Source organism: Megalobrama amblycephala, linkage group LG14 (genome assembly GCF_018812025.1).
Source record: "Megalobrama amblycephala isolate DHTTF-2021 linkage group LG14, ASM1881202v1, whole genome shotgun sequence".
NCBI classification, from domain to species: Eukaryota; Metazoa; Chordata; class Actinopteri; order Cypriniformes; family Xenocyprididae; genus Megalobrama; species Megalobrama amblycephala.
The window spans coordinates 45,588,361-45,658,754 of NC_063057.1; the positions used below are offsets into that span (position 1 = coordinate 45,588,361).

Genomic DNA, 70,394 nt, shown 5'->3' on the forward strand with positions numbered 1-70,394 from the left:
GTTTGCTTTGCCTGTGTTTGATTGGACTGTTCCTCGTGTTTGATTCCTGCCCTGATCCTTGCCTGTCCCTGTTCCCGCTTCTGCCTCGTCCTTTCCATTATTGTGTTTCCTACTTCAATAAACTGCAAATGGATCCTCACTCTGTTGAATCATCATTACAAAGAGGTTCAGACGATATTCTTCATTATTAGTCACTGAAGATGAAGTGTAAAGTAAATGCTTTAACTGTGATCATGTGGTCATGTAGGATTCAGGTCTGAGTGACCCCAGTGACCTCGGCTGTCATGGGAAGCTAGAAGAGTAAATAAATGTTTTAACAGCAGAATATCCTACTTAGACAGTTTTCTTTACATATCTTACACAGTTATGATGAATTTAGTTGTTTGAGCAAATTAATTAAGTACAAAACACAGTTACTGTATTCCTGACACGAGTCAGACCCTCAGTCACTTCCCAGATCCCAAATACAGACATTACCAGGAACATGAATAGAACAAAATATGATTTTCAATTTATTATAGAATACAAGAAGATGGGTTGAAAATACACACCTTTTAATATATTGTACATTCATTAATAAATTGACATTTATCAATTTTACAACAAATTACATTTTTTTATATTTTAATAACATTTTAATGAATCCTGTGTGTGATCATTTCAATTAAACGGTCATTTTAATAGTAATAATAAAAGTGATTAATGTGACACTACAATAAGAACTGAATTACTGATTTCCATCAACACAAATAGAGAAACTTGAGAAAACACACACACACACACACACACTGATCTCACTGTCTATCTGAGGATTCATTACACACATTTATTCTTCATGTTATTTCACTGACAGAAGTTCAGCTGTAGTATTAATGTAATGAAGAGAAAATAAGAGACTTTATAACATCTCACTGTTACTGATTCATCATGAGCTCAAAGCATTATGGGTAGAATCTCTCTACAGTCTATTCTGATTCATCAACACAGTTTCACTGTTGATTTAATACCAACCCAAAACCCAGGATAGAGCGGTTGAGTGAATGTGGTCTGGACTGTGTGGATGAGGCTCATTGTGTCTCCAGAGACGCTGTAGAAGGACAGAGTTCCTGCACTGTGATCCACATACACTCCTATTCTACTGATGATGGACTCTTACTGGGAGTTCAGTCTCTATCTTATTGTGTCTGAATGAGTAACTGGAGGAAGAGCAGATCAAACTCCAGGACTGATCATTATGTCCAAACCCACACTCTACCCCTCCCTTCCTGCTGATGCTCTTATATGACACTTGATATACGCACATTATTCCCACTCCACTCAATCTCCCAGTAACAGCGTCCACACACACTCTCTCTACACAACACCTGAGGATACACATCAAATCTGTCTGGATGATCAGGATACGGCTGGACTGTGAAAATGCCAGTGCCAGTAATCACTCTGTTCCTCTCAGACAGACGGAGGTGTTTATTCACAGTGTTCAGATCCAGAGTGAGCTGAAGGGAATCTGATGGAGATAAAACACATCACAATCAGGAATTATGAATCTGATCTTTTATTGTTTCTGAACTCTTCATGTTCAATATGTCATCAGTGTCTCAGTACAGTTTACCAGATATCCTGTTTAAATCATCATTTACATCAGTGTTTTTGATATAGATTATTATTCTGTGTTTATTATAATTTAAAGGCCTGTTATTATATTTACACCATTCAAATGTTTGAGGTCAGTGTGATTCTCTTTTAAAAAGTCCAAAACAGAGTGAAACTGACAATTGTATTGTTGGTGATTTTTAGACTTTTTTGATCTTGAACTCTTTAAATTTCTATCTGTTTCAAAGGTTAAAGAGACTTGATACAAAATCCTGTTTAGGATAAATCCATAGTGGGATTTTTCCAGATGAGTTTTCAGTTTCTTACTGTGATTTTCCCTCTAAATCTTGAATGTTTTTAATAGTCTTTCAGTGAAAAATAATCATATTTATTCATTAGTTTCAGAAGATATTCTGTTTTTGAAGAATATATTGAATCTTCAGTTTAGTCCAACAGTTCAACATTTCAAATCTTTTTATTTCATATTTCTATTTCAATCTTTCTGTTCATCAAATATTCCAGATAAAAACACCTCCACATTTTTGTTTTACATTTTAAAATATATTTAGTTTTTTTAAATCAGACATATTTCACAATATTCCTGTTTTTTACTGTATTTTGGGATCAAATAGCAGAAGAGACTTTATTGACTCTAAACTTTAAATCATTGATGTTAATTATATTTTTGAAAACATTATTGTGAAAACGTCCCATAGACTTAACATTGAGATGAACTTTGACGAGTCATAACTCCTAACAAGGATTTCGTAGAAACGTGGATTTCCACGTTTGAAGAGGCTGTCAGGCTCTGTAAGATCAAACCTCACAGTGGGGTGTAAGTTGTACCCCTGGGGCGCAAGAGCTGCCCAAAGTTACCTCACTATAGTGGCAGATGGCCCATTGCACACTGAATTGAAAGACTTTCCTGCCATCGAGAGGCCGTATATCAAATCTAATAATGTCACTGATTAAACCCACTCTCTGTCACTCAATACAATAATCACAAAGCTGAGTGTTTTTGAAAGTTTTGTATTTTGTCTTGGTGTAATAATTAACATTACATTTGTGAGTATGAATCTCACTCGGCTTGTGAATGAGTATGACTTTCTCACAGCCACTTCAAAACTGTTCACAAGCTTCTATTGGTCATTTGTTGAAATAAATACAAAAATACAGTGTGTCAATCGGTGTCTGTCTGCTGAATGTTGACCCTCCAATTCTCCTCTGTGATCATATGGGAAAGTGAATATTTACAAAGACAACATTAAATCTACAGTTACATTTACAGTCTTCTAACAAAGAAATGGATTGACTTCCGTCAGCATTGTTGAACACATTTAATTATTTGGCCGTTTTCTACCACATGATGGCTGAAGCAGCAGCACGTGACACTGTTCTCACGGTAACCAGATCAACATTGTGAACGGAAATCTACAAAACTGAAGTGAAAACACCAAATTCAGTGGGATAAAGTACGATACCATGAAGAATGTGAATATTTAACCAAGTCAAAAACAAAAAAAGGTAAGCAGGTGTCCATATTCATTACAATATCCCCACATGGAAAAAACCTATATAAACATATATGTTTCAATATAGGTTTTGATATAGGTTTTACATATATGTGACATATATAAAATTGGCCGTTTTCCTATATTATATGTACATATATGTACATATATGCACACATGTACACATATATGCACACATATATGTACACATATATATATATACACACATATATGTACATATATGTACACATAATATAGGAAAACGGCCAATTTTATATATGTCACATATATGTAAAACCTATATCAAAACCTATATTGAAACATATATGTTTATATAGGTTTTTTCCATGTGGGACCAATTTCACGTGTTCGTGTAGCGGTGTGTTTTCTGCGTTGTGTCGTAATCAAAGACAGACTGCGAAAAATCTTGCCATCAGGTCCTCACTTTATTCTGTATAACACAAATGGCAATATATGAGGACTTGTGCAGCATACAAACAGCATGCGGCAGCAACGCACAACGCTGAGAAAGAGAGATATTAAAAGTAACTTAAGTAAAGAAAAATAATCAACGAAACATCTGAATGTACATCACAGAGGGGTTTTGGATTACAATCATACAAATATATCATGTGAATTCAGCTGTTACATGAAACATGGCCTTAATTGAATCACCGCAAAAACTTTGTGCGACCTACCGCTGTGATGTCTCATGCAGACTGGGAAGCAGCAAAGTGCGTCAACACCCCAAGTCAGCATGGCGGCAGGAAACCCCAAATATGGTCATGGCAAGTGGAATCACAAAATAATTGTCTAAATACATAACTGCTACATTCGCACATACATAAGTTCTTGCATAATTTTTTTCGTTAATTCTTAGTTTTTGCCTTGATAATAGAAAATATGAGCTAGGCATCATGTATGACAGTCAAAAATGAGATATGAGCTACAAAATGACCAGATCCTGCCATTAGCTATATAGAAGACATATCTTGTATGTATAGGGCATATATATGGATATGAAGAAGCAATACAGGAGACCTATATTTCCTGTATATGCACATATATGCACCTCAATTTTGCCTATATGTGGCATATATACGCATATATGCAGCATATATGCAGTATATATACGCATATATGCAGCATATATGCGCATATATGCAGCATATATATTATCATATATGTGCATATATGCAGCATATACGTGCATATACACTGCATATAGGTTTCATATATGCGCATATATCCACATATAGGTTCTTTCCATGTGGGTCAGCAGATGCAAAATGCTGTAAAAGAGCAAGGTGACAACTTTTAAAGTAAAAAAAAAACAATATAAGTCATGTAAACGATAAAAGCTCCTTGTGGTTAAATATAGATTAATCATTATTAAAGCTTCTTTAGTCAGTGAGCTGTTACTTTTGTTCTTTCATTATCTTCAGTGACAGATGGCATTAGTGGTTGCTGTCATTTTAAGAGCTGATGTGGATCTCACACTCGTCCCACTTTCTCACAGCTCTTTACTTTCATTTTAGTACTTATTTAACTCATTCAAGGCTGCTTTTATGAGGACCCTCGACAAAACGTATATTTTGGCATTATTGTGTGTTATTGTTTGTTCAAGCGTGACAGAGAACTTGATTCAGGCGCGCCGCCCATGTCCACGATAATGTACACCTAGGTCATAAAAACCGTAATGATACTTATATGAATATTTTCTTCTCAGCCATGTCATCAATTGCTCTTGAGTGAAATCTCCTCCCATCCGTTGTCTGATTGGCATTTCGCAAGGATTCCTGGGTAGTTAAAGTGTGCGGAGCCTGCATCTATGCGGGCTTCGCGGAAGACCGCTTCAAGGGTACAAAGGGGGCGAATTCTGGCAAATTCTGCGCAGAACCGATCACCGGTGATCACTGCAAGATGCATGCTGGTTAGAAATGTGTCCCAGGGTGGGCCGCCTTGCTCTGATGTCATGCCGACGTGTGTCAAAAAAGTCTTGCGAGGGCGAGGCGGCCTCATCGGATTCTGAAGTCGAGCCCAGTTGCTCTCCACCGACTGCGCTGACCAAAAGCACGATGGGAAACGACTTAATGACGACACAGCTTAATGCTTATTAGTTTAAACAACTGTGATGTATTGATCTTATTTAAAATGTTTGATTTTAAAACTCTAATACCATGTTTTTATGTGTACAAATAATGTGCAAATATTCCCAAACTCAGTGACACTGCGATCTATGGGTTATGTGATTGTTGTCATTTATACAAATATATATAAAAACATGTCTATAATTAAAGTTAAAATGAGTGATACACACACAAACATCTTTTGAATGGAAATAAATAACAAGTACTTTGAGTGTCTTGTTCATTATGTTTATTTTTCATATAAAAGCAACAGAACTTAAATTAGCATTTAAATCAGCAACACAGCGCACGAGTGTGAATCCCACGATATCCGCCTTTGATCTCATAGGTTCTGATCCACTATTACAGGGGTCTCCAATCCTGCTCCTGGAGGGCCACTGTACTGCAGAGTTTAGCTCCAACTTTCCTCAACACACCTGCTTGGAATTTTCTTGCCTATAGTAAGACCTTGATTAGCTGGTTCAGGTGTGTTTAATTAGGGTTGGAGCTAAACTCTGCAGGACAGTGGCCCTCCAGGAGCAGGATTGGAGACCCCTGCACTATTAGAACAGAGAACTGTCCGTCTTGCCTGCACTTTTTTCACTCCTACTCTCGGCTGAACTTCAGGCGAGGCTAGGCGCATCTCAAACAAGCCTAATGGCTCTGGACGTAACCATGTTAGCAGGCGAATGAGCTATCTAAAATATTAATAAAAATAACAAGTTATATCATTAGAAATTTATAAAGGTTTCCTGTCAATCTACGGTGTTTTTTTAAGATATAGATGCTCCAACACCAGTAATTAATTTGTGTGGGGTGTGCAAATAACAACACGAAAAATCAAACGGGACTTCATACCTTTATAATGAAACAGAGATCGCGAGATGAATCCAGTCCGTGGCACAAAATGTCTGTACTTTTTGTCCACGAAAGTGTTAAATACATTGATATATTATCCATTGTTTGCATCACATATCTTCGGAATGATTTGCTCTCCATCATCGTTCTTAAAGAAATGATGCAATCTGAGCAGCGTTTATGATGTAAAACTGTATACGTACCTATATCTGTATATTTCTCAAATGTTTTCTCAAAATGAGCACGTGTGCAAAGTATATTTTTTAAAATAGTGCAGCAGTTTTAGTTATAATATCCAAGCAGTGCTGTCAGAGTTTTATAGCTGCTATTGTCATTGTAGTAAATCTCAAGACGATCCAACAACGTCTTCCGCATGCGAGCACATGTACACAGACGCACATCAGTCTCGACTATTAATGCAGCAAACAATATTTTATAATTGTATAAAATAATCAAGAAAAAAGCACAAATACAGCTGAGATGCCAAATTCAGTGGCTGAAAAGCTGCTGAGGTAACATGACGGCTCACAGACAGCAGCGCCAATCTACCTGTCACTCAAGTGACCACGCCCTTAATTATGCAGAACTTTAAGGCTTAATATAATTTAAATGGATGAGTTATAAAAAAATTCACCCCCCTCAGTGTTGTCATGAAGGGCAAAATTAGCAGTATAGACCAAAACCACAATTTGCACCAGGCTGTAAACATGTTTTTTTCTGCTGTAAAATTAGGTATTTTAACATGGGACTCAATGAGATTCTGCTCTCTTTTGGGCCTGTCCCTAGCGGCCAGTCAATGAACTGCAGTTTAACCAGACTTTGTATTAACAGAGCTGATCGATAAAGAAGACCCTCCTTTGTTCCACAAACTTTTAAGACCAGATCGCTAAGTAACACCTGGACCATAAGGAGTAAATCCACAACCTTACCAGGAAACTGAGACTGAGACATCAAAAATATCTTAATTTGTGTTCTGAAGATGAACAAAGGTCTTGCAGGTGTGGAACGACATGAGTGACTTACATTGTAGGAAGTCGTTCCTGGTTCTGGGAACAATGTTGGTGAAAGTGACTGTGGAAATCAACAGACATGAAGAGTGTGATTATCATGACAAGAGAAAATGATCCCTGCATCCGTTCCTAAGACATTTCTAATATGATCTTCTACATGATATGAGATGATGGAGGATCATTTCTGAGAGCAGATGAATCTCCAGGACTTTACCTCTGTCAGAGATCTTCTTCAGCTCCTCTTTGCAGAAATCCTCCAGTTTGTCTCTCAGCTGAAGGACAGATTCTCTCACAACATCAAAAGAGGGAAGAGAAATGAAGAGATCGTCATTTACGTCTGTAGATTCAGGAGGAGCTGAGAGAGACTGGAAACTCTACAGAAAACAGAAATCAAGCTCATCACCTCCACACTTCAGACAATAACCTGCACTACTGTCAGATTTGAGCAGCTCTTGTTGATCTTTAGTAACTCTCCTCAATCCAGCACTTTCACAGCATCAGCTTCATTCTTCTCATGTTCATTATATCATGTTAGAGCTGTAAGTTCTAGTGTTTGACACTTACACTATATGTGAACTTTCTAGGAAAACACTTGATGATCAAACATCTGCCAATAACATAAATGTAACAGATCAAGAGCATCAATGGAGTCACATGACAGGGTTGAGTAGATTGATCATTATTTATAACTTTTTAGCAGTTAGTGGCACTGAAATTCACAAGGACTCTCAGGACACGATCCCAAGGTTAGGTTTTGTGGTTTAAATACGCTGAATCATTGCTAATATACAGCCTCACTTCCTGTTTGAGGAATTCACTGACAAATTCATTAATGTGTTACTAAAAATTATTATAAAAGATTTCAGCAGGTTTGAAGATTATCTGATTTTGGTAAACATTACTCAGAATTTGTAGTAAAAAAAAAAAAAAAAAAAAAAAAAAAAGTAAAGAGATGATGGGAAATCTAGCTGGGTGAAACTAGTACCATCAGGTTAATGAATTTCACCTTGTTGTAAAAATAAATAAATAAAAATTAATAAAAGTTTAAAAGTGAAGTTGAGCTGTTGCAGTCAGGAAGCTCAATATATTAATATTAATATAAAAATGTTTCCTAAGAGATTTCCAGAGCTGAACTGCATTTGTAAGTGCGTCTCTTTCAAAAGAAGAAGATCAGATGAGAGTCTGACTGATGATTATATAATAACCGAACACACAGATCAACACTTCAGTCAACGGCTCATTCTGCTCTCATGAAATGTTTCTCTGTGAGTCTCTTGCTCAAGTCCACTATGATCCTGTTCTTCTAGATCTCTGTTACCTGCAGGAAATGGATGTGATCCTGTGTGTGTGAAAGCTGCTCCAGCTCATCGTCTCTCCTCCTCAGATCATTGATCTCCTGCTCCAGTCGCTCCAGTCGTCCTTCAGCTCGACTCACTGCAGTCTTTTCCTGATCTCTGATCCGCTGTGTGGCCTCAGAGCGGCTTCTCTCAATGGAGCGGATGAGCTCAGTGAAGATCCTCTCACTGTCCTCCACTGCTGTCTGTGCAGAGCGCTGTTAGGACACACATCACAATCACACAGTGGCTTCAGTGAGTCCTGACTGAGACTTGTCAAACTTCTCTTCTTCTCCAGACTCACCTTATGAGACTCCACATCCTCTCTCAGCTGCTGAAGATCTTTCTCTCTCTGCTGGATCCTCTGCTGGAATGACCTCTGCGTCTCCTTCAGCTGGTGCTAAAGGACAAACCAATAATAGGAGAAACATCACATAAATCATCAAGTAAACAGATATGAATCTCTCAGAGAACTCAGAGAAGTATCTCTCAGATACTCAGAGAACACAGGATATGACGATGAATTATGTTTATTAGACAACAGCAGGTATAAACCGTAATGCCTGGATTTATAGGCTTGTCGGATGAAAACTTGACACTTAAATCAGTCTTTGGCTAACAGATGATGATCGTGTCGATGGATTGTTGACGGATGACAGCAGACACACTCAACAGAGGTAAGTAGTCACACACAGATGCTGGAGCACGAAGACCATTAGCACACGCTGGAGTATGGAGACAGGCAAGTAACTGGAAACACTGGAGACAATCGTGGGAGAAGTCCATTATGTGTAAACGAGACCAGACAACTGAGTGAGGTGAGCAGTGTGCTTAAATAGTCTGGTGATGAGTGTGCTGATTGGATGCAGGTGCGCGTTATCAATACTCTGGTGAGGGAGATGGTTCAGGTTGATCAGCTTGTTCTTCTTGACTGTCATTATCAGACTCAGGTTTAAATCGATACAGCAAAACTGATGCCATAGTATAGTTAAAGTAGTGTTTGCAGCGTCTCAGGAAGCCTCTGCAGCTACTCACCGTTTATGGTAAAGTGTGTTACATTTCCAACACACACACTAAGCAGTAGGCCAATCACAACAGACTGGGACCGGCTGACCAATCAGAGCAGACTGTGATTTTTGGAAATCGGGTCTTAAAGAAACTGAAACTAAAACATGTTCAGACAGAGAGATTGAAAACTGTTGCTGCAACAATGTAAATTATAAGAATAAATATAGCTGCAAGCAGCGATGACGGGCCCAAGCCCAGTGGCACCGCCAACCCGGTGGCTTCAGGGAAACTGTGCATGGCGGGCAATGGGCATTTAAAACGGGTAAACATAAAAGGACTATGTCAAATTCACTCCACATTTACTGCAGCAGCTGATGCTCCTATGATCACAAACCACAACAGCCACATCCATGAGATCGTTTAAATTGAGATGACTTTCATGTCACAGAATGTCATAAGTCAATTTCAAATGATTGTAGAATATCATCCTAATCTGCCATGTCTGTGTTTTTTCTCAGACAACCTCTATAAAAATTCCAGAGCAAATTACATACTGTTATTTGCGCAAATTCAACAGTGCTCTAAGAAATATCAGAAATATATAATTGCTGATGTTGTATTATCATCACACTTCTCTTCATGTGTTTTTTGACCTCCCTGAGCTGTTGTTTGTGCACCAAAACAATATCTCGGGGGGGGGAGGGGAGGAGGGTTTGGACAGAGAGAGAGAGTCTACGTCTGTGTGTGTGTGTGTGTGTGTGTGTGTGTGTGTGTGTGTGTGTGTGTGTGTGTGTGTGTGTGTGTGTGTGTGAAAAATCCACATTCAAACCATAATATCAGACTTGCTGTTGGTCGGAGCTGATGACTGTAAATTAGAAAGTTGTCCGGCTTAATAAGAACAATATATGTACCGAGTTTGGTGACTGTAATTTAACTTTTGTCAAAAGATGGCGCTATAGAGGCCCTCCTCCCCACCTGTTTCTACGGTTTTGCCCATGTCTACTGGTTGAATATTCTGACGTTTGTATCGAGTTTCATGCTAATTGAAACATGTTAAGCATCTCAAAAGCATCCAAAACGAAAATTAAAGTTTGATGTGTTGCCATGGCAACAGTGTTTGAGTAATCACAATTCTTTACACTGATGTAGTTTGAAACAAATCAGGTAAAAATAAGAGGGTGATCTCAAAGCATTTTGAAAGTGACACACTTCCTGCTGCCAATTGGTGGTGCTATAACTTTGACTCACAATAGTCACATCCATGTGATCAGCCTCCTATAACGAACACACAGCTGAAGTTTCATAAAAATCAATCAATGTATGCAGACGTTATAACACACTTCCTGATTCCCTTTTCTCGCCATAAATTTGTTGCCTCGCCATGGCCAAACCAATTTGCCATATCAAAAATCCGCTCACAATTAAGCATCATCAGTGTCTTTACTTCATGCTGACCGAGTTTGGTGGTGATTGGATTAATCGTCTAGGAGGAGTATATCAAATTCCAGAGCATGTGTTTTCCAAACAACCCATAATAGCCGACTTCCTGTTGAGCCGGCGTATAACTTAGAGCATGAAAGTTGTTTGGACCGATGAGATCTATACGTGTACCGAATTTCAAAGTTTAAAGAGTTTTCGAGCATGTTAAGGGCCCCAAAAACGCCCGAATATTCGAAAAAACAAAAACAAAAAAAACACTAGGACCTTCGTTTTAGGCCATAATAATGTGTTTTTTTAAGAGTAAAATGTAAATGTATTCCAGTAGACCCCATAAGCAAAATTATGAGCCTGTAAATGATCATAATGGGACTCTTTAAGTTCATACCTGTTTCTCTGTCCTCTGTGCTGCAGCTGATACAGTGTCGTGGTTTTTATGTTCATCCATCGTACACAGCACACATATACACTTCTGATCAGTGCGGCAGAAAACCTCAAGGATCTTGTCATGTTTCGGGCAGATCATCTCCTGCAGTCGTCCAGTGGCTTCAGTCAGATTGTGTCTCTTTCCTTTAAACAAACTCTCATGTTGGTCAAGGTGATACTGACAGTAAGAGTTCAGACACACCAGACAGAACTTGACGGCTTTGTGTTTTCTTCCAGTACAGACGTCACACTGCACATCTCCAGCTCCAGCGTAACAGTCAGCAGGAAGTTTAATCTTCAGTTTCTCCACCATTTCAGCCAGAATGGTGTTTTTAGCTAAAGCAGGTCTTGAACTGAAGGTCTGTCTGCACCGAGGACAGCTGTAGACTCTCATCTGATCCTCCTGATCCCAGCAGCCTGTAATACAGATCTTACAGTAACTGTGTCCACAGGAAGTGGTCACTGGATCCTTCAGGAGATCCAGACACACTGGACACCTGAACTCATCCTGATCCACTAAAATTCTGGCTTCTGCCATTTTACTGCATGAATACAGAGACACAAACACACAACAGTTCAACTACACTTCAGTTTCTCTTTCTCTGAACTCATGTGATTCTTGTTTTGGTTCTGTGTTTGAGTGACGTGTGTAAAACAGGCGTGTCTGTAAAGCAGATTACTCATTCCTGGTCTTGAAGAGCCTCATTGCTGATAAGTTTTTAGTTTCCACACACACTGTGTTTTATCAGTCTCAGACACATGCTCAAAAAATAAGTTAGAGAGAAGTAAGACAACACCCTTAAAATTTCAGTACTTCTATTTCCTAAATACTGCAGACTGAAAACTGTCCAGAATTACAGTTCCTTAAAGTCATCATGAAATGCAAATTGCCAGATCTTGTTTTTATTTAATTTTGTAGTATGTATTATAAATGATTTAACCATGCACATAGAGCTAAGCAATAAACAATAATTATAGAGAAAAAAATTATTTGATGAAATTATAACGAATATTTATCACACTTTTGATATAATGTTTATACACAAGAAGCCAAACAAAGTGGCGTACAGTGACCATTTATCAGCTCGGCTCATGGATGTGTTTACTCGCTGACCGGTCTTGATCACATGACAAATAAACAGTGCTGTGAAATTGAGTGAGAACCGGTTAAATTCAGTGAAGAACACAAATGTCTCTGTGATTTAAACTATTTTAAAGCCTGATGAAACAGCGCTGACGTTGTTGTATCGTAGATACAATGGAAAAAACTCAAAGAGAACTCAAATTCTTGATGGTCTCTTTATTTAGGACACATCTCAGCAGCCAGCACCTGAGTCCCACACTTCTATGCACTTTCGGTCTTGTGGACTTACAATGGCTGCCGCGTGCGCATGTCCGTTAATTCCACTAAGGCCCCGTCCCAAATGGCACCCTAAACACTCACGGCCTTCCTACGAGTCCGCTGCCGCGGAGCTCGCACCCTTCTGAAGCCTACAAATTGACAAATGACAGTTTTATTTGAACAGTTCTGGAATCCTAGTTAGCCTACTTTATTGAGTATTTCCATTTTATGCAACTTTACACATTTATTAATAGTAAATTAATAATTAATAAACGTAAGATCATGTTTGCAGACCTAGTGGAGTAACAGTAATAATATCTAGGTCTGAATTGAAATATATTGTACATTTTAATTGATCACGCTACAAACATATCGATCTTATAATACATGATGCATTGCTGTGTCTGTGGACTGCCGACTCGCTTTCACCACAAAATGCCGGAAATGAAGGGCTGCTGCTGGGCGCCTGTGTTGCATTGGAACGTTCTACTGAGTGTCGCTTCTTGTTAGTGTATATTCTTTGACACGGTCTGAGGACACAGCGCGGGCTGAACAGAAGTGACGTTACCATGCTAAAGAAGTATAAAACTTTTTCCAAAAATGGCAAAAATAAGATACAAAACAAAATAAGGATTTCGTGGACAAATACTAAGTAAATAAATAAAAATTGAAAGAAAGGATGATTAGTGAAAATACATTAATATTATGAGTATACATTTTGATAGATTTTATGTTGGTCTCAGCATTGAAGGAAGGTAGACAGAGGGTCTTTTGTCCTCTGTTGAAGCTGTATCCTATGTTTTAACATATGGTTTTCTTTATGTACCGGAACCATTTCCATATAAGGAACAAGGCTCTGCTAGGATTGAATGGGAGACAGGGAACGGTCCCTGCTTTTGTATTACAAGCATAGGAGAAGGTCTTTGGGATACCAAGGAATTCCTGGGTACCTGACCGGGAGATGACCATATTTAGACTTGTTTTTCCATATGTATCACATTCCTATACCATGAGCTATATGATGGATTCTCTCTCTCTCATTGGTTGAACCAATACTACACCCCTTGTACTCTTTATTCTCTCTTTTCTTATAAATGAAATTAGACTATATTGTCCCTCAGCGCTGAGTGATTGCTCATTCAATTGCCAATTAAGAGGACTGGGATGAGGCACGCATTAGGAGCCAAAACATAACACATTTATATTAACATCCATCACATATGTGTTTCCCAAAAAAAGCATCGTAGGCTTAAGTACATCTTAGAGACCATTGGTGGCAAATGTTCTACGATCAACTTAGGCTTACGATGATTTTAAGAAACGCAGCACAGGATGTTTCTGGGTGTCAGTATTTGGTCATTAATGTGTGTGCACTAACTGGGATGGATTGAATGCATTTTTTGCATATTGCTTTGTTGATCCATGATTGATATTTTTGGGGGACATGAATTCGACAGGTATGTAGTTGTTGTTGATTAACTTTATATTTGTATCAGTTGTTTGTTTTTCTAGTTTTCCTTAGCAAAGCATCTTTCAGTCTAAATAAACTTGAAATCGTAAATGGATTTAGTGTGATTTAAGTATATACTGTAGTTTAGTTGCAATATTTATCATTGGTGTTTATTTAAATAGTCATGTTTCTGAAGTGTTCATTCATGTTTTGTTCATGTCATACACTGATATGTATGATTGTTGTTTGTATTTGCAGTATGCATGCCTGGATACTGGAGTGTCTCGGCAGGAGGTATATTCACAGAGTCTGCGAGTTAATAAAAGGGCAATGGAGCTGCTGTCCATCAGGTTCGACTGAAGCGTTGTGCAGAACAGAAAGTCGCTCTATTGAATAAAAGAGCTCCAGGCTACAAAGGTAGTTCCCAAAATGAAACCTAAATCCAAAAAGACACCACCAATCAGTGACAAGTAAGTTGCAGAAGATGTAAATAATGACCTTACTTAATATTTGAAATGCAGAATATTTTGACTGAGTATCTAATAACAGCATATTTACAGGTCTCTAGACTTTGGAAATGCCAACAGACTGAGCAGGTTGGCTGCACACTTCTAATTTAGTATCGTCTTAAGGCATGCAGTCTTCCCGTCTCTATGACTCCATGAGTGGTCAAGCGGTGAAGTGCAAAATTGAACAATACTTTTAACTTTTAACTACAGATATAGCCACTTCTCTGAAATCTTTTTCTCTAGGACTTCATTTGGTATTCCACATGGGTCAATCTTAACACAGAACATTGCCCAAACAGGGTGGCCAGCAAATTATAAATCACATGATGCTTTAATGAGTTCTTTCATGCCAAAAGTGGTAGATCCAGGTAAGAGGGATGCTGATGCTCGCATGATTCCATAAATATCTTCTTGAAACTTATAGCTCAACTGTGCTATCGGCCTGTCCAGAATACAGTTCCACAATAACCCTTAAATCATCACTGCTTTTCACAGCGAATGCTTTCCCTAGGGTTGTGGTGACGACAGTCTCATGGAATTTAGTGCTCCTGAGAAGTTGTAACATGAATTTCTATAAATGTATCTGCTAGGGATGCAACAATACAGTTAGCCCACGGTTCAATACATACCTCGGTTTTTTAACCACGGTTTTCGGTTCGGTTCTGATGGCTTGACACATAAGAGTGTTTTTTTGTTATTCTATGCTTAGGCAATAGGAACAGTAAGAGGTTAAGAAGAAATAATAAAAAACGATTAATTGCAATACTCCTTTATTTTACTTAAAAGCAAAGAAAAGTCCACTAGTTCCTAGTGTATTGTATAATATAAAATAGTTTTTTATTTTAAAATTAACACTGACATCTCACAGCTGGTGGTAGCCCATGTACAAACTGGGGAACACATAAATTCCTAAATTTTGAAAATAAACATACATGTGAAGTTAGTAAACATAAATAAACCATCTTAATTAAACTTAACAGTACTCCAGTACAGTATCCTTCATTCAGAATGTAAAGTGCAACTTCACTTAGGTCAGCTATCTATTCCTGTATTTTGAGGTTCTTCTGTAAAAAGATAAGCCTGTCAACATTCTCTGCAGCAAGGCGAGAGTGTTTGGCACTTACAATGTCCCCGGCAGTGGAGAAAATTAACTCACTCGCAACAGAGGTTCCTGGGACACAGAGGTGTTGTTATGCAGCTTTTGCTACATGGAGGAACTTGCAGTCATTTGTTTTCCACCATATGAATGGATCAGCATCCACATGAATACTGTCTGCTAACTTGTATGTGGTGACTTCCTCCTCAGTGATCTGGGGAAATGGCCTACTCTGCTGTTCCTCAGTTTTAAAAAGCTACCCAAATACCTCTGACATTGCTGTCTTCTTCTTGGGAGGGGGAGAGGATGGATTGTCTTCCTCTGTGGAGGGCACAGGATTCTCCACTAGACCCTTTGCATCAAAGAGAATGATCCTTTAGTATAATTATTACACATATAAGCACACACATCTCAGAACCACAACCATCTCCAGTGTAACATATGACAAATGTGAAATTATTTTGATCAGTGAAAAGGACACAAGATATATAACAAACATCTAAATAGATAAAACAATCAAAATCACACACGATTAAAAAAAAACCAAAACAATAAAATAGTACCTGCTGTTCATGCTCCAGAATTTCACGGATGATAGTGTAATGAACTTGGTTTTTTTGGGGGGGGGAGTGCGTGTCTTTGAAAGTTGCTCCTACTTATTGGAGCATGTTGTCAGCGTGTGATCCTCCCTTTGACGGAAGTCAGTGATGATTGCATTCACCTGTAATAGAAGAGATTTAAGAGACGATCGGGAGAGGAACGGGGAGTCCAGGAGAGTAAATGTTGATTGCTTTTGCGCTCACGGGGAAAAAGTGGGGACGTTATGTGTCGCTCGAGACCATTAGGGTTTGTCCGGCGATGAAGATAGACAGCCAGGTTTAATTGTGGACCTAGTTAGATAGTGGGGGTGGTACTTAGGAGCGCTGGCTTTTCATTTCTCTTTCTTACTCCCTTTCATCTCGGATGGCTGAGCACTGGCGATCGTGCTGAGTAAAGACTGTGGACACACAACACAGATATATGGAATGCGGACCTTTTGTCTCTGCCTAACTGCTGGATGTGGTGGCAGAGCGTTTGTTCTGTGAACGTGGACCTGGCAAGACTGTCTTCTTCCCCTGGACCCCATGGTGGAGTCTTGTTTTCCTGGAGGCGGGGAAGTGTTTTATCCTTTAATACTTTTTGTTTTTGTGTGGGCGTGTATGAATGAATGTTGTAATTTTTTTTAAAGCATAAACATTACTGTTCTGTACACACTGACCTGGGGAATGCCGAATTTGTTTTCACTGTTTTGCCATGAATTTGTGTATAATCAAAGTGTCTATTTAGGTAGATTATGCAGTGTGGGGTGTGATTTAACCACTAGAGTGCAGTGCAGTGCTGGGAATTCCACTATTGATTACCGTTGCCCAAGGGAGGGCGTATAAGACTGATGTTTATTTGCAAATGTCAAGTAAAAGAACTTTCTATTTTGCTGAATTAAATAAAGTGTAATTTTCTAATACAGTCTTGGTGGTGTGACGTACCCTCTGTTCTCCATTTGTCTGAGAAAATCGTTGTTAAAAACAGAAAGGTTTGTTACAATATTCCTGTAGAGCTTATCACGAGAGTCTTCATCAAGGTAAGGCAGGGATTTAAACCTGGGGTCAAGGGCTGTGGCCATTTGGAGGTAATCATGAAGATTAGGGTCAGTGTACCTCTTTGCCAGGTCATTTGTAATGGCTGCTTTGGCTTCTTTGGCTGTTGCACTGTCCTGGTCTCCTGGTGACATGGATTTGAGAATCATCTCTTTCAGAGGAAGGATCATTGATATAGTGGGGGTTGTTTCACTACTCATGAGAGTTGTCACTGTTTTCAGTGGAGTGAGGACCTGAATCAGTTCTTCTGCCAGTTTCTGTTCACTGTCATTCAACATGGTTATGTTCTTGACAGACAGCTTCAGATCTTTGTCCAGTAAGGCAGAATAGATGGCGGGCTGCTGTTCTGTGTATCTTTCCAACATTTCATGTACTGTATTCCACCGAGATGTGACATCATGAATTATCTGGGCAAGTTTAACATCTCCTGCTTCACGGTCAAAACATGGTGGGCTTTGGTGCTTTTGTGAAAAAAAAGTCACTATTTTTCTAACCCTCCCCAGGAGGCGGGACACTGTGTTGATTGACACTGCTTTCTTGGCTGCTAGTTTTACAACATGCGCAAAACAACTTATCTGTGGCCCCAGCCCATCAGCTTCATGGACTGCATTCACAATATTCGGAGCGTTATCTGTGGTGACTGGGAGTAACATATTTGGCCTCTTCAACTTCCACGTATTCACTACGTTTGTCAACTCTTCTGCCAAATGAGCGCTTGTATGACTTTCATACAGGGGACGGGTTTGGAGTACAGCGTTTTTCATTTCCCAATCCGACATGTAGTGAACAGTTACAGTGAGGTAACTCACGGTTGCCTGCAAGGTCCAACCATCTGTGGTCAGAGCAAGGCTCTGTGCTTTAGCCAATTCGTACGCAATACTGTTGCATGTCTTTTCATAGAGGTCGGGAATTATCTCGGTGCTGAAAAAAGTGCGAGACGGTAGTCTGTAACGAGTGTTTTTATAAGATGACAAAAGCCCGCATCTCCAATCACCGAAAACGGCTGCAAATCTTTGGCAATGAACACTCCCCCTGCTTTTGTTATTTTTACGTGTCTCTCAGAACCAGTTGGGTATGTATGCTGGAAGGATTCAGCGAGGGACTGTTGTTTTTTGGAGGACTTTATTACCTGCTCTGCTATCCTGCCTTCAGACAGTGATATTGCTGGGTGATGGCGCCGCAGATGTGCAGTCATGTTGGAAGTGTTTCCGTTTGAGTAGGCTACACGTGTAAAACAATGCTTGCAGACATTCATTTTTTTGTTTACCGTTTTTTCTTCCTCGGCATTATACTCGACGGCAAAACCGAAATGTCTCCACACCACGGATTTGAAAGACTCCAGCGCTTCCTCGTACTGTAGCCTCACTTCACCGCCGCTCGCCATGTTAAAGTGTGGAATGATGGTTCAGCGCCCCCTAACTTTAGAGCATAGTGATTGAATATTTACTCACGGGGAGGAGTTTCCTCATCTCAGCTTGTAGACATACAGGCACACACAAACAGTCAATTCGGAGAAAAATAAAATGCACATAAATGATTAAAAAAGCACGTATTGAACCGTGTATGTTGAACGGTTCAATATTATATTGAGAATTGTGGCATCCCTATCTGCTGTAGCAGTTGTTCTTTGTCTATTTTAGTTAGAGCGATTGATTCAGCATATTCAGCCTGTGCCTCCTGTATTACATCCAGCAAATGTAATATTTTATGCACAGATCCTATTTTTGAGCTCCATAGTCTTGCATGATCTTTCTAGTTCCATACATTGATGGTTTAGATGCATCTTGCAGCACAATGAACCGAGTATGCCTTTGAGCCCCGGTGAAAAAACTGTGTGCATTATTCACTATATCAAAAAAGTGGTCACATGTCCAGACACTTTGGCAGCAGTGCAAAGCATCAAATTGAGCGAACATGAACAGCTTTCGAAAATGTTTCGCTCAGGAGAACTTGAAGCCCTCCTCTGTGACATGACTCAAGGCTCTCAGGTCTCACACATTGGGCGTGAGACACACGCATTTCAACCCGTTCACACGCTCACACGCCACACCTTGTATTTCTCACGCAGAGAAATCTCCAGGATAACGCACAAGTTGCGCCGCTATTAGAGGAATCAAGCGAGTTCCCCATAGAGTTCAGAAGGCCCTGCCACGCACCAGTTAATCTAATAAAAAAATATAGCTACCGAACAGCCAATCAGAAAATAGAATTGCTGTATCCGGGTAAGATTTAGATATTCCCGCCACAACAACGTTTATGTTCTGATTCCAACGACACATTCTGTGATTCACGGGCTCGCGCACTGATTCAGATTCAGATGCTCGCTAAAGTAACGTTAGTTATAGCTACAGAAGAGGACATCTGTCAGTCACATTGATTCACATCTGGCTACAGACTGATCGCGATCGATGATATCCTATGAATACAGTTAATCATCTCATCAAATTGCTGGGGAATATTTGTGTTCAGGCAGCTGGTAGGTTAGTTAACAGTTTGACCAGAGTACGTTATGTGAACTAGCCTAGCTAGTAGGGATGGGCATTTTTCCAAAATATTGTATTCGAATATTTTGGCTAATAAAAAAACGAATATTCGTGTATTTAAATGACGTTATTTTGAGAAAATGAGAGAGACGTTTTTTAATTTTTTTTATTCAAGTTATCGTCACCATTTCTGAACAAACTTATGATTAGGTAATATACACAACAAGCTTACGTTTTATCTTAAGGTTTTCATTCAGTTTAAAACATTAAACAATATGTGTAAACAAAAAATATAGGCTAAAGAACAAAAGCATTATAAACTCAAGCAGCGAGCGGGAAAAAACATGATGCCCTATACTTCGTAGACAGGCAAGGGTTTCACATGTTTCAGGATTTCAACATATTGAATACTTTAAGTTTAATTTTTATCATGGTCACAAAACAAATCCTTAATCAGTTCTTTACACATGGTGCTTTTTTTAGATTCCAGGAACTTCCTTTCCATGGGCCAGAGGAACAGGACAAGGTGAGTGAGGAGTTCCTGGAGTATCAGCTCATGGATATCCCCATGCCCCAAGATCCCACCACCTTTAATGTTGAGGAGTTTTGGGGGAGTATGTCCTCAATCAAGAGCAAGGTAAGAAATATTTGGTACCACATGACATACACATAATTAATTGAAATCATAAAAGCAGAGCATTTGAGTAATAGAGGCTCTTGGTTCCTTTTTTCAAAGGTGACCGGTTTGAGCCAGTTTGGGAGGCTTTCGAAAATAGCTGCATTAGTGTTAGTGCTCCCTCATTCAAATGCAGACGTTGAGAGGGTTTTCTCCATGGTTGGACTAAATAAAACCAAAACCAGGAACAGCTTGGCCCTAGATGGAACTCTGTCATCCATCATGACAGTGAAAATGGCTGGCCTGGAACCATGTTTCAAATGGGAGCCACCAACCCCTGTGCTGAAGGCCTCAAAACCTGCTACCAACACCTACAATAAACAACACTAACCATTATCTCTCTCTCTCTCACACACACACTCACTCACATACACACTAAAATGCTGAATTAAATAAATATTTTTTTATTTGTACGAATGCTTTCATCATAACTAACAGTACAAAGCGCATAAACGGGAGTTTCCAGTGTCCAGAAGTCAGTCACTGATAAACTCACGCTGTTTGATTGACAGCTCCAGCGATTGCAAAGGGATCTAATAGAGTTCTTTGATCACTTTCTTTATATAATTTAATCACTTTAAATAAGATTATTTTCATCCTACAAAGAGAAACAACGTTATATGAAGAATGTGTATCAGATGCTTGAAAATATAATAAAAATATAAAGATTAAAACCAAAAAGGAAACTGTTAATTAATCTTAAACACTTAAATAAAAGAATTACCTGTTAATGTTCTGAGGTTTTAATCACAGTAGTTAATCAGTGTGATGACCGTGTTCAAATATTACTCAAAGCAATCGTTTTGTGATTTTTACTGCATGTTTGAAGTGTTCAATCTTCATGAAGTTGTCGTAATTTTGACAGTCTTGAATTAGACTGCTTCTTTAGATAAAGAAGGTATTTAGCTTAAGACAAGAGTAAAAGAAGTGCATAAAAATTTTTTTTTAATTTTTAAAGTACATTAGACAAAAATAGTTTTTTGTTAAATCCATAGTAAATATTCTTCTTTGTCTTAATTTAAATAAGTTGTTACAAATGGCTAATAATGGCTTCTGATCTGTTTATTTAGGTGGATCAGGCCAGTGAAAGTTGAATATTGTAGCACCAGAAGCTGAAGTAAACACTCGGTCATACCTCATTAAAACTGTAGGAGGAAAAGACTGTCTATATATCAGAGAAACATCTGCCTTTTGCCCTTCTCATCAAAAGAATTTGAAAAATGCCACAATTTTAATGTGCCAAATGTCACACAGATGTGCCTGTTCAAAAGTTTGAGTTTCTGTTGACAATTTTATTTTGTAAAATCAGTAAAATCAGCGATGTTTACAATTTATTTTAAATTTGTAGTAGACACTTATTTGAGGTATCATAATCTTTTTGTCTGTAATTTACATAAAAGGATCTTAGAGACCCTACAGAAATTGAAGTGCCATCTACTTAAAAGTTTCCTAAAACTTTTCTGCTGGGCGCCCCTTTTGTAGAGAATTTTTGTTCCAAAAACCTACATACACCCACAAGCCCATTTGCCTATTAGACAAAATCTCACACTCTATATATATAAATTAACTGAAAGCAGACAATGTACGAGCAAACCACAAAATATGTCCACTCTGTCATGGACAAAATCAAAGTTTAAATATATTTTCATTACATAGTGATTTTAAAATGTAGATTTTCAGTGAGATATTTGGTCCCTTTCTCAACAATAAATTTTAGTTAATCAGAAAAAAATATTTTGATAATAATGAAACTGCTGAAAAATATTTTTTTCTCTATAAAATATGCAATACTTGCAATTTATTTTCTAAATAACGTCTAACAACAAAGATATCTGGTTAATCTTTCAAACAATATTAACTGACCCTCTTTTCTTTATAAAGAAATCACACAAAAGGTTTTGCTAACTAAAATCATTTGCTAATTTTCATAAAAAATGACACTGACAGGGTGAACAATGACTGGGTGGACAACAAGATAACAGGGTGGACAAAGAGTTTAATGGGTGAATAAAACAGGAATATCAGAGAAACAACAGGAACCCTTAAGCAATAAATGAACCGATTTGTGTTGCTCAGAGACGCACAACAGTTCTGCTGTGGCTTTGTTTGGAACAAATTTTTGTTGGCAAAATAGATCAAAAACAGACAATATTGATGATATTGTATTTATTAACTTGTTGTTTATTTTACTGTTGTATAAAATAAATATCACATGTTCAAATCGAGCAGATATTCAGGAAAACAGGACTTTTTCTCGTGTGATTGCTTAACTATAACATATGATATAAATATAAGACAAAAACCCATTCAGGCATTTATCATCTTCATATCTTGAATTTAGGCACATTCTAACTACATTCTAACAGGCTTCATCACACAGTGAGTCGTTGTCATACATCATCTTCCATCACTATGAAACTGCATGCAGTGTAAGATGGTGTACAGGTCTGAGCCGGAGCAGGGTGCACTAAATGCGTTAATCTCAACATGTTAATTTGGTGCGATTAATTATGGAAAACAAAAACATGTTAAATCAACAGCCCTAGAGATAAAACCATCAGAATGTGGCAAAAACTTGATGACAGGGTGGAAACTTTTGGCAAAATTTAGCATTTAATGGACACATGGTGTACCTTCAGTTAGCAAAGTGATTCATTGTTGAAGATGACAGTGTACTGTTTAAAATATATATTGTGAATTTCTGAAAAGTTTATATATTAATAAATATTTCACTATGACAGGGTGGATATGCTAAGCTTGACAACATCCAACTACAAACACAATATGATGAAAATAAGGAAATATAAGTGTAGATACTCAGTGTACTAACAGCAGATGATTTAATCTCCACTGAAGAAAGACCAAATGGAGGTGATGATGTCACTGACTACATCAGGTGTTTCTTAAAGGGCCGTTTACTCCAAACTGACAGGGTGGACAGCAATTTCAGGGACACGTGTAAAACGCTTAATATTATTATGAAAATAGAATATAAATGATCAGAATTTCTTGTTTTATCAAATAACTTGAGGAAAATAAGAACATTCAAAAAGTTTTTGAATTTTTACTCAGTTTTTACACTCACTGAAGTCAGCTGAGCAGTGTCTGGGACATGCCAAAACAGACATCCAATCAAACAAAATGGTATAAAATGAGAAAAACACATTTCAAGAGGTTTATCAATGTACTTCTATGTGTGAAAATGGTTGGCCATTTATAATAAAACCTCATAATTTCATTATTTTGGATTATATTAATGATGACTGAGCAATTCTGACGAAGACACCAAAAGGCACTTTATAGAGATATTGATACGCCCGTGAGATATTTGGCATGCTAAATATCTGGACCTGTCGGCGATTCAAAATCCTGCAGTGTGAAAAGTGTTCTGACTGAAAACCAGAGCCATAGAGAGTGGCTCTGCTGAAAACTACATCGGCGATGACCGACAGCCAATGAGAGAGCAAGATACAGAGCAGCGGGGAGTTCGGGGAGGAGTTATAGACGACAACATCAGCAAGCATGGCTTTGTACACATAAACATTACAATTATATCAAACAGAACAAAAGCACAAACATTTGCTTTACCATCCAACAGCAGCACATTGAGAAGTTATTTATTTACCTCCAACTCTCATTGCAGAACACACAATCCACAGTCTCCCCAACCATTTCCTCCTCCATATTCTTCTTTTCTTTTTCTTGTTTTCGCTGCAAATCAGCGCACAGGCAATTCGTATTGCAAGCTTCTTCCGGGCTACCGTTTTTAATAATAATAATAATAACTCCGGTCTTGCACGTGTGATATCGCGTTGTTTCCTTGTCACATCTCGTGTGTTTTTGGTTGTGAAACGTAGTTTGCGTGACAGACAGAGTTGTCGGCGATTCTTCCTATCATGCAGTGTGAAACCTTCTGTCGCCGATCCATCGTGCAGTTTGAACACAGCAGCGACTGAATGCTGGCCAAGATAGTCATGCAGTGTGAAAAGAACAGTGACCCGACTACTTTGAAAATCGTGCAGTCTGAACTCGGCTTAAGAGTATTACAAGTGAGGCTCCTGCACCTCCTTCCTCACACCACCGGAGGGAGCCATCACCTGAATGTTGACTGTTTTCGATTCAGACTTCATTTCCCAGAGGCCCTCATTCCTGGGACTGATTGCACGCACCTGCACCACATGACACACACATACACACACACACTTCATAAGCAGCTCTCACACACACACACGTTGCAAAGTCTTGATTTGCCCCGGTGATCATTTCTGAGTGTTTATTGTAGTTTGCTTTGCCTGTGTTTGATTGGACTGTTCCTCGTGTTTGATTCCTGCCCTGATCCTTGCCTGTCCCTGTTCCCGCTTCTGCCTCGTCCTTTCCATTATTGTGTTTCCTACTTCAATAAACTGCAAATGGATCCTCAGTCTGTTGAATCATCATTACAAAGAGGTTCAGACGATATTCTTCATTATTCTCTAGTTACTGAAGATGAAGTGTAAAGTAAATGCTTTAACTGTGATCATGTGGTCATGTAGGATTCAGGTCTGAGTGACCCCAGTGACCTCGGCTGTCATGGGAAGCTAGAAGAGTAAATAAATGTTTTAACAGCAGAATATCCTACTTAGACAGTTTTCTTTACATATCTTACACAGTTATGATGAATTTAGTTGTTTGAGCAAATTAATGAAGTACAAAACACAGTTACTGTATTCCTGACACGAGTCAGACCCTCAGTCACTTCCCAGATCCCAAATACAGACATTACCAGGAACATGAATAGAACAAAATATGATTTTCAATTTATTATAGAATACAAGAAGATGGGTTGAAAATACACACCTTTTAATATATTGTACATTCATTAATAAATTGACATTTATCAATTTTACAGCAAATTACATTTTTTTTTTTTTTATATCATTTTAATGAATAATGCGGAGTGGCAGCCGTTTGTGGCTGTGTATGAGCGTCTGAGTGAGTTGCAGCGTGTTTGAGTGAGTTATTACTTTTTTCCTTTTCCTTTGCTTGTTTAGTTTAGTGTAGATTTGTTTGTCGCCGATTTTATCACCTAAGGGTGGTAAAAATGGGGACAAATTCAGATGGTTGTGCTTCTTTAACCGCTCAACATGGGTGTAAATGTTTACCTGATGAATCCATAACAGTTGAAGACTGTCTAATTGCGATTAGCAGTGAAGTTGGTGCTCGGAATATTGTGTCTGCATCAAGGATGAATAGAGCGGTTGTTGTTTTTTTGAGAGAAGTATCTCTGGTTCAGCATTTAGTTGAATTTGGTTTATCCGTTAGAGATACGTTTCTACCAGTTTTGCCGCTATCGAATCCTTCTAAGAAAGTTATCCTTTCGAATGTGCCTCCATTCATTACTAATGATTCACTCGAGCGTTTGTTGGGACGCTATGGTAAACTAGTGGGCCCGATTAAAAAGATCCCTTTAGGATTAAAAAATCCAGAACTCAAACATGTGATGTCGTTTAGACGTCAAACTTTCATGATCCTGAATGCTGAATTTCAATCCTTGAATACTTCAGCAAAAACTACTTTGCTGGGTAAAGAGTATACCATTTATATCAGTACTGAATCAATGAAGTGTTTTACTTGTGGGAAGTATGGTCATACAAAATTGGCATGCTCAATGAATAATGAGGCTAATATTAATGTGACTGAACCTAATCCTTCCATGGAACAATTGCCTTCTGCTCTAGTAAGTAATGAAGGCGGAAAAAACAGTGATGGTAATGTTCAAGAAAATGAAGCATCTCTCCCTAAAGATGGTGAGAGTGCTAACGAACTTGTAATGGACAAGCATTTTGATGATACGGTAACGGTACATACTTCCGTGAATACCGTTGTAAGCGTAAGTGATGCAGTGCGTGATGGAGTGGAGAGCGCTGACGTAAATCCCAGCGAAATTTGTGAATTGGAGCGAACTGTAGTGAGTGTTGAGAACGTGAAGCCTGGCGGTGAGCTAATAGATTCGCAGGCATCGGAACTTGATTTGTCACAGGGTGATGCAGGAATGTTGATAGAAGGAATTGAAGTTCAGTCTATGGATTCTGACAGTGATACCTCTGATATTGCAGAAAGTCTTGGTAATACAAATTCTCAGGGAGGCTCTGCAGAGAGTTGTCTCAATCCTAAATTGAAACATCCTTATTATACAGTTCGTCAAATAAATGAATTTCTTGACAATACTTTCAACCAGCGAAGACCAAGACTTGAAAAATACTTCCCAGATTTACAGCTTTTCATTGATTCATGTACATTGGCTATGAGAAAAGCAACATTGGAGGAGCTTGATCAACCTAAGCGATACAGGCTCAAAAAACACATGAGCATTGTTAAAAAAAAGATTAAAGGCTTGTTTTAAGGAAATAATTTTGGGGTCATGATTATCAGTATATTTTTTTGGGTGTTTGGATACCCTAGTATTATTTTTCTAATGACATTTATAAATATTGGATCCTTTAACATCAATGGATGTCGGGACACAACAAAGAGACTTGCTCTCTTTAATTATCTAAATTTAAAGGGGGCGGATATTATTTTGCTCCAAGAGACTCATTCAAACTTACAGAATCAGACACAGTGGAATTGTGATTGGAAGGGAAGTGTTTTAATGAGTCACGGGACTAATGTTAGTGCTGGTGTTGCTATACTTTTTTCTCCACGTGTCTTTAATCAACCAGTTATGTTTGACATAATACCTGGTCGACTTTTAAGAGCAGATGTTATGGTTGGACAAATAAGTTTTTCTTTTTTTAATATATATGCTCCAAATTCTGGACAAGAGCGTAAGATATTTTTTTAAAAAATTGTCTGATGCTTTGTCACAGTGTCCACAGGATAATGTTGTGGTAGTAGGAGGTGATTTTAACTGCACTGTAAATCCTGACTTAGATAGAAATCATGATGAACCTCACTTAGGTTCTGCAGAAGTTCTAAAAAATGTTATTGGTTATCATGATTTTGTTGATTTATGGAGAGATAGTTTTCCTGGGGTTAAACAGTATACGTGGTTAAAAACGAACTCAAATGCTTTGTCTGGAGCGAGACTTGATCGGTTTTATGTTGCTAAGTGTAATAGTGGTAGGTTTTATAATAGTTTAATAGTACCATCTTTTTTATCTGACCACCACTATATTTCCGTGTCTGTTTCTGTCCTGTCTGCTAAAGCCTATAAGTCACACTGGCACTTTAATAACAGATTATTACAGGATCACTCTTTTATTCACTCTTTTAACCTTTTCTGGCAATCATGGAGAGAGGAGAGATGTAGTTTTCCTTCAATACGTCAGTGGTGGGACATGGGCAAAGTGCATATTAAGTTGTTCTGTCAACAATATACTGCCCATAATACCAGAACTCTCAAAGAAAAAATGAAGTCACTAGAAGAAGATATTCTGAGACAAAGTAGCCATGGTGATTCAGCTGATTCTATTGAGAGAAACAAATTTCTTTTAAAGACGTTGTTGGAGGAACAAGGGAAAACAGCTCTCTTAAAGACCAGATATTCTCAACTAAATGAAATGGATGTTCCCACTGCATTCTTCTTTGGCCTTGAGAAAAAATCAAGAGAACAGAAGTGTTTTCATAAATTGAATTTACCACAAGGTGGAGTGACAACTGATCAGCAGGAAATCCGTACTCATGCTCTTTCCTTTTATGAAGAACTCTACTGTGCTGAATCATGTGACAGAACAGCAGCAGAACATCTTTTGTGTGATCTACCACATTTATCAGAAGAAGATCGACAAACCCTTGATAATCCTATATCTTTTGCTGAACTTTCTCTGGCTGTCCAGGAATTGAGCTATGGGAAGTCGCCTGGTTTAGATGGCCTTTCAGCAGAATTTTATCGTACTTTTTGGAATTTGATTGGGGAGGACTTGTACGCAGTCTTTCTGGAAAGTTTTAGTCAAGAGAAACTTCCACTGAGCTGTCGGAGGGCAGTCGTAACATTGATTCCAAAAAAAGGAGATCTTGGGTTTCTTAAAAACTGGCGACCTGTTTCATTGATCTGTGTTGATTTTAAAATATTATCTAAAGCAATAACTAATAGACTGAAAAAATATATGACAAGTATAATCCACGAAGATCAATCTTTTTGTGTCCCGAAACGTACAATTTTTGATAACCTTTTTCTTATAAGAGACATTATTACGGTTGCACAAAGACACAAACTGGATATTGGATTCCTTTCCTTGGATCAGGAAAAAGCTTTCGATAGGGTGGACCACTATTATTTATTCAAGACCCTGGAAGCTTTTGGTTTTGGAACACATTTTATTTCTCTTGTTAAGTTACTGTATAATGATGTTTACAGCATGCTACGAATTAACGGGTCTTTAACTAGACCTTTTCCAGTGACCAGGGGAATAAGGCAAGGATGTCCTCTGTCTGGTCTTCTGTACTCTATTTCCATTGAACCTCTGTTGATCATGCTGAGGAAACAGCTGTGCGGTATTGGTGTACCAGGTTCCCCTGAAGTAACCCCAGTGAAACTTACAGCTTACGCAGATGATGTTACAGTTATAATTAAGAATACTGATGATGTAACTAAACTTATTTCTTGTTTGAATAAGTTTCAGAAAGCCACATCTGCTCGTATTAACTGGGACAAGTGTGTATCCTTGTTGTTGGGAGACTGGGAGGATATAGGACCTCCTCGATTGCCACAACAGTGTAAATGGGATCAGATTGGTTTTAAAGTACTTGGTGTTTTTTTTGGGACAGCCCAATATACTGAAAAGAATTGGGAGGGATTAGCAAATCGGGTGATCGGTAGATTACAGAAATGGCGATGGCTTCTCCCACAGCTTTCTTTTAGAGGGAGGTGCTTGATTATTAATAATTTGGCAGCCTCAATGCTATGGCATAGAGTTACTGTTTTAAATCCTCCTAAGGATATGCTTACTACAATTCAAAAAGCTTTTGTGGATTTTTTTTGGAACGGTCACCATTGGCTTATTCCTGGAATACTGTACCTTCCTGTGGCAGAGGGAGGACAAGGATTAATACATATAGAGTCAAAAATATTAGCATTGAGATTACAAACATTGCAGAGGCTTTTGTATTGTTCTGCTCATGTACGATGGGTTTCATTTGGTTTATCTATATTAACAGATCTAGGTGGAATAGGCCTTGATAAACAGCTGTTTTTAATGGAAAAGCCATTTGAGGAAAAAGCAAACTGTTTAATTTCTAATTTTTATACGTCAGTAATTAAATCATGGAAATATTTAAGTTTTTCAAGAACAGAAGATTTGCACTATGGGGTTTCAGAACCTTTGTTTTTTAACCCCTTTATAAAGTTACCATCTAATTTGTCTTGTTTTATTCCACATTTTTTAAAGGCTGGTGTAAGTAAAATAATGGATTTGATTGATTTGACACAAGGTCAGTGGCGAACTGTACAATCAATTGCTGCACAGGTTAAATTAAAATCTTTGAGAACTGTGGATAGGGTAATTCAGTGTATTAAGGATGCTTTTCCCCCTACATTAATGTGTTCTATAAATTCAGACTTGGAAAATGGTTTTACACCTCAGGATTTTCCTGATTTGAAGGTGACATTTAAATATAGAAGAGATGTTGACATTATAAATCAGAATACATTGTTAAAGGGATATGGGGATTTGGTTTTTCATAATGTGGTGAAGAAAACTCTTTATTATATTTGTGTTAAATCTGTGCATGTTGGACAATTGCAAGGAAGAACCGATACTAAATGGAGGGCTAAGATCTCTATTTGTGAAGGAGTATGTCCATCATGGAGAGTTTTATATAAACCTCCTGTCTCTAAGCGTTGTGGAGATCTTCAGTGGAGAGTGCTCCATGGTGCTATAGCCTCAAATAGTTTAGTTTCAAAATTTACTGAGACGGTCTTATTATGTCCATTCTGTAACGCTCATGATACTGTTTATCACATGTTTTTTGAATGTTCAAGACTTGCTCCTTTATTTGAAATACTGGAAAAATTGATCATAAAACTAGGATTTTCATATAACAATATTTTGTTTATTTTGGGATATCGATATAGAAGATCATGACAACAACAGTGTGTTCTAGCAAATTTTTTAATTGGCCAAGCTAAGCTAACCATTTTGAAATCCCACCAGTGTAAAAATGCAGGAAAGACTGTTGACATGGTAGCTATGTTTAAGTCTTTAGTAGAATCCCGAGTGATGATTGAGTACACATACTATCAATATACTGATAATGTTGCTTTTTTTGAATGGAGATGGTGTGTGAGAGAGGCACTGGTGTTTGTAAGTGAATATGAAAATTTAGTTTTTAATTGGTAAAATGAGTTTTATTTGTATTAAATTGTTTGTAAATGCATGTTATGTTTAACCCTTAGATTGTTTTGAATAAAAGGGTGTTAAACGTCTCTCTCTCTCTCTCTCTCTCTTTCAGCTTTCAGATTACAGTTTATTCAAAAATTTTTGTATGGTAAATGTAATGCATGGACAGCAGGAACAAGTCTTATTTTGGGAAAAGCGGGAGGTTTGGGACTTAATAAAAATCTGTTTTGGATTAAATGTGAAACGGGAGACATAAAAGGACTTCCCTTGTACTACCGCAGTGTCCTTAAGGCATGGTCATTGGTAAGAACTGTAAGGACTTTGTCTATGCCATCACTTCATTGGTTATTTGAAGAACCTTTAAATAAATGTGCAAGGCTGGATGTTACTGAACAGATAATGCCTGCAATGACAAAAATCCTAATAACAGCAAAAATTATTACTTTGAGACAATTACTGGATGTGGCTGGAAATGGGTTTCAAAATGCCAGTGCTGTGGCACAGTGTTTGGGACTCAAATCACAGAGAATGGTGACTTTTTCTGGACCATTTAAAAGAAGTTTTGAATGATGAAGACAATTTTTTAATTAGGAATTTTGATAGTGGACGTTTTGAACCTGAAGAAAGTGACATTTTTCCAAGTATGGACATATTACCAGCATTTACAGAAGAGGAACTTTCTCATGAATTACTGGCATCTAAAGGGTTAGAGGGGTTGGATTTTTGTTCTGTAAATGGAAAAAAGTTGTATGAATTATGTGTTAAAGTATTAAACAAAGAAAAATTTAAAGTGCGGGTAGAAACTCCATGGGCTGCTCATTTCGGGGTTGAAATTAATTGTAAACCTGTGTGGAGAAGTTTGTACAAGCCACCATTGACCAAATCAAATGGGGATTTGCAGTGGAGGATACTGCACGGTATTATTGCTGTAAATGCATTTGTTAGCATAATTAATTCAGCTGTTGAAAGTAAATGTCCTTTTTGTGAACAGAGGGAAACCATTTTTCATTGTTTTGTACACTGTGATAGACTTAAAAGCCTATTTTTGATACTTAATTATATGTTTGTGGATTTTAAGGTTATTTTTTCTAAGGTTGGTTTCATTTTTGGTTTTAAGTTTGGAAAAAAAAAAGAGAAAGAAAGGACAACTTATTAACTTTGTTATTGGAAAAGCGAAAATGGCTATTTATTTGACAAGAAAGGAAAGAATAGAAGGTATAGTTGGTCGGGATGTGGTTTATGTTTTTAAGAGTTTAATAAAAGTAAGAATTAATTTTTATTTTTTATTTTATAAAAGTATGAAGAATATTGAGGAATTTGAAAATGTATGGGATTACAAGGAAATGTTATGCTCTGTTAAAGATGGAGAACTAATTTTTGCAAAGTGTCTTGAGTGATGTGTATGTTTGTTAACCGTTTTTAAAATGTTTTTGGAATAAAGTGTTATAAAATCTCTCTCTCTCTCTCTCTCACTTCCGGTGTGATTGTTGGGCGAGAGTGTGCGGAGCGGCGTGAGTGGTGCAGACTGGTGTGAGTGAAACTTTTTTTCTTCTTCTTTCTGTTTATCCCTTTGATCGTTTGTTACTTGTTGTAAGTTTTGTTAGTTTAGTTTGTGGGCCGCGTGCTGTCCTTCATCTGGAGGCTAGTGATGGGCAGATCTAGGCTTCATGACACACTGAAGCAGTTGAATCAAATGTGCCGTAATGATTCGAGGCTTCGAAACAATCTGACACCCGTCTCCACGGTGACCCCTAGTGGTCAGAACAGTGCAAGCAACAAAACTCAGGCCAAACATGCATTAAAAATACCCTTTAACAAATGTATTACAAAATTTTTATTCAAAGTAAAATCAATTAAATGGAATTAATTAATCATCTAATAAGATTAAATATAGTGTCTGTATAATGTGTTCTTTTATCAATTTTAAAGGCTTGTTTCTTTGTTCCATGGCTCAAGCTAAACAGGCCAATAAGAGATTAATAACTATCATTATTAATTTTAATTATTCTAATGTATAATTAAAACATCTACAAATGTATAAAACTGATTGGAGATCAGGTAAAACCATAGGGTAAAGCCCTAGACACTTGTTATATTTCTCAATGAATCTGCATGATTCATGGGTTCACTTTATCATCGCCCTCTACCGGTGAACCATTGAAATTTCAAACTGTTTTGAAATGTTTCGAAACAGTGATGACATAATGAAGCCTTGTTTACTAAAATCACATGACTTTGGCAGTTTGATACACGCTCTGAATCACTGATTCGAAACAAAAGATTCATGAAGCTTCGGAGCTTCACGAAGCGGTGTTTCGAAATCAGCCATCACTACTGGAGGCATGTCGGCCTGCTAGTGTTTTGTCCGCTTCTAGAATGAACAATGCAACGGTGGTTTTCCTGGACAGTGTAGACAAGGCAAATGAGTTGGTAGAACGGGGAATTGTTATTGACGGGGAATTCATTTCTGTTCTCCCGCTCTCCTTACCAGCGAAAAAAGTTATTCTATCGAATGTGCCACCTTTTGTTAGTGATGAAATTCTAACGAGGGCTTTGACACGATATGGGAAGTTGGTGTCCCCAATAAAAAAGATCCCCATAAGCAGTGAGTCTCCTTTATTGAAACATATTGTTTCTTTTAGACGGTTCGTGTACATGATTATTCCGGATGATGCTGACTTGGATTTGACACTGAATTTTCGTATCGATGACTTTAGTTATGCTATTTTCGTCACCACTGGAAAAATAAAGTGCTTTGGATGTGGTAATGCAGGGCATTTAATTAGGAATTGTCCAAATAAAAATGCTGAGATGGAGGAAAGGAATGAAAATAGAACAATTGAACAGGATAATGAAGAAAAGGGGGCGAAGCAGTCTGAGGTGGAAGGTCAGGAAGCAAGCTTGGTTTTGACAGAGGAGGTTGTGGATCGTCCCGTAGAAGTTGAGGGTAAATCAGTTTCTTCTCAGATCAAGGAAGTTGATGCAAATTCTAATGGCCTAACTACAACTAATGGCGTGGGTGTCCCTGACACAATGGCTTCATCTTCAGAAGGTAAAATGGAAGGTGCAAATGATGTTGATAATCAATCCAGTATAGTGAATGAAGATGCACAGCTTACAGCAGAACAAGAGCAACTTTTTTTCAAAACTCCTCAAAAGAGGAAAATGAAAAATAAGTTGCTAGACGCCAAAAATAGCAATTGAATTGCCAAGTGAGGAAATGCAAGAGACAGAAAGTGACAGTGACTCGTCTGAATGCAGTGTGAGCTTTTCACAAGGTGAAACTTCTACTCGTAGTTATGGTCTTGAGGACATAAAATTGTTCCTCAGATCAACAAAGAATAAAAGGGGTGTAAAAGTGCAGGAATATTTTCCTGATCTGAAGCAATTTGTTGATCGAGCAAAGAGTTGGATGGCTAGGGATTCTTTTACCAACAAAGAAGTGTATAGGCTGAAGAAAATTGTGAGGAATATAAACAGCACCTTAAATAATGATGCTTTATAAGATGAAGAAAGAGAATAATTTTTTCTCTTTGGGTGGTAAATTGTGTTTTTTCTTTTTCTTTTTCTTTAATGAGTGAAGTACACATTGCGTCTATGAATGTTAATGGCGCAAACAATGCCAAAAAAAGAGCACAGATTTTTGAAGAAATAGAACAGAAGAACAGAGACATAATCTTGCTACAAGAAACTCATAGTAGTATAAATAATGTGGTTGACTGGATGAAGGAATTTAGTGGTGTATCTGTATTAAGTCATTATTCAAATGTGAGTGGTGGGGTTGCTGTTTTATTTAGTAAGAATTTTAAACCAATGTCTTATGATGTGGATGAAATTGTGAAAGGTAGAATGTTAAAAGTCAGAGCTGTTTATGAAAAATTTGTATTTGTTTTTATTTGTGTTTATACTCCAACTGCACCTATAGAAAGGATATTGTTCTTAGATACTCTTTGTTCAGCATTAGAAAATTGTTGTACTGAAGATTTGTTATTTGTGGGTGGTGATTTTAATTGTACTGAACTGGATATAGATAGGAATCATGTAGAACCTCATATGGCTTCACGCAAATGTTTAATCCATTTGATTGAGAAGTATGGTTTATGTGACATTTGGAGAGTAATGAATGGTGATGAAAAGCAATATACATGGGCTCATGCACGTGATAATTTTATATCATTGGCTAGGTTAGACAGATTTTATGTTTTTAAACATCATTTGAATGTGTTTAACAAATGTTTTATCACACCTTTGTCTTTTACTGATCATAGTATGGTAAGTTGTAAATTTATTGTTAATTCAGTAAAGCCTAAAAGTGCATATTGGCATTTTAATACGAGTTTATTAAATGATAAATTATTCATTGAATCATTTAAATTTTTTTGGAAAGATTTTAAAGAGGAAAAATCTACTTTTAAATCCATACAACAATGGTGGGATTATGGCAAGGTGCAGATAAAACAGTTTACGCAGCAGTATACTCAAAATGTCACAAAAGAATTGAATCGTTCTTTAGAAAGGCTTGAAAAACAATTGATGGATTTACAAAAATTGGCTCAAACCTCAAGTGATAAAAATTTTATGGAAACCTTTTTTAAGAAAAAAGCTGAACTTAAAGAGTTGTTAGAGCATAAAGCACAAGGAGCATTAGTTCGTGCTCATTTTTTAAATATTGATCAGATGGATGCACCTTCCAAGTATTTTTTTGGTCATGAGAAGAAGAATGGGCAAAAACGTTTTATTCATGCTCTGCGTTCTGAGGATGGTACTTTGTTATCTAATCCCAGGCAGATTCGTGATATAGCTATGTGGTTTTATCAGTCTCTGTACAGTAGTGAACTTGAGCCAAACAATAAAGGAAAACCTCCTTTCATAGATGATCTACCAAAGATCTCAGAAAAATCCAATGAAGAACTGGAATGTGGCCTAACTCTGGGAGAGCTGTATAAGTCACTCCAAGATATGGAGTCTGGAAAAGCACCAGGTGTAGATGGGCTTCCAGTGGATTTTCTGAAAGCGTTCTGGTCGGAAATAGGAGTTGACCTGCTGGAGGTGTTCAATGACAGCTTGCTGAAGGGTGGGTTGCCGTTGAGCTGCCGAAGGGCAGTGGTTACTCTTCTTCCCAAAAAAGGAGATCTAACTGAGATTAAGAATTGGAGGCCGGAATCACTTCTGTGCAGTGACTATAAATTATTTTCTAAAACTTTAGCTAATAGATTGACTAAAGTAATGGGACAGGTGAACCATCCGGATCAATCTTATTGCGTACCTAGCAGGTAAATATTTGACAATATTTCTTTAATTAGAGACATTATGCAGGTTTCCAAAATATTTAATATCAATTGTGGTTTGCTATCTCTTGACCAAGAGAAAGCTTTTGATCGGGTCGAGCATGCTTATTTGTGGAATGTTTTAGATGCCTTTGGTTTTAATGAAAAGTTTTTTAACATGATTAAAATTCTTTATAGTGACATTGAGAGTGTTATTAAGATTAATGGTGGCTTATGTGCTCCATTCAAGGTCAGAAGGGGTATTAGACAAGGATGTTCACTATCAGGAATGTTATATTCTCTTGCTATTGAACCACTTCTACAAACAATCAAGAAGAACTTAGATGGTTTTAAGGTACCACATTGTAATGTTAGTTTTTGTTTATCAGCTTATGCTGATGACCTTATAATAATTATTAATAAACAAAGTGATATAAATGTTTTATCTAGACTAATAGAGGAATTTGGTAAATGGTCTTCAGCAAAAGTAAATTGGAAAAAAAGTGAAGCTCTCTTATTAGGGAATTGGAATGAGGGGAAACCATGTCTTCCTGAAGGTTTGTGTTGGAATAAGTGGGGTTTGAAATACCTTGGAGTTTTTTTAGGAGACGACAATGTTTTACAAAAAAATTGGGATGGTTTGTTGCAAAAAGTTAAAGGTCGTTTAGACAAATGGAAATGGATTCTGCCCAACCTGTCTTATAGGGGAAGAACACTTATTGTAAATAATTTGGTTGGTTCACTTTTATGGCACAGATTGGTTTGTACTGATCCTCCAGTGAAGTTGATGGCTGAGATTCAAGCGGTTTTTGTTGACTTTTTTGGGACAAACTTCATTGGATACCACAGAGTATTTTATTTTTACCTAAAGAAGAAGGGGGCCAAGGACTGGTCCATCTCCAGAGCAGGATTGCAGCTTTTCGGCTACATTTTTTGCAAAGACTTCTTGATGGACCCATGGATGTTAGTTGGAGGGTGATAAGCTGTGTTTTACTGAGAACTGTTGGAAATTTGGGGATGGATAAGTCACTTTTTTTTAATGGACCCAAAGTGCTTGGATTTTTCAAAGCTGTCGTCTTTTTATCAACGTGTCTTGAAGAGTTGGAGTTTTTTTCATATTGAAAGGACTGAAAATTTTCATTCTATTTTTTGGTTGCTGAATGAACCTTTGTTTTTTAAAGCAAGATTAGATCTTTCTACGTCCAATTTTTTACCAGGATTCAGTAAGACATTAAAAGACTCTGGAGTTTTTGTTTTAAATCAGTTGATGTGCCTAACTGGGCCTCACTTTGAGAATGTGGAGGCTGTTACTGAAAGACTGGGAATAAGGTCTGTTTGGTCAGTTAATCGTTATCTGACTAAGTTAAAAGAAGTTTTTACGGATGAAGAAAAAATGATGTTAGAGGATTTCTTTCTAGGGACTAATGTCCCTGACAGTGAAGATCCGTTTCCTTGTTTGTTAATCCAACCGTATTTTGAAGGGTGTACAGGTTGTTTCTTGTCCAGTACTGGACAATTGCTGCAGGAGTCTGTGGACATTCGTAAATCTGTAGTTGATTTTTATGAGAAGCTCTTTAAGAGTGAGTTCCAAGAGAGACCAGAGGTGGTGCAGTCTTTCTATGAGGGCTTACCTAAGGTTTCTGAAGAGCCTAACATGGAGCTGGATGCACCGATCTCTGCTGAAGAATTATATTCTGCGTTGCAGAGTCTAGAAAGCGGTAAATCTCCGGGCATGCATGCAATTCCTGTGGATTTCTATAAAGCTTTCTGGCCTGTGATTGGCAAAGATTTGTTGATTGTTCTCAGAGACAGTTTAGAAAAAGGACTTTTACCTTTGAGTTGCAGGAGAGCAATCCTCACTCTTCTCCCTAAAAAAGGGGATTTACAGGAGATAAAGAACTGGAGGCCGGTTGCTCTGCTTTGCACGGATTACAAACTTTTGTCGAAGGTGTTGGCAATGAGACTGAAAAATGTTATGCAGCATGTTATTCATGTTGACCAGACTTATTGCATACCCAATAGGTTGATAGCTGACAATGTTATTATAATTTGTGACGTTTTGGACCTCTCCAATTCATTGGGTTGCGAAATTTGCCTGATATCAATTGACCAAGAAAAGGCATTTGACAGAGTCGAACACCAGTATTTGTGGCAAACGTTAGATGTGTTTGGGTTCAGCTCTGGCCTAATAAAAATGATTCAAGTCTTGTATCGTGACATTGAGAGTATTGTAAAGATCAACGGTGGTTTAATTGCTCCTTTTAAAGTTCATAGGGGGGTCAGACAAGGATGTTCATTATCTGGCATGCTGTACTCCTTGGCCATAGAGCCTCTTCTGCACAAATTAAGAAAATCTCTTGTTGGTGTAAAACTTCCTGGATGTGAAACCTTTTTTAAATTATCTGCTTATGCAGATGATGTTGTTGTCATTGTCAAAAAACAAGAATATATTGACACCCTTGTAGAAAATATTAATGGGTTTGGCGTATTGTCCTATGCAAAAATGAACTGGGGGAAAAGTGAAGCTTTTACAAATAGTAATGAGTTAAGCAAAAAACTTGTTTTACCTGCCGGTTTAATTTGGAACAAGGGTGGTTTTAAATATCTTGGTGTTTATCTTGGAGATGATTCTTTTTTTGTGTAAAAATTGGGATAATGTCTTAGAAAAAGTTGAAGGACGGCTTAAAATGGAAATGGATCTTGCCACACATGTCTTTTAGGGGTCGAACACTAGTGATCAACAATTTAGTGTCATCAATGTTGTGGCACCGATTATCATGTGTAGACCCTCCTGCACAACTGCTGGATAAGATACAAACAGTTTTGGTGGACTTTTTCTGGGACCGGCTGCACTGGGTCCCACAGAGTGTACTGTTTTTGCCAAAAGAGGAAGGAGGGCAGGGGCTCATTCATCTCGCTAGTAGGGGCGCCGCTTTCCGACTTCAGTTCATCCAGAGACTTCTTGTTGGGCCCGTAGACCTTGTCTTGAGACCCTTAGCCAGAACCATATTGATCCGAGGTGGGAATTTGGGTCTTGCTGAGCCTTTGTTTTTAATGGATTTGAGTGCTAAAAAATTGTGTAACCTCCCGAAGTTTTACCATGGACTGTTTACTGTGTGGGGGATGTTCCATAAAAAGAGAGTGGCAAGCTGTGAGTCCTTGTCATGGCTGTTGAAAGAGCCAGTGGTGAATGGCACTCGTTTCAACGTAGAACACGTAACAGGACCTTTTGTGATGCAGTCGTTCTGTGTAGCTGGGATTGTTACACTGAGACATGTGGTTGATCTGTGTGGACCAAATTTGATCGACACTGCAGTTCTAGCCTCTCATGTTGGAGTTAGATCGATTAGGATCATAAATCAAGTGCTCAGCACTTGGAAGTGCGAACTCACAAAGACTGAATTATCCTTGCTAAAAGAATACAGTAATGGACAATGTCAACCAGTTGATGATGATTCTTTTCCAGCATTGACTCTATCTCCTGATTTTAAAGACTGTACTGGTGAATTGTTAGAGTCCAGAGAGACTCTTACAAATGAATTTGAAGACATGGGAGGTAAACTATGTATAAAATGTTTGTAAAAATTGTAAATAAAGTCAAACTAAGTGGTCAGGCTGACACTCCTTGGAGAGCCCATCTGGGGCTTGACAATGAGGTCAGACCAGTATGGAGAGCAATTTATAAACCACCGTTGACCAAAAGGGTAGGGGATTTACAGTGGAGAATCCTACACGGTAGTGTGGCTGTTAATGCTTTCATTTCCATCATTAATCCTAATGTAAGTGGAGAGTGCCCTTTTTGTTTGCAGAGGGAAACAGTTTACCACTGCTTTTTGGATTGTAGCAGACTGTGTCCTTTTTTTCAGTTGTTGCAACAAATGTTTATGATGTTTGGGGAGGAATTTTCTAAGAATTTATTTATTCTTGGTTTTAGTTATAGTCAGAAATGGAGAGTGAAATGTCAATTGTTTAACTTTGTACTTGGTCAAGCAAAAATGGCTATATATCTAGGGTTGGGTATCGTTTGAATTTGAACGATTCCGATTCCGATTTCGATTCCTTGTTTCGATTCCGGTTCCTAACGATTCTCGATTCCGATTCTTTTAAGAGGCAGGGTCAAAAAAAGTTTAGGATATTTTAAATGAGCTAGCTAACCAACGGTCTTTCTGAAGGAAATAATCTGACCTTCTCCATCAATTTTAATTCTATGAACGTTTTACTTTTTATGAACTTTACTATGAATTTCTCACAGGGCTGTTTTCAACTACAATATAAATATCAAATCTATGAACTTGAATATAAATATTATAAATTATGAATATATTGTAAACACATTTACACATGAGTGTATGGCTGCATTTACACTGCAAGTCTTAATGCACAAATCCGATCTTTTGACCATATCCGATTTTTTGGCCAGTGTGTTTACTCACTTTAGACGTGACTGGTATCGATATCTGTGTTTACATTAGGCTACTTCCTGCCCCAAAATGATCGTCACTGATAGTTTTAAATGCACATAGTAGATCCTCGGGTTTTGAATGGCCGTGCTATTAAAATTATTTATATAATTCATGGAGTGGCCATGATTAGCCTGTCAGAATGGATAAGTTAACAGCTGTCATGGATGTATTGCAGCACGAATTCTGACTGAACAGATATAGACCGGAAAATAAAGGTAATTTGTGTTTGATATTTTATCTACATTTATTAGTTTTAGAATTCCGTCTTTTGAATGAATTCGAGCGAGCAAGGGAGAGAGCGCGCGATTTCTTTCATGTTAGACAAAGTTCCCACATTAATATTGAGCTGCAAATTTTTAGTGCGAGTGCATACATGCACGTCTGCATACATGCACGTCTGCTTCATAATACAACATTGAAGCTATATTTTAGTGAGCAAACGTGCCGCCCTTGCCGTTTGATGGCTTGGAATTACAATAGGAATCGGATATGCGTGTTTAGACGTAGGTCGCATGTTCAGAGATCGGATATGTATCGGATTTAAAACCACATTTGGAAGTGGCTCAGATCGGATACGAAAAAATCGGATCTCGTGTGGATTGCCAGGCTGGGGGTCGGAGCCAGAGGAAGAGGCAGCGGAGGACGGTCGGCGCAGCGCATCAAAGAGATTTATTTATTTCTACTCCATGAACTCGGAGGTGCTTTATCATGTTCGACGTGCACCCTCCTATGCACGAAACAATCTTGCCGCAAATGTTGCATTTTGCCGAGATTTCGTTCTATTTAGAAAATTGAAGCCACACTTTGGACCGCCGACGCACGCTATCCATGTTCGACTCGCTCGGTTATGCCAACACTTTCGGTGGATGCTTCTTCGTTGGTGTTAAGCGGTTTCTTCTTCCAGTCGGCGGACTGGGAATCGAAACTAGGAATCGAAATTTAAACTTTTGAACGATTCCGGGAAAATCGCAAAGCTAGTCCCGGTTCCACTCGATACTCGATACCCAAGCCTATATATATCTCAGTAGAAGAAATAAGATTGAAGAGTCCTTAGACTTTGACATAAACACTGTTTTTGTTAGAATGGTGAAAGCTAGATTAAAAGTTGATTTTGATTTTTACAGTTCTACAAATAATGTAGAGGAGTTCATAAACATTTGGTGTCTTAAAAATGTTTTATGTTCTGTCGTGGAAAATGCCTTGTTTTTTGGGACTGTTCTGAGTTAAATCATGCTCTTTTTTGTTTCGAAATTAATTTCTTTGTGTTGTAGAGAACTCATGTTTTGAAAAATAAAGAGGTTTTGAATCTCAAATCTCTCTCACACACACACACACACACACACACACACTCTCTCACTCTCTCTCTCTCTCTCTCTCGTGGTGCATGTTGGGAGGTTGTGGGTGAGAGTGGTGTTGGGCGGGAGTGAAGTTGTGAAAGTTTCACCTGTTTCTTTGTTTTTTTTTTTGTTTTTTTCTCCTACCTTTTTTCTTTTTCCCCTATTTTTATTTTTTATTTTTTGGTATTAGTGTATTTTTTGTGGAAAGTGGGATTCGTGTGAGAGGAGGATGGCGTTCCACGTGGAGACGCCATCCATCTCTCTGCGCAATGGTTTCAGGTGTATGCCGGAGGACGGAGTGACGGTGGAGGATGTTTTAGTCGCTGTAGGAGAGAAGGTAGGACACGAGAATATTTCCTCTGCGTCCAGAATGAATAGAGCTGTAGTAGTTTTCTTGAAACAACAACAACTTGTAAATCAAGTGATCGAAAGTGGGCTTATCATTAAAGATGAATTAGTGCAAGTTACACCGCTGCATAACGCATCTAGTAAAGTTGTGATTTCGAACGTGCCGCCGTTCATCTCTGATGACGTGTTAGAGCGTGAACTAGTGCGGTTTGGTAAGATTGCGAGTCCGTTCAGAGCGATTTCTTTGGGGTGTAAGAACCCTGCATTGAAGCATGTCATGTCTTTTAGGAGACAGGTTTACATGTTTTTAGAATCACCAGATCGTACACTTAATGTTTCTTTTCGTATAAAACATGAAGGGGGAGCATATATGATTTATGCGACTACCGGAAGTTTACGCTGCTTTGTATGCGGTGATGTTGGCCATAAACGGCAGATGTGTCCGCATAAAGATCGCGAACAGGATAACGTTGGCCCAGTGAATGTGATAGAGACTGCTGCTCAGTTTTCATCCATACAGACGGGTCAGGAGGAGAATACAGGCCTCACGGAGGTAAGGCAGGCAGAGGTAAATATAGCTTTAAATGTAGCAGTGAATACCTCAGAGATGCTGGTGATAGCGGCAACAAGTTCAAATGCTGCTGCTGCTGCTGCTGCTGATGATGATGCGGTTAAGAGTAAAGCGCATTTAGTTGTTGAACAGGACAATAAATGTGATGAGAATGTGTTTCCAAGTACTAGTTCTGCTCAGTGTGGTGCAGGAGAAGAGTCGAACAGACTCAGTGACAGCAGCAGAGGATGGTCTGTCAGATGAGTCTGCCTTCTGTGCTGGATATGGACTCTTGCTCACAGGGTGGTTTTGAAGAGAGCTCTCAAGATCCCCAGAAGGAGCTCTCTCTATATACTTTAGAGGAAATTGATCAGTTTCTAGATAATACTTTTGGAAAGCAGGTTGATGTGAAGGAATTCTTTCCTGATGTAGAAAAATTCGTAAAATCAGTTACTTTTCTTCAGAAGAATGTGGGGGTTGATCTCCTGAGCGAAAAGAAGCGGTTTCGTTTAAAGAAGCACTTAACTACAGTTAGAAAGAATCGGAAAATGGAGAAAAAGAGAACGTTAAAAGTACTTTAGTTATTGATCTTTTCATGCATCACATGGTGTCTTTTTCTTTATTTCTGTTTTTTTCTGCCTGTCTGCTCTTTCTTCCAGTATTTTTTATGGAAGTCTTGAGGGTTGGCTCACTTAACATTAATGGTGGAAGGGATGGATGTAAGCGTGCTCTTGTGTTTGAAACAATAGAGCAAAAAAAACTAAATGTGATTTTCCTTCAAGAAACTCATAGCGATATTGCTAATGAATTAGAGTGGGGATTATGGTGGAAAGGCCAATACATACTTAGTCATAAAACTAATGTGAGTGCTGGGCTGGCAATCTTATTTTCTCCAGATCTAAGAGTTAATGTTTTAAGAAAAGAGGAACCTGTAAATGGAAGACTAGTAGTAGTAAAGGCTGATATTGATGGAGTTATTTTTTACTTTGTAAATGCATATGCACCTAATGTGGGACATGAACGACTAATTTTTTTCAGCATGTTAAGAAATGCTTTAATGTTCTGTGATGATGGAAATATAATCATGGGAGGCGATTGGAATTGTACTGAGAATTTCACTATTGATCGCACAAATGAAGAACCTCACCTTCAGTCTTCATCTCAATTATCAAAAATAGTTAGAGAAGTAGACCTTTTAGATATGTGGCGGATCAAACACCCACAAGTGAAGACAATATACTTGGATTAAAATGACAGATAATAGAGTCAGTGCTGCTCGATTGGATAGGATATATATGTCTAATCATCTTAGTAGTCGGAGTATTGATTGTTTTATCACTCCAGTAGGGTACACAGATCATCATTTGGTTTCTCTTATTATAAATATGTCCAAGTGTATAAAGAAGTCGTCTTATTGGCATTTTAACACTAAATTACTTCAGGATCTTAATTTTTGTAAACATTTTGAGATTTTTTGGCAACAGTGGAGATTGTGTAAAGGCACTTTTGAAAATTTAAAACAGTGGTGGGAAATAGGGAAAACAAACAGTTAAAAAGTTTTGTTTGCAACATACTGCTAATTCCACTATTAAATTAAGAGGAATTATTCAGTCAATTGAAAAGGACATATCAAATATGGAGGTGGATCTAATTAATAGATATGATTCTAATCTGTTTAACAATCTGCAAGAAAAAAAAAGAGAACTGGGTTTGTTTTTGAATGAAAGGGTTAAGGGAGCTCTTGTGAGGTCTCGGTTTGTCTCTATTAATGACATGGATGCTCCTAGTGCTTATTTTTTTAATTTGGAGCACAAAGTGGCACAACAGAAACAGATGTCATGTCTTCGCCTTCCTGATGGGAGGGTGACCAGTAATATTACAGAGATGAGGCATCATGCAGTGGATTTTTATTCCAACCTCTATGCTGCTGAACAATGTGATACTGACTGTGCCGAACAGCTAATTCAAGACTTGCCTCAAATAGACTCGGACTCTAAGACTGATTTGGACACTGAACTTTCCCTTCAGGAGCTCACTACTGCAGTTGGTCAGCTTGGTATTGGACGATCTCCCGGTATTGATGGGTTGCCTTCTGAATTTTACAAGCATTTTTGGAATTTTATTGGACAAGACTTATATGAGGTTTTCTGTGAATGTAGAAAAGATGGTTGTTTGCCTATATCTTGTCAACGTGCAGTGCTATCTTTATTACCAAAAAAGGGAGATTTATCTCTTTTAAAAAATTGGAGACCCGTTGCATTACTGACCACTGATTACAAAATTATGTCTAAGTGTCTTGCTAATAGACTAAAAAAATATTTAAATTTGATTATACAAAAAGATCAAACTTATTGTATCCCAGAGAGGACAATAATGGATAATTTGTTTTTAATTTGGGATATTTTAGATATTTGTAAAAGTTTTGACTTGAAAGTTGGTTTATTTTCTTTAGATCAAGAGAAAGCCTTTGATCGGGTTGATCATGGCTATCTTTTTAATGTTTTAAAAGCTTTTGGTATTGGTGATTCTTTCCTAAATATGGTCAAATTGCTGTATTCTGGTGCTGCTTGCATTGTTAAAGTGGGAGGCGGGCTAAGCCGGCCAATCCCAGTTTCAAGGGGTATCAGACAAGGTTGTCCTTTATCAGGGCAACTTTATAGCATTGCTATTGAGCCTCTTCTTTTTAACTTGCGTAGAACTTTGTCTGGTTTTATTTTTCCTGGTTTATCTCGGAGTTCAAGTATTACTGTAAGTGCTTATGCTGATGATGTGACAGTGTTTGTTAATCATGAAAGAGACATTAAGGCCCTGGTTAGTGCACTTAATGTGTATGAAAAAGCCTCATCGGCGAAAGTGAACTGGGATAAAAGTGAGGCCTTTTGGGCAGGGCAGTTTTCTGATGAGAATCTTCCACAGTTGCCAGGGGGTCTTGCATGGAAAAAAGAGGGGTTAAAGATTTTAGGTATTTATTTTGGGAAAAGTGAGTTTCAAAAGTTAAATTGGGAGGGTTTAGAGGAAAGAGTGTGTACCCGATTGTCTCGCTGGAAATGGTTGCTACCCCAGCTGTCCTATAGGGGAAGAGTTTTGGTCACTAATAATTTAGTGGCTTCTACACTTTGGCATAAACTGTGTGTACTGCAGCCACCTACAGGACTGATTCAAAGCATTCAAAGGAGTTTGGTGACTTTTTTCTGGTCTGGACAGCACTGGATTCGAGCAGCCGCTTTGTATCTTCCAGTACAAGAAGGCGGGCAGGGCTTGGTGGATATTAAGTCCAGGATAATGACTTTTCGGCTCCAAACAACCCAAAGACTCTTGTTTAATAAAAATTCTGCCTGGATGGACACTGCAACAGCTCTTTTAAGGAGGGCAGGTGGAATGGGGTTTGATAAACATTTGTTTTTAATGCAATTGCAAGAGAAAGAAATGGTGGATCTTCCCCCCTTTTACAGATCTGTGCTGGAGGCTTGGAAGGTTTTTATCGTAACAAGATCACCTAATACACCTGCTGGTGATTGGTTGTTAGAGGAACCATTGTTTTTCAACCCCTTTTTATCTTCAAGACAGTTGTCATCTGAAAATGTGCGAGCACGACTGTTAGCGGCTAGCTGCAGTAAGCTGGGACATATTCTGAGAAGTGATTTGAAAGACTTAAGTCAAAGAAGCGGTGTGAAATCGATCCGGTTTTTACAACAATGCACTGCAAAGATATTCAAGGACTTGAGCACAGAATATCAAGTTTTTTTGAAAGACCCAGATGTCTTAAATGAATGGGTTGAGGGGTATGGTCATCTTTTTCCCTTAATCAATGTAAGCGCGGCTGTGGACGACTGGGTAGAAGATGAAAGCTGTTTACTGACTCTGAAAACACCAGTTCTGGAAAGCTTTGTTTCTGCTGGAAAGAAATCGCTCTATTTGATATGTGTTAAAGTCTCCAACGTGCAATCTTTGAATGGAGTTTCTTCAACAAGATGGGCACGTTTCTTTGGATCTGATTTTTCTCCTAAAGGCAGCTGGCGTACCCTGTACAAATGTCCGATTGACAAGCGGACAGGTGACCTCCAGTGGAGGATTGTACATGGGGCAATAGCTACAAACAGACATGTGGTACACCTCAATCCTAGTGTTGGGGTGGGTTGCCCTTTTTGTTCTGAGACTGAGTCAGTTTTTCATCTCTTTGTGCAGTGTTCACGATTGGTTAATCTTTTTGATTTTTTAAGCAGTTGTTTTTTGTCCCTGGGTGTAGTTTTTTCTTTTCAATTGTTCATTTTTGGGCCAAAGTATTCAGTTCAAAAGAAAAATGTGACTGTTTTAATTAATTTTTTATCTGGCACTGCAAAATTGGCTATTTGGAAGACAAGAAAAAACAGACTGCTGGGGCAAAGGTCAATAAGCGTTGTGGGTTTTTAGGTTTGGTAGCTTCTCGAATTAGGGTGGAGTATGCATATTACAAGATGGTGGATTCTCTACCAAAGTTTAGAGAAATATGGGGAATAAATGAAGTATTATGTACACTGCATGATAATGATTTGATCTTAAGGTTTTAAAAACAAAAAGGGGGAAGTAATTATTTTAATTTTTGTTTGTTTTTTGTAGATCTCCTGTAATAAGTCATTTGTAACAATAAAATGTGAATTAATCCTCTCTCTCACTCACACACACACACACACACACACACACACACTCTCTCTCTCTCTCTCTCTCTCTCTCTCAAATTCAAATTCAAATTTGCTTTATTGGCATGACTTACACAGTATTGCCAAAGCAGTGGCCATTACAATGAACAAATAATGATTATATAATACATAAACAAAATAGGAATAAACATATAAATATAGATATACAAGAAATAACAACAACAAAAAAGAACAAGACAATGTAAAAAAAAAAAAAAAAAAAACTGTACATACATTAAGAATATTTCTGATTCTAGGTTTGTCCACTGGTTGCTGTCTCTCTTAGATTGTGGCAAGCTGTTATGTATTTTGCTGCTGTTGCAATTAAATTGCTGTTTTCTCCCAGAATATGATTTAATTTTTCTGTGTTTGAAGATGCCATAAAATTTGGTTCTAGTAGCTGGAATTTAGTGAAATAGTCCGATCGAATGTTGAGATAGTGGTCACAGTGTAGCAGGAAGTGTTCCTCTGTCTCCACCTCTCTCTGAGAGCACAGTGAACACAGTCTCTGCTCTCGCGGCTGCCATCTCTGTCTGTGCCGTCCTCTCTCTACAGCTAGGCTATGGTCACTCAGCCTGTATCTGGTTAGGGTCTTTCTCACTTTATGTTCTTTAACACAGCTCAGATATTCTGTTGGTTTGTAGTCTCTTTTTAGTTGTAAATAGAGTTCCATCTTTTTTTGTAATTTAGTGGCATTTTTCCAATAGTTGATGTAATTTTGTTTTTGTAATTGTTCAATCTGTAGTTTCAGCACCAGCTGTGATAGGGCACTCCTGATTAGGTTCTGCTCCTGACACTGCAGAGTTTCAGCCTGGTATGAGTTTGGATCACTGTATTTCAGGTGTTGGTAGAATTTCAGAGCTCTTTTTTGGATGGTTATCAATAAAGGGTATTGTCCTAATTCAGCTCTGCACGAGTTGTTTGGTGTCGCTCTGTTTACTTTTAATATGCTTTTACAAATTTGAGTATGCAGAGTTTCAATTTCTTCTTTTTCCCATTTTGAGAAATCTTGGGTTTTTAGGGGTCCCCATACCTCACTGCCATACAGAGCAATTGGTTCAATTATTGCTTTTAGGATTTTCAGCCAGGTTTGAATTGGAATTTCATGTCGAATTGTATTTTTAATCATGTAGAAGACCCTCATTGCTTTTGCTCTCAGCTCTTTCACAGCCAGATTGAAGTTCCCTGTTGAACTCAGTTTTAGACCCAGATAGGTGTATTCATAGGTGTGTTGGAGGACCTGGTCTATTTTCTCTACACCTGGATCTGTTTTGAAAAATCATTATTTTTGTCTTTGCCAAGTTAATTTTAAGAGCCCATGTTTGACTGAATGTCTCTATGATGTCGAGGAGTTGACAGAATGACTAAGTCATCTGCAAAGAGGAGACATTTAATTTCTGATTCAGTCAGGGTTGGGCCGGGGGCAGTCGAATTATTTAATGCTTTGGCTAATTCATTTATATAAATGTTAAATAGTGTGGGGCTTAATGGGCAACCTTGACGGACTCCTCGTTGTTGAGAGAAAAATAATCTGTTCGTTTATTCCCTATTTTTACAGCACATGTATTGTTTTTATACATGGTGCTAATCAAATCAAATGTTTTTCCTCCAATCCCATTTTCCAGTAGTTTTAGGAAGAGTCCTTCATGCCAGATTGAATCGAAAGCCTTTTCAAAGTCAAAGACTTTGGTTTTGTTTTGGTATACATGTTTATTAATGATTGTGTGGAGGGTGTAAATATGGTCAGATGTTCTGTGCTTGGGCAGAAATCCAATTTGACTTTTGTCCAGGATTTTGTGGGTTTTGAGAAAGTTCTGCAATCTCATATTAATAATCGAACAGAATATTTTTCCCAGGTTGCTATTGAAACATATGCCTCTGTCATTGTTTGGCTCAAATTTGTCTCCTTGTTTAAGGATTGGTGTAATCAGGCCTTGATTCCAGGTGTCGGGGAAATATCCTACACTCAAAACAATGTTGAATAATTAGATTATTGCGATCTTAAATTTGTCATTGGTGTATTTGATCATTTCATTTAATATTCCATCAATGCCACATGCCTTGTTGGGTTTTAATGCATGTAGTCTATCTGTTAGCTCATTTATTGTAATTGAGAAGTCTAGGGGGTTCTGATTGTCTTTAAGTTTTTCTTTCAGGATTTCTAATTTGGTTTTTATTTCATTTTGAGCAGGAACATTTGTTTCGGTTGTTTTGTACAGATTTGTGTGTCCTCCATATGTTCCCGTTTTGAATGGCCAATTCTTCCTGTTGTGGTCTATAGAGAGTGTTCCAATTGTTCCAGAAGTTACTGGTATTTATTGACTCCTCCATTGCTTGAAATAATTGCTCTGTATGCTCTTCCTTTTTTGCTCTTAGAGTTTGTTTGTAGACTTTAAGAGCTTCATGATATTGATGGCGGAGTTCTTGATTATCTGGGTCTCTGTGTTTTTGATTGGAAAGATTTCGTACTGTTGTTCTAATACTTTTACACTCACTGTCAAACCACTTTTCATTGGTGTTTTTTGGTTTAATTTTTGATGATTTTTTCAAATTGCATATGGATGCTGATTGGTGGAATATGTTGGTGATGTCATGTAGTGCCAGATTTATGCCTATTTTATTTTGTGGATACGTGTTAGTTATAAATTTGTCCAATAATAATTTGATAGTTTGACTTTCTATTGCACTTTGATAATTTTCTGTGCTGTTTTTTGTCCACTTGTATGATTGTTTCAGCTTTAGTAAATGAGAGGGCTGTCTGTGTGATTCATTAGTTTGAGTTCGTTTTAGATATAATGTAATTTTACAGTGGTCTGACAGAGGTGTTTGAGGACTGACTGTAAATGCTCTGAGATGCACTGGGTCAATGTCTGTAATGAAATAATCTACAGTACTGTTGCCCAGAAATTAATTAAAGGTATAACAGCCAAAAGAGTCTCCCCAAATGCGACCGTTTATTATATACAGACCCAGTGATTGACAGAGCTCTAGTAGGCTTTTTCCACTTTTGTTTGTGAATTTGTCATAATTATTTCTGAGGTGGTATGAGGGCAGAGGGTGGCTGGAGTTTGTAATATATTTGTCTCCCTGTGTGTTGACAAAGTCTGGCTCAATTCCAGTTCTAGCATTTAAATCGCCACATATTAACACATTTCCTTTTGTCTGGAAATGGCAGATCTCATCTTGCAGGATGGAGAACGTTTCTTCATTGTAATAGGGAGATTCAGCCAGGGGTAAATATGTAGCACACAAGAATATGTGACGGTCTGTGGAGACAGTGTCTTTTTGGATTTTCAACCAAATGTAAAATTGTCCGTTTTCTACGAGTCTACGAGTTCTGTTCGGTACCATATCAGCATTCCCCCCGAGTCTCTGCCCTGAGTCACCCCTCTTAGTTTGGTTGATGGTAGGACTATTTCTCTAAATCCAGTTGGGCAGCCAGTGGACAAATCTTTTATATTCCATGTTTCTTGTAGTATTATAATGTCAGAGTTTTGGATTTCTTTTTTGAAGTCTGAATGTTGGCTCTTAATACCAAAAATGGAGGACCTTAGTCCTTGAATATTCCAACATGTGATTTTTAAGGAATACGAGTCCATTATTAACTGTTTTTGTTATTTCAAAACAAGACAAACATCAGTATATTGTTGAATTGACATATCAAGAAGAATATATTAACTATTATGATGCATCTAAGTATATATATATTAAAATAAATTGAGAATTTAAGTAAAATACATAAAATAAAAACATTTTTATTATATTTTTTTTCCCCAAGAATATATTAAATAAAATGAGGTTTCTAAAAATCTCTTATAAAATAAATATATAAATAAAAGAAATATAATGCACACACGTTAATGCATTCACGCATGCGCACACACACACACACACACACAGAGTACATTTCCTTTTTTTTTTTTTCCCCTACTCTTCTGAGTCACTAACCCATGAGGTGAGAGCACAGCAGAGTCAGCATGTGTTGGATGTTTCTGAGGTCTCTGGATGAAGATGAGGCCTGCTGGCTGTCGACTGTGGTGGTGTTGGAGTGGATCAGTGATCGGCTGACTGCTTCAGCGTAGCTCTGGATGTCCAAGTGCTGTTCCTGCTGATGTTCATGGGAATGAGAAGGCGAGGAGGCTGCAGGCCTGGTCATGTGAGGTTTTCCAGAGCCTCTCATTGGGTTTCTCCGCTCAGAGTTGAAGTGGTGAAGGGGGCGGTGATTTGAAGGGTGTCCCTGTAGTGGCTCTATGGGGTGTCCATGTAATCGCTGTTGTGTGTTGGAGTTGCGGTTCAGTGTGATGTCCTTCAGGGTCTTTGAATCTCAGCAGCCTTTACAACCATGTCCATCTCCACAGAAGAGCAGTCCCCATCTTTACAGAGTAGGGTGCTGAGCCAGGTATACATTGGGCTTTAGGGCACAGTCTCTGGATACTCTTGCATTTATATGCCTGATAGTGTCTGGGTGGAAATCAGAGCGCAGTAGCAGGGTGGAGAGGATAATTTTGGAGTTGGGGAAGTTGGAGGATGCCTTCTCTGTTACATTTATGAGAGCTGTAGCTACTTTCTCTTGTTGAGCTCTCAGGTCATTGGTGCCGGTGTGGATGATAATATGGCTGGAGGAACCCAGCTGTTCTTCACACAAGAGCTCCAGGGCCTTCTGTGTGTTTGGGCACCATATTTTCTTAACATTTCTTCTCGGGAACAGTTTATTTTCATCAACAAACTTGCCATTCGAGTCCATGAGGAGTATGATCTGAGGCTGTGTTTGACTGTAGGAGTCAGATGGAGGGCTGCTGTGGTTGATGGCTGTGGTGGGAGGAGAAGGAGAAGGGGTCTCCTCTAAGTTCTGCTGTTCTCCTCTCTGTGTCAGCTGCTTCTCCAAAGCTGGCAGTTGTTTTCTGAAGGACTCTCTTTCCTCTCTCAGTCCTCTCATTACAGACATTTGTTTGTTGTATTCCTCTCTCTGATTTTTCAGTTCCTGAATTTCTTTCTTTAGCATTGATATTTCTTTCCTGTAATCCTCTTTTCTCTCTGTTCGATCAGTCTCCTGCCCTACTCCATGCATCTCCTCTCTTAGCTGTACCAGTTCCAGTTCCATCTCTCTGAACTTCTCTTTCATGTCGTTGATGATGCTGTGTAGAAGGGAGATCTCCTCACTGTCATCCCTGGACTGCTTATTTGTGGATTGATGCATGGAGGTGGAGGTGTCTTCTGCCTGTTTCAGTGTATTAGGGCTGATCTTGTTCAGCTGAGCTTTTTCTTTAATTTGGAGGAAGTCCTTTTCAAATAGTTTCAGATTGCCCTGAATCATTACAGTCCCATTTTTGTATAAATTAACTGTTATCATGACATCTGAATCTGAATCCTCCTCCTTGATCTGCAGTTTCCATCCATTACTGATGCCCTTTCTGATTACTGTGGCGTAATGATGTCTGATCGCTGAGTGCCAGGCTTCTGGGTCTTCTGTATAAAATATGATGTTACTGACCCCTCCGTTCTTGTATAAGTCTGAGTATAGTGTTTCTGGTTTGTCCTTGAGGAGCTTTTCTTTATGTCTTTTCTTTAAGATCTCATTGGTAGCTTTAGATGGGTATGATATGGGGATTGATATATATATATATATATATATATATATATATATATATATATATATATATATATATATATATATACTTACAACTGCCACGGAGAGAAAAGAAGAGCTCTTAGAGTAAGACCTTTTGGCCTGCTGTCAGCTAGTTGTCAGCTAGTTGTCAGCTAGTTGTCTTCTGCTGATTTTTCTTGATAAATTTGAACTTTTTTTTGTAGTTAATAAGTTGTAAAAGTCTTGTATTCTTGAAATGTATCAAAACTGAATGTTTGTCTTATCTTAAAACAACATTAAAACTAAAAAAATCAGGAGCTCATTTTCTTGCTGCTGCTCAGCTGCTCACCGGAACACTCTCTCACTCTCTCACTCTCTCTCTCTCACACTGATCTCACTGTCTATATGAGGATTCATTACACACATTTATTCTTCATGTTATTTCACTGTCAGAAGTTCAGCTGTAGTATTAATGTAATGAAGAGAAAATAAGAGACTCTATACACAAATCCGCCGCGAACTCTATGGGCGCCGCCATCTTGCCTGCCGCCATTACTGCGTGCCTGCGAAGTGTGACGGTGTGACACTTGCCGGTGCCCTCTGATGACATTTCAATTAAAGCGCATCCTGCTCATTAAAGAAAATGTCTGGTGAAAGGGAACATGGGTAGATGATGTCAGGCAGTGGCCAAAACTTAAGGTAATTTAATATTGACAACATAATGTAATAATGTAAAAATGTAATGTAATGTAATTAAGAAGTGTATTAATTGATGACAACAATAAAACCGAACGCTGTCATTACTAGCTGTGTTGCTAATATGTTCACAAGCTTCACAGTTTCAAATAATTATTAGGCTATCCTTAAAAATATTCTTGTTTGCCATAACCCGACCAACCCTGTCAATTTAGGACCGACCCAATTAATTATTTTTTCCCCTTTTAGTCCGACCGACTTGCCGATTGTAATTGCGTTAAGACCCACGGATTTTTTTTACTCTTCAAACAGCTAATACAAATGCAATAAAATGTGAGACACGCAATTGACGCTTTTCACACGCTCTCACGCCACGCATCCATTTTCTCACGCACATAAAAATCGCGAAGTAAAGAGAACACAGAGACCGACAGACTAGACAGAGCAGGTTACTTATGATAGAAAAAAATCTCAGCTCTCAGATTCTGTCAATTTTATTACGAAATTCAAACAATAAATACCGTTTTGGTGCTTGTAAATGTGACATGCTAGAAATACAGATTACAAAATATTACAACATCAAACGACGTATAATGTTATGTTCTTGTAAACATGTTTTTCAAAATGGATTTATGTATTCACACTTACCTTTGTCTGAGGTAAATCTCTCAGAAATGACCTAACGCTGTCAGCTAGCAGCCCCTCACACAGAACCTGTTTTGGCTGATATGTGTACTGTATTACATCTTTATTATATTTTTACTTATATCATTAAATAAAGTTGTTATTATAATAAAAAATGCATTATATTTAAATTGTTATTTTTAAATAATACTGCCAGCTGATAGGGCTCTCTGTATGTTTACAGCATTAAGTTAGAGGAGTTAATGCCTACCTTGTGTAGCCTAGCTAATATTTATCCAAATGAGTCAATATTAAATCAAATCACAATAATAATTAAATAATAATAATTGAATAAAAATAATAAAAAAAGTGTAGCTTACCAGAAATTGTAGCCTATCATGTAAACATTGTAACATGTCACTAAACCTAATAAAATTCAGCTTAGTTACTAAAATGTTTTGACAATCACAATACACTTAATGTGATGCAATAAAAACATTTTTTTTTTACATTTTTTACGACCTACCGACCATTTTTTATTTTTTTTGGCTGTTACGGCAAACCAAAATATTTTTAAGGATGGCCTTAGCCACGACCAGTTGTAGCAATAAAATACATGTTCTTACAGGTATTCAAGATTATTTTATTAATCATCTGGCATGCGATGAGCCATCTCGGTTATGTGTTTCATTCTCTTTTGACGCACATCTTGGTCCTCCGCTCGACCAGGAACTCTGTGCAATCCATATGGCCGTGGATTACACAAATGGTTTTATTCCAGGCCTGTAGTTTTGTGCTGTTGTTAAAACAACCAACCACACAACACGCTCTGCCCGGCATCACTGGACAGCATACGTACTAAAAAAACTATATAGCTAACATCTGCTACAGCCGCCTACGGGACCAACACGCTACTTCTGCTACTTCCTTAGCAGCAAGGCACGCAGTAATGGCGGCGCTGCTTTACTTCCGTGTTTCGCCGGATTTGTCTATAACATCTCACTGTTACTGATTCATCATGAGCTCAAAGCATTATGGGTAGAATCTCTCTACAGTATATTCTGATTCATCAACACAGTTTCATTGATGATCCAAAACCAAAAGTAAACCCAGGATAGAGCGGTTGAGTGAATGTGGTCTGGACTGTGTGGATGAGGCTCATTGTGTCTCCAGAGACGCTGTAGAAGGACAGAGTTCCTGCACTGTGATCCACATACACTCCTATTCTACGACTGGTGGACTCTACAGGGAGACGGATCTTCATGTTATTGTGACTGAATGAGTAATTGGAGGAAGAGCAGATCAAACTCCAGGACTGATCATTATTTCCAAACCCACACTCATTACCCCGTCCCTTCCTGCTGATGCTCTTATATGACACTGATATAAATACACACCCACTCCACTCAATCTCCCAGTAACAGCGTCCACACACACTCTCTCTACACAACACCTGAAGAATACATCCATCAAATCTTTCAGGATGATCAAGATGGGTCTGGACTGTGAAAATGTATGTGCCAGTAATCACTCTGTTCCTCTCAGACAGATGGAGGTGTTTATTCACAGTGTTCAGATCCAGTTTGAGCTGATGGGAATCTGATGGAGATAAAACACATCTGAATCAGGAATTATGAATCTGATCTTTTAATGTTTCTGAACTCTTCATGTTCAATATATCATCAGTGTCTCAGTACAGTTTACCAGATATCCTGTGAAAATCATCATTTACATCAGTGTTTTTTGGGTTTGTCTAATCAGTCTTTCCTGAATATTAATGTTGGTTATTATTCTGTGTTTATTATAATTTAAAGGCTTGTTATTATATTTACACCATTCAAATGTTTGAGGTCAGTGACTACGTTTACATGGACAGCAGTAATCTAATTACTGACCTTATTCTGAATAAGACAATATTATGATTAAGGTGTTTACATGAGTTGCTTTTAGAATATTCCATTCATGTTCCCATTTTACATGTTATAGAACTTAGATCGATTAATGGCAAACGTCATTACGTCCCCACAGCACGCTGTCCGACGTTCTCTACAGAATTTCACGTATTATAACCACACAGTTCGTGCCATATACAGTTTTGTGTGTTTTCATTTTTAATCTTACGAAAGCTTCAAGTGCAGTTAATTATTTGACATGCAATACGTGCAAATATATATACGGAGCCCGCACGTGACATGCAAGAATAAATAAATTGTGTGCATGATTTACTAATTCGTTCCCTCGATTTATACATAGAGGGAACACATTAGTAAATCGTTGGCACGATTTAGCCCAGGCTACTACTATTATCTCTCTCATGTGTGGGGCTCTGTAAATAGACAACGGTGGATACAAATTCTCCAGCAACAGGCCTCCTGTAGGCCTACTTTAATTCGGCAACTTTTATTCATGCCACTGCGACAAATTCAGAGGTACTGGATGAGAGATGAGGTGAGAGGAATTTGATTTGTGGCTTCTTGCTTGACGCTTGCTCTCTTGTTTGCCGTCAAAACGGTTGACCACTGCCGTGTGTGTATTATGTGTCCTGTGGCAAAATGTGGCGAAAACTCCCACATGACGTTAATAGTGTGATTAAGGTGTGTACATGTCTACAATGCACTCCAATAATGCGACTAAAATAGGAATACTGCACCTGTCTTAATTCGATTTGTGTTTACTTCGAGTATGACTTTAGTTGGATTAAGGTAATAAAACATCGCTGTTTACATGGTCCTTTCTTAATCAGAGTATTGTCTTAATCGTATTAATATCGGATTACTGCTGTCCATGTAAACGTAGTGAGTGTGATTCTTTTTAAAAGAAACTGATACTTTAATTCAGCAAGAATCCATTAAATTGATTCAGTGACTACGTTTACATGGACAGCAGTAATCTAATTACTGACCTTATTCTGATTAAGACAATATTATGATTAAGGTGTTTACATGAGTTGCCTTTAAAATATTCCTTTCATGTTCCCGTTTTACATTGTAACGATGTAGCGGTTCGTACAGTTATTAATCAATTTATGGATGAAATATGAATATAATAATTCATAAGGTTATGAATAAATTATGATTCATATATCGACCCAACGGGGAATTAAACGTATATTGTGAATCAATTACAACGAATTATAATCAATTACATATATGTTTACTTCTGGTTTAATAATTATTTAGAGAAACTGTTCGTTTGTCCAGCAAACTAAGTCCCTCACAGAATATTATAAACGGAGTTATTCTCTGGCCATGAAAATAACTTGCTATTAGCATAAAGCGATCGAAAAACGTTAAAGTGACTTGGTCTTCAGAGTTGAAAGAACTAGAACAGAACAATCGAGCATGAATTAAACAAGTGTTTAATATATGCAGCTATGACTGAGATTATACGTCTAAAATATATACAGAAGGTATACACATATATATACAGTCAAGAGTGAAAATGAAGAAAAGACATGGAAAAGAAAGATGATCAAAGAATGGCAAATTACACAGTCAATTCCACCTGTTTTGAGAGAGCCAGCACAGAAATCAGTTTAGACAAATTTCAGGTAAATTATAATACTTGCTTATTGGTTCAAGTCCGTGTGTATGCAGTTTCAATGCGCCTGGCTGGGTTGGTCACTTTCCGAGAGGGTTTCTCCGGCGGGGTTTTTGGCAAAAGAGGTTTAAACTGAAGAGTAACTTAGCCGAACAAGAGAGAGAAGAGAGAGAGAGAGTCTAAGGAAGTGAGTCCTCCCGAGCTGCGCGCGTGGTTGGGAAATGCGACAGGTGGTCACCTGAGGCGTCCGTGCACGAGGCATGCTCATGTGAGTCAGTCGGGAGACAAAGGTTTAGAAGAAGAGGAGCCAGGAGAAGGTGTGTGTCATTGTTTTTAAGGAAACCCAAGCTAACACACCTCCTGAATTGTAGCGACCAATAGATGCGCAGCACTATTTGGCGGGCAAAGTTCCTTTGTTTGGTCTCCTAGCTGAATTTGCATACTTAATGGCTATCAGCCCGGATTTCGAGATCGAGTGCTTTCTTCACAGTATCATTAAACACATAGAAAAATGCATATGTCAGCCATGTGACCCACCTCAGTGAATAGCTCGAGTCCGGAGCTTTACAGAGAGATCAAACTCGAACAGATCAGAAAGGCATAGACAAGAAGTTATGGTTTACAGACAGGATTCCCCTATTAAAATGCACACTAGCACAAATACACTCATTTAAACACTAGGAAACATGCATAGGCTCTAAAATATATCATGTATATATTCCAGCATAGTGGTAGTTCACATATACAGTTAAAAATGTATGATTGTGTGTTTCTGTATGTGTCTGTGTGTGTGTTTTTGTGTGTCCCTGTGTGTGTGGGGTGTTGGAATGTGGATCTGGTCAGTCTCTGGGGGGGTGCTCCTTTTGAAGTCACCAAAGTGAGGAAGTTGCACTTTCTGTTTACCCTCGCAGGTCCACAAAAGTGTCAAGTGGGCTCATCTTTGGCAGATCTGTTCAGAGCCGGGATGGTTTTACAACCCAGTCCAGCATGCTAAAAGCGTTCTGAACATTCCAAAGTTTATTGATTATCCTGATACGTGTGCATACGCTACAACATGTTATATAACATAGATCGATTAAGGGCAAACGTCATTACGTCCCCACGGCACGCCGTCCGACGTTCTCTACAGAATTTCACGTATCACCACACAGTTTGTGCTATATACAGTTTTGGGTGTTTCATTTTGAATCTTACAAAAGCTTCAAGTGCAGTTAATTATTTGACATGCAATATACATGCAAATAGATACGGAGCCCTGCACATGACATGCAAGAAAAAATAAATAAATTGTGCGCACGATTTACTAATTAAATTCCCTCGATTTATAAATGATATGCGCATGATTTAGAAATTGAGGGAACAAATTAGTAAACCGTTCGCACGATTTAGCCTAGGCTACTATTTATTTTCCCTCTCATGTGAGGGGCTCTGTAAATACAACGGTGGATACAAATTCTCCAGCAACAGGCCTCCTGTACTTTAATTCGGCAACTTTCATTCATGCCACCACGACAAACTCAGAGGTTCTGGATGAGAGATGAGGTGAGAGGAATTTGATTTGTGGCTTCTTGCTTGAAGCTTGCTCTCGTTTGCCGTCAAAACGGTATGTGTCCTCAGGGGCGTCGGACTGGGGGGGTAAAGGGTACCGAGTACCCAGGGCCCGAGGCAGGGGGGGCCCCTTAGAGGTCAGTTTTCTATACATACATATACATGCACTAACATTTGTATAGCATTTATGTACAAATAAAAAAGTTCCTGTGCAAAACTAAACTTGTAGTTAGGCACTGGTTTGGTATAAAAAAAAGTCATTTTCATGCTGTGCAGGGCCCCACCACCCCTCTCGAATCAATGTAAATGGTACGACCCGCAGGTCAGGTGCTTCTGCTGCCGACCTGCGGTGAATCGGTTAATGAGACAGGAGCTGGAGTTAGCCGAGATATGAACTAGGAAGACAGGGGAAGAGTCATGTCTTTCCTTAAGAAAGGAAAATCAGAAAACGAAAAGAAACGAAGATTAAAGAGAGAAAGGCAAATGAGGGCAAGCAGTTGCTCACTCAGTTTTTTGAAAAGAAAGGTGAGCTCCAAATGCATAATCGAGCATTGACATTGTTTTAACATAAATATCTACTCCAGGTAGAATAGCATACATTTATGTTCGTACTCTATTTGAATAATATACCAATACTTTATAGTATCACACCCTACATAGCGAGCAAACAATATTTCTGGGTAAATAACAGGGAGTGAGAAGCAGACGTAGGCGGAGCTGGGAGCTCAACACACTGCCACTCCAGGCAGCTGCGCAGCTTGTCTCCTCTTCTGCTGCAGTTCTCCCCAGAGTCAGACGTTTACATGAAAACACTGTATATTTCCCTCCATTGTCAAAATCTAACACCCGCGAAAACACAGATCGTTAGCGCCTATTTTACCACATTGTTATGCAAATTAGCTCGCGCACGCTCTTACATTAAGTACAGGATTGTTCTCAGTTTAATGCACATCTTAATGATTGAAAATGACTTATTTTAAAATGTAATTCAAAGACTGAATGTCTAGTTTGGCGGTTAGTGTACCCTGTGATTCTATAGTCTGCATTTATTTTAAACAGACAAATAATCAGCAATTAACTTGTACTTAGCCTACACTTTAAAAAAGGTATTGTGACAATAAAGGATATTTTAGCAACCATTTGAAGCCATATATTTCAGTTTCAGACCCTGCAGCAGCAGGCCCCTCATCATGGCCAGGTGAAAGCAGTGACAGTGAGGTGGATGTGACAGTGAGACAAGGTGAGCTTTTAGCGGAATTGCCTGTTTTAACACTTAGTAATTAGTAATAAAGTGTCAAGAGGAAATAAGCAAAATGGGTACATTATTGTACACATTTAAACTTTAAAGGGATAGTTCACCCAAAAATGAAAATTCTGTCATCATTTACTCTCCCTCAAGTTGTTCCAAACCTGTATGACTTTCTTTCTTCTGCTGAACACAAAAGAAGATATTTTAAAGAAGTAATAAAACAAAAATATATTAATCAGAGTGTGGCTTATTTTGTTTACATTTTAAGTGTTTTTATGATAAAAATGCAATACCCCACCCATTGGTATCACTATGGTATTTGGTACGGGGGCCCAGCAAGATGGTTTGTACCCAGGGCCCAAAATTTAGTGCTACGCCCCTGCTGAATAGAGCCCCTTTTTATAAGGTTCCATAAAGAACTGTGCAGTTTATTTTCATTATTCAGTATCTTTATATTATTATTACAATTTGAATATTAAAATTTTAAGAAATTTTAAGAAATAAATCATTTATATAATATAATATTTACATATGTATAGAATTTGCTATATACATTAAATACTATTTATTCTTTTAGAATTTCCACCCTGTTAGGTCTATAAACCTAACAGGGTGGAAAATTTTGAGCTAAGTTAGCCATAGCTCTTTGAGTGATTAACATTAAGCTAGGTAACCTTCTACAGATAAACATAACTTTTATAACTATGTCAGATTTGTTTTTACATTTTTTTGATAGGACAAACTTTCTCCATAATATAGCCTAACAGGGTGGAACTTTAAGGGTGGGACAAGCAGGATAAAATTTCAAAAACTAAAAAAAAAGTTAGGAGTGAGAGTTGAAGCTAACCTCAGCTTGTACAGTTGAATTCCAGCAAGAAAAAGAAATGATGTCACTTCTTGAAAATAGTCTCAATGAAATTGCAGTCGGTTTTGGAAGGCGAGAATATACATACTAATAGGGTGGAAGATGACTTCAGGGACAATTGAGGAAAATTCTAAAAAATTGAGGAAAATTCTAAAAAAGAAATTATAATTATATTTTCACATAATTTATATGTATGATTAGAGGAAGTTTAGCCTAGTCTATAACGTAATTTAAAAATATTTTGAGGTTTTTATCATTTCATGGTTTATATTTTTTCTGAAAGTTGATTACTTTGCACTGAGGACATAATAAAATTGAACGCATACATCAATAAAAAGGTGTGTAAAACAAAATAGTTTAACAAAAATCTATTATCTCTGTTTAAGTGATAAAGAAGACCTATATATATATAAATAAATCATTGAGACAGTAAAAGTCACTGCATAACAGGAATGACCCAATCGCCTCTGTGAAGTCTGTCTAAATTCAAGTGAGCTATCCCTGTTTGTTCCGTAATCACTGCGTTACAAGTGGCGCCCCAACGTTTTATCTCTGGCTTTGGATTTATGGAGAGGTTTGCACGGATGCAGAACTGGTTTGTGACAAGTGACACCGAAAATACTGCAATCTTCCTCGCCGACATGCGTGAGTCTGCATGAGGCCTATTCCAGTGCATACAGACTGAACTGCCTGACCTGTAGCAGACATTTTGTGTATGTGATGCAGCTGATATTTCTTCACATTCCAGTGGATTTATGTCGCTATGGAGACAATTTCCGTGGATTTAATTTGCACGTAGGATTGTGGTTCGTTGAGGTAATCGGGAATTTGACTATTTGTGAACTTTTACTGTTTCAGACCTGGTTTCCTCGTCCATTTGTGTTCATTCGCTGAAACTGTTGAATTGGTTGAATTGAACTTGAGAACTTTTTTTGATTTTGCACTGGATTATTTTTCCTGAACTGTTTTTTTGACCTGGATTTTTGTTGGCTGAAACAAACTGATTTTGTTGCAATGAACAGACTTGTTGATGACAACACTGAGTTAACTGACCAATCTGCATGCTTTGAGTATCCACCCAGGCGGAGAGTGACAGCATCAGCGGATTGCCTGGAGACACAGGTTGAGCCTTTGAAGGAGGAAGTGGCAATGCTGAGAAAATGCCTGAGTGAGTCTCTTGATCTACAGAGAGGTATTATTGACCGTTGCACACAAAACTTGCACATACCTCCTTCATACCAATTGCCTTTACAAGTCAGGCCTGTTGCTTCGTCAACCCCATATGCTCAAGCACAAACTGATCAAAAACACAGACTTCAGTCCTTTGAACTGGAAATGAATGCCAGAACTCAAAGTTCTCTTGAATTGAACAATGCAACCAGAACTTTGGCTTCAGTCTTGCATCAATTGAGATTGGAACCCCCAGTGTTTGTGAACAAGGTTCAACCTGATGACTGGCTTCTTCTCATGGATGGCTACAGAACTTCTTTGGGTCTCAGTGATGCTCAAATTTTGCTTGAATTGCCACGTTTCTTAGCTAAAGAGCCCAGGAAGTGGTTTATAGTACTGACTTCACACGTTATATCTTGGACACAGTTCTGCACCCTGTTCAAGACTGTATTTCTTCCTTCAGATAACCAAGAGTGTGTCTGGAGAGGTATTCTTGACCACGTTCAAGCAAGGAGAACGTCTCAAGGAGAATCATTTCCAATGTTTGTTGCACACTTGTTATCTGAATTTAAGAAACTTAAGTCACCACCTCCAGAACAGGAACAGATTGATCTTATCTGCAAGCATGCACTTGAGCGCTACAGAGTTGTTTTTTATGGCACACAAATTACTTCAGTCATAGACCTCTTGATGTGTGCCCATGAGTTGCACTCCACTCTTGGCCCTGACAGCCATAATGAACCAGTGGTGCAGAAATGCAAAAACATGCGAGATACTTTTTGTTTCAAATGTTCTGCTCCTGGTTTCACAGCTAGAAACTGTCCCAACTGCAACTTTGTGCAACAGACTGTGTCTTTTCCAGCCACTGACAAACAGACAAGTCCAGTTTCAAATGAGCCACAGAACCCTAGGGAGGAGGCTAAAGCCAAGACATATGCAGAAATGGAGGAGGAAAAACTAAATTCTGTTCAGCAGAAGGTAAACTTCAGGGGAGGGATGATGTTTCAACGAGGCAATCCCCCCTCCAAAAGATAAATGCGCCTCACCTTTATCTTGTGTCCCTGCCAGAGTCACTTGTTCTTGGACATGTGGAGGACCATTCTTCTCCTTCATTTTGGAACACACCTTTTATTGTTAAAGTTAATTTCTGTCACAAGGCCATTGATGCAGCACTGGACACAGGTGCCTCACTTTCGGCAGTTCATACAAACATGATTTCTGATGTCTTGCAACATTCTCAGAAGGTTCAACCTTGGATTTTCCCCCAATTCAGCTTGCCAACAGTGCTGTTTGCACTCCAACTGTCAAAAAGCCATGTGGTGACCACAGGTTTTGCGTAGACTACAGAGGCCTTAATCATCTGACACACAAGGATTCGTACCCACTGCCCAGAGTCAACGAATCATTGGACTTCCTGGCTCGTGGAAAATTTCTTTTGACTTTTGATTTGGCTCGGGGGTAGCCTACTGGCAGGTGTCAGTGGAGAAGCAGTCAAGACCAAAGACAGCTTTCGCATCAAACTGTGGCCTATTTCAATTCAAGGTTCTCCCTTTTGGAATCTGTAACGCCCCAGCTACGTTTCAGAGGGTGATGAACAATGTCCTTGCTGGCTTGGTCTATAAGTGCGGTGCAGTGTATCTTGACGACATCATCATCGCATCTCCGACCTTTGAGCAGCACTTGGAAGACCTCTGAGAAGTCCTGTCAAGACTAATGTCAGCTGGTCTTACTCTCAAGCTGAATAAGTGTCAGTTCTGTTTGAGTGAGCTTGTCTTTCTAGGATACAGGGTCACTCTACTCCACTCCAGGTATTTCTCCTGAACCGAAAAAGCTTGAAGCAGACACAGATTTCAGAACGGCAACAGATGTGAAACAAGTGAGAGGATTTCTCGGCCTCACAAGCCATTACAGAAGGTTCATTCCGAAATATGCAGAGAAAGCTGCGCCACTTTTTAAACTTACCAGAAAGAAAACGCCGTTCAACTGGGATGGCGGTTGTCAGGCTTCGATGGATTACTTGAAAAACTGCCTTACTTCTGAACCAATTCTTTGCCTCCCAGATTTTACACGCCCATTTTCCATCCACACTGACGCTTGTAACTTGGGCCTTGGTGCGGCCTTGATGCAGAAGGATGACATGGGGCGAGATGTTGTCATTGCTTTTGCAAGCAGGACTTTGCACAAACCCGAAAGACCATACTCAATACCTGAGAAAGAGTGTTTGGGAGTGATTTGGGCTCTGGAACATTTCAGACCTTACATTGCGGGCCTTCATGTAACCGTTTATACTGACCACAACAGCCTGAGGTGGCTAATGAACCGTCCCAACCCCTCTGGATGACTGGCGAGATGGTCCTTGCGCCTACAGGATTTTGACTTTAATATCGTCCACAGGCCGGGTGTTCAGAATAAAGTTTCAGATGCTCTATCACGCAGCCTACTGCAGAATTGTGAGGGCCCTATTGACATCCTTCCACCGCATGCTGTCATAGCTGGGTTGGATCTGCACAGTCTTTCCTCGGTCACAATCACAGACAAAGCGCAGTTGAGACAGTTGCAAGTTGGTGACCCACTGGTTGGCAGTCTTCTTCGAAACCTTGAAGGGGGCGGTATAGATGAAGAACATGTCATTCATGATGGTCTGCTTTATTTTAGGGACCCTAAGGTAATCTGCGGTCTCCACCCAATGAAGCAGCTTAAGTTATATGTCCAAACAGTAATTCGACCCACTGTATTCAAATACTATCATGACCATCCTACAGCTGACCACCTGGGTGTGACAAAAACGCTGGCCAGGAAAAGGCAAAGGTTCTTTTAGCCCAAAATGGCGACAGATGCGAAAAGATATGTTATTTCGTGTTCAGTGTGCCAGTTGATGAAGCCGAGCCACAGAAAACCAGCAGGCCTGATGGTTCCGATAAAACCAACGAAACCCTGGGAATTCACAGGAGTGGATTTTGTAGGTCCGCTTCCCCGTACACGGAGTGGAAATGAATATCTAATCGTCTTCGCTGACTACTTTTCAAAATGGGTGGAAGTGTGTGCAGTGCGGCCAGCGACAGCTCAAGTGGCAGCGAGTAAGTTTCTAAGTGAAATATTTGCCCGACATGGTGCGCCAACCTATCTCATATCAGATTGTGGGACCCCATTTGTGAGCAATCTTTTTGAGCACATGGTTGCTGCCCTTGGTACTGAACACTGGCTGACAACGGCATACCACCCGCAAACAAACGCCACTGAAAGGGTAAACCGCACTCTTAAAACTGCCATACGTGCTTACTTGGAGGACAAGCATCTGTTTTGCTCTTCGAATGGCTTGCCATGAAAGTACGGGTCACTCTCCAGCAATGTCATGAGTTGGAGACGCCACATGATTTGATAACACAGCCAAGAACTGAGGGAGTGGATGATCCTAATGTGCCTTTTCCCGAGAGTTTGAGAGTTTCCCTGCAAGATGCTCACGATCATGCCAGGTCTGCTTTAAGTGTGAGCCATGCAAAAAAGAAACGTTATTATGACAAGAAGCGATGCACGGTTTCATATGCTGTGGGGGACTTAGTCAGGGTTAAGACTCATCCAAGATCTGATGCTGATGCAAACTTTACTGTTAAACTGGCCCCAGTGTATGCTGGACCATTTCGCATCTCTAAGAAACTGTCTAGTGTTAACTATAAACTTTCAAATGTTGACACTGTAGAGGATGCTGGCGTGTATCATGTTGTAAATCTGCAGCCGTTTCATTTATGGGATACAGCCATGCCTACAGCAAGTTCCTATGGTGATGTTGAGATGTCTCTACCTTTGGATGTGGACTTTGATTCCCAAACAGACAGAGAGGAATCTGTTAATGCTGACCAAAGGGTTTATACAGACTATTCAAATGAACCTTTGAATCAACACTCAGATGAAAGTTCTCCAGAACATTGCACTGAAGAATCACTTGACCTTGTTCCTGACAGTATTGATGTTGAAGCTGTCTCTGGCTCTCATGACTTGGCACGTGACGTTGTTACTGATGAACCCACAAATCGGGGTCAGGGACGTTATGGACTGAGACAAAGAAAAGCCCCTAGAATTACTTCTGACTGGACGGTGAATAAGTGGACCAACCCCTACCATACACAAAGGTTTGACTTGTAGTGACAACAGACCAAGGTTCAGTGTTACTTAAATGTGTTAATTGTTAATGTTCATGCATATTCATATTCACGCTCCCATTAAACTGTTGTTGATCTGCATTGTATGTGTGATCCGAGCACCACATGTATGCAGGTTATTTTCAGTCTTTTTTCTGTTGCTCCTTTATTTATTTTTTATTTATTTATTCTTTATTTATTATTTATCAAGTAATGCTGTGGATGGCACAACATTTGTGACAGACAGTCATACAAGTTCCATGGGGAATAAAGCGTTGTTTGTGTGATTGCCACTCGCCTCTGTGAAGTCTGTCTAAATTCAAGTGAGCTATCCCTGTTTGCTCCGTAACTACCGCATTACTAGCTCTAGCTCTGACCAGGAAACTTTCCCAAAACTTGATACTGATATGATGTAGTCTCTCTCAGTAAGAGGTTCAGACAATATTTGTCATCATTCTCTAGTTTTTGAAGATGAAGTGTAAAGTAAATGCTTTAAGTGTGAATTGGTCAAGTAGGATTCAGGCCTGAGTGACCCCAGTGACCTCGGCTGTCATGGTCAGCTAGAAGAGTAAATAAATGTTTTAACATAGCAGAATATCCTACTTAGACAGTTTTCTTTACATATCTTACACAGTTATGATGAATCTTGGCTAATTTGGTTGTTTGAGCAAATTAATTAAGTAAAAAACAAATACATATTCCCGGAAGAAACACCAGTACTGTATTCCTGATATGAGTCAGACCCTCAGTCCCTTCTCAGATACCTAATACAAACACTGCCAGTAACATAAATAGAAAAAAATATGATTTTCAATTTATCCTAGAATACAAGAGGGATTATAAATAAATTCCTTTCAATATATTTTACATTTATTAATACATTGACATTTATCAATTTTACAGCAAATTGCATATTTTTAAATTTTAATATTTTAATGAATCCTGTGTGTGATCGTTTCAGTTGAAAAGTAGTTTTGATAGTAATAATAAAAATGATTTATGTGACATTACAATAAGAACTGAATGACTGATTTTCATCAACACAAACAGAGAAACTTGAGAAAAGCACAGATACACACCGTCACTCATCATGACACACACACACACACACTGATCTCACTGTCTATATGAGGATTCATTACACACATTTATTCTGACAAGTTATTTCACTGACAGAAGTTCAGCTGTAGTATTAATGTAATGAAGAGGAAATAAGAGACTCTATAACATCTCACTGTTACTGATTCATCATGAGTTCAAAGCATTATGGGTAGAATCTCTCTACAGTCTATTCTGATTCATTAACACAGTTTCATTGATGATCTAGTATAAACCCTAAACCCAGGATAGAGCGGTTGAGTGAATGTGGTCTGGACTGTGTGGATGAGGCTCATTGTGTCTCCAGAGATGCTGTAGAAGGACAGAGTTCCTGCACTGTGATCCACATACACTCCTATTCTACTGCTGATGGACTTTACTGGGAGTTTAGTATTTATGCTTTTGTGACAGAATGAGTAACTGGAGGAAAAGCAGGTCAAACTCCAAGACTGATCACTAGCTCCAAACCAACACTCTACCTCTCCCTTCCTGCTGATGCTCTTTGACACTGATATATCCACACCATCTCCACTCCACTCAATCTCCCAGTAACAGCGTCCACACACACCCTCTACACACAACACCTGAGGAAAATACTCAAATCTGTCTGGATGATCAGGATACGGCTGGACTGTATTAGTGTAAGTAATCACTCTGTTCCTCTCAGACAGACAGAGACGTTTATTCACTGTGTTCAGATCCAGATTGAGCTGATGGGAATCTGATGGAGATAAAACACATCAGAATCAGGAATTATAAATCTGATCTTTTAATGTATCTGAACTCTTCATGTTCAATATATCATCAGTGTCTCAGTACAGTTTATCAGATATCCTGTGAAAATCATCATTTACATCAGTGTTTTTTGGGCTGGTCTAATGCTGTGTTTATTATAATTTAAAGGCCTGTTATTATATTTACACCATTCAAATGTTTGAGGTCAGTATGATTTTCTTTTAAAAGAAACTGATACTTTAATTCAGCAAGGATCCATTAAATTAATTCAACAATAAATGTAATAATTTGATTTACAAGTTTTTAAGCATTGTATGTCTGTTGTATTGTTGGTGATTTTCAGTGCTGTAGACTTTGGTGATCTTGAACTTTCTTTAAATTCAAAAAATCAGTTTCCCCAAAGAGACTTGTTACAAAATCCAGTTTAGGATAAAATCATAGTGATTTTTTTTCCAGAAGAGTTTTCAGTTTCTTACTTTCCTTAAACTCTTAAAAATACTACTACTGTGATTTTACCTGCAATATTGTTTAATACCTAATATTGAATGTTTTTAATTGGCTTTCAGTGAAAAATAATCATATTTATTCATTAGTTTCAGAAGATTTCCTGTTTTTGAAGAATATATTGAATCCTCAGTTTAGTGCTGTCCTGATTCACATCTTTGGTAAAGGCACGAGTTAATTCCATTTCTTTTTATTTCATATTTCTATTTCACTCCTTCTGTTTATCAAAAATTTTAGATAAAAAAACACCTCCACAAATTCCACAATTTTATTTTCCATTTTAAAATATGTTAAAATAGAAACTGTTTTTTTTATAATGATAAATATTTCACAATATTACTGTTTTTACTGTATTTTGGGATAAAATAGCAGAAGAGACTTATTGACCCCAAACTTTAGATCAGTGGTGTATATTATTTATATATTTTTTCTAATATATATTTTTTGGTATATGTTATTATTATTATTATTATTAATTAGTGGTGCTTGTTTCTCTTGCATACTTCTTCTTATTCTTCTTCTGGACAAAACTTCGGTCCCGCAGCCTTTGTCATCAACCCATGAATGAGCCGTCAAATTGTGTGGATTATTGAAGAATGGCGTGCTGTGACTTTTATGAGCAATCGGGTGTACGATGTTCTTCCGGCGGGTGAAAAAAGTAGCTGAAAAATCCCATAGACTTTGCATTGTGACAAACTTTGACGAGTCATAGCTCAGAGCAAGGATTTCGTAGAAACATGTAGGTTACCACGTTTGAAGAGGTTGACAGGCTCTGTAAGAAAATACCTCAAAATGGAGTGTAAGTTGTACCACTGGGGCGCAAAAGCTCCCCAAATTTGCCCCACTGACATACTATGGTGAAGGGTCAGCCCATGAAACAGGAAATGACTGCATGTTGTTTTTCCTACTATGGTAAATTCCATAGGGATTTTGTATTGAACATAACTCTGGATCACAGTGTCATAGAGACAAGGGGGCTCATTTCACTCAGACAACCAATCAGTCTCTCAGGATCATTCTGAAGCTATCAAGCCACATCTTAGCAACCATTTAGGGCACCCTAGCAACAGGTTCCATGGACTTCCATTGAAAAAAGATCAAAGGAATATCTTTGGATAGAAGTGTCATAGAAACATGGGGGTGAGCTTGTTTCCCTTGGAGGAGAAAACAGCCAATCACGAATCAC

General features: G+C 38.3%; 1 protein-coding gene and 1 pseudogene across 1 annotated transcript in view; both read right to left on the reverse strand.

Moving 5' to 3' along the window:
• Positions 1 to 206: 206 nt before the first annotated feature.
• On the reverse strand, positions 207 to 11,930 carry LOC125245800 (annotated as a pseudogene).
• Positions 11,931 to 54,895: 42,965 nt separating this feature from the next.
• LOC125244517 (tripartite motif-containing protein 16-like) overlaps positions 54,896 to 70,394 on the reverse strand; it is a gene marked incomplete at its 5' end in the record, with an annotated part of 21,928 nt that continues 6,429 nt past the window's right edge. The window contains one exon of the mRNA XM_048154588.1: positions 54,896 to 55,962. Coding sequence (XP_048010545.1) covers positions 55,433 to 55,962 — 530 coding nt within the window. The remainder of the gene's footprint in view (positions 55,963 to 70,394) is intronic.